The 72,089-nt window shown below is 39.4% G+C and overlaps 1 protein-coding gene and 1 pseudogene across 6 annotated transcripts in view; one reads left to right on the plus strand and one right to left on the minus strand.

The window, feature by feature from the left end:
- Nucleotides 1–3,499: 3,499 nt before the first annotated feature.
- LOC129397374 (glutathione S-transferase Mu 1-like) lies at nucleotides 3,500–29,946 on the minus strand (annotated as a pseudogene).
- Nucleotides 29,947–47,303: 17,357 nt separating this feature from the next.
- PPARG (peroxisome proliferator activated receptor gamma) overlaps nucleotides 47,304–72,089 on the plus strand; it is a 146,045-nt gene continuing 121,259 nt past the window's right edge. The window contains exons 1-3 of one of the 6 annotated variants that reach the window (XM_034955815.3): nucleotides 47,304–47,461; nucleotides 65,026–65,131; nucleotides 71,220–71,296. The gene's annotated coding sequence lies outside the window, so the exon portion shown is untranslated. Of the gene's footprint in view, nucleotides 47,462–47,490; nucleotides 48,607–48,896; nucleotides 57,403–57,472; nucleotides 61,020–65,025; nucleotides 65,132–71,219; nucleotides 71,297–72,089 lie in introns of those variants that run through there. The other 5 variants (XM_034955816.3, XM_034955814.3, XM_034955813.4 and 2 more) reach the window with 5 other exon arrangements.

The following is a 72,089-nucleotide window of genomic DNA, read 5'->3' on the forward strand; positions in this document are numbered from 1 at the left end:
CAGCCTCCCAAGTAGCTGGGATTACAGGCGCCCACCACCATGCCTGGCTAATTTGTTTATTTTTAGTAGAGATGGGGTTTCGCCATGTTGGCCAGGCTGGTCTCAAACTCCTCACCTCAGGTTATCCACCTACCTTGGCCTCCCAAAGTGCTGGGATTATAGGCGTGAGCCATCGCACCTGGCCTACGTTGCCTTTTTAATAGCCTCAGGAATCTCCCAACTGGAAGCTACAAAAGCTGTTAATTTAGTACGCTTACTCTCCACCCCCCACCTTCTTTCCTTTCCTTTATTCTTCTCTTTCTTTCAATATAGTTTGTGCATGTGTGTGTGTGTGTGTGTCTGAGACAGGGTCTTGCACTGTCACTGAGGCTGGGGTGCAGTGGCACGATTATGGCTCACTGCAGCTGCAAACCCATATTTTCAGATGATCCTTCCACCTCAGCCTCCTGAGTAGCTGGGACCACAGGTACACCCCATGATGCCTGGCTTGTGTGTGTGTCTGTGTGTGTGTGGTGTAGGGATGGGGTCCCACTATGTTGCCTAGGCTGGTCTTGAATATCTGGACTCAAGCAATCCTTCTGCCTTGGCCTCCCAAAGTGCTGGGATTACAGGTTATAAGCCATTATGCTGGGCCTCCCAATATAGTTTTATCATAATTTTTGGAAAAATGAATGTTCTGTGTTTACATTATTATTATTATTATTTTAGAGGAGGGTCTTGCTCTGTTGCCAGGCTGGAATGCAGTGGTATAACCATGGCTTGCTGCAACCTTGACCTCCTGGGCTCAAATGATCCTCCCACCTCAACCTTCCAAAGCCCTCGGATTACAGGCATGAGTCACTGTGCCTAGCCATTTTTACATTATTATTACCATGTAAATATTGTTCATGAGCAAGCCACATAGTACATTATATGTATATTCCTTTTTTTGTACAAGTTAATTTTTCTCGAGTTAATAATTGCCTCCCACTTACTTTTTTTGTACAAGTTAATTTTTCTCGAGTTACTAATTGCCTCATTTTTGCTCATTTGTTTGTTTTTACTACCACCAATTCTTTCCAAATTCTCTAAAGAACTGTAAAACTCAGTTCAACACAGACACATCAGATAGGTAACCTATAGATATAATTTTGGGGGTGACATCTCTCTGGGAACCCTTCTATCCTCCCACTCCAGGTGGGACTAGTTGCCCTTTTTGGCCTCCTACCCCACGTCAACCTTGCCTCTACTGTCATCCTGAGAATTGCCCTCCCTTTCTCTGGTGTTGGTTCCCCTGGTTCCTGGATTCTTGCCTTCTTCGTAATTAGTTTACTCCGCCGTTTTGTTGGAGCACATTCTGTAGTAACTTCCTAAGAAAAAGTAAGTGGGAAGCAATTTTTTAAACTTCCTAAGAAAAAGTAAGTGGGAGGCAATTTTTTAAAAAACCTTTTTATTTGTGAATGGTGTCAAAATTACAGAAGAACTGCAAGAATATCACATGGTACACTCATACAATCTCCACCCAGATTCTCTTTTCTATTCTGTTTGCTTTATACACACACACACACACACACACACACACACACACGAGAGACAGAGACAGAAAGAGAGAGAGTCTATGTATATATTTTTTGGGCCAAGTGTTCTATCTAATCTACCATCCATATTCCAATTTTGCCAACTGATCCAAAAATGGTTTTTGTGTATATCTTTCTCTCTAGAACAGGATCCAGTCTAGTGTCAGATATTGCTTTTAGTTGTCATGTCTCTTTAGCCTACTTTAGTTGGAAATTTCCACTTCTGTCTTTTTCCTTCTTTACACATTTTTTAAAAAGAATAAAGCCCTCTCCCTTTTATTTTAAATAGAATGCTCTTCATTTTTATTTCCTGATGATTCGGGTTATGCATTTTTCTAGTCAGAATACCACCTCAATGTGTCATTTTTTAGGACATCACATGTAAGAGACACCTACTGACCATTTGCCCCTCACTGGTGATGTTAATTTTGGTCACCTGGTCAAGGTGCTATTCAATTTCTCCATGTATAGTTGTTTTTCCCCCTGCAATAAGCAATCTGTGGGAAGACATTTTAAGACCATGCTATTATCCTCTTAATTATTGAAAATTTGCCCTGAACCAGAATCCATTAATGATTCTTGCCTGAACCAATCTTTACTATGATGGTTGCAAATGACAATGTAATTCCTGCACTCCCTTCACATTCACCAGTAAGCCCTCAGCATTCTACTGAAAGAGCCTTCCTTTCTCTTCCCAGCCACCCATGCATCTACCCTTGCATCCACCCTCCCATCCAAAATCTGTCCATCCATCCATCCATCTATCCATCCATCCGCCCTCCCACTCAATAGCCATCCATCCATCCATCCATCCATCCATCCATCCATCCATCTCTTCATCTATTCATCCAATCTATTTATCCACCTATTCATCCATCTATCCATCTATTTATCCATATATCCATCTATCTATCCATCCATCCGTCTATTATCTCCCTTTCCTTGGTATGGACTCAGATTTCTGGTATTTTTTCCCAATGGTTTATCATTCCCTGTCTCTACTCTGTATTTCTAGAATTCCTATTTTAAAAATTCTAGCACAGTCCTCTAGTTGTCTTATCTTTCCTCTCTGTTTTTCATCTGCTGGCCTTTTAGTTCTACTTTCTGGGACTGTTTCTCAACTTCATTTTCTAATACATGTATTGACTACTTTTATCTTTTTGGTTTTCAAGAGCTCTTGCTTGTTTGTGATTGTTCTTATTTGATGGGTACAATGTATTCTTTGTCTCCCAGAATATTGTTGCACCTGTTTTCTGCTTCTGGCATTATTTTCACTGAATTCTCTTTTTTTCAGATTATTTGCTTTGATTTTTTAATTATTTGTGTCCCTTTCATTGTGGAGGTGTTTCTCAAAAGTTTGTTGATATTTGACAGTTTATTTTTAAGAGTGAGGCATGATCAGTGTTTGTTGAATGGTGGACTTTGCTGTGATGTGATTCACTAAGGCCCATTCATTCCACTGAGATGCCCCTAAATGTCATTAACTATAAATATGTTTTCTCCTAAAGTAGTTTCTCCAGGAGAGAATCATGCAATCTTCCGTTGGGGAGAAAGCATACTGGGGGTTAGGAGGGCTGTAGGGATGGTTGGGGAAAGTGAGGGTTATAAGGTTGGATGCCAGAGAACAGAGGAGGGACTCGTGTCACAGTGCTCACCTGTACCCTCCATTATGCCTACAGTTCTTGTGCCAGAACCTCTCTTTCTCTTTCTATTTCTCCAAAGAATAAACCTCCATTCTTCTGTAGGGTAATGGAGGCATAGTGACTTCACTGGATGAAGGAATGGAATAGACGTGGAAATGTTCTTGATACAGGTTTTCAGGCAGTCTTCAATTCTCCTCATCCAAGGTTCACCTGATACATCCAATTCCTGAACTTTCTAGGGTTCTGTAGAATGAATCAACCCTCTTCTCATTGCTCTCTGCATTGGTAGACCTGGATTTTTGCTTCCTCCACTTTACTAAGCAAGTTACCACTGGTCCTTCTACTTCCCACCTTCTAAAAATGTGGACAATCTTCCATCCATTGTTGTCTCCTCTTTGATTCCCTTTGTACTGGTGAGTTCGTGCCATGATAAATTCCTATTTTGTTATTTTGATGTTTCAAAGGGGAACAGAGGTAAAGATATGCATTGGACCCACTTTGTTTAACTGGAATGTGAACAAAAATTTGAATCTGGATGAGAGAAGCAAAGTCCAAGATTGTAATTAGCATTCCAGCTTCCTGCCCTTATTCCTTTCCAAACCACACGTAAATGGCTCCTGGGTCTGAGTGCTGTGCACCTAAGTTTGTTTTGTAATCGGGAGAAAGACATGATCCTAAAGGAATAGTGTATGGGAAAATGTGAGGTAGCTGCTCAGGGGAGGGTGTGAAGAGAAGTGAATCATATCCCATTTCTTTATATAATATGTAATATTATATCTCATCTGCACCACCCCACATGCCTTTGCAAGATGGATCTACAAAAATGGAACAACTTCAAGTAGACCCAGTAACAGAGATTGCCATATGGATTGGCTGCAAATGACCTCCATTTCACCACTGAAAATCATAATTCAGGTACAACATGAGATACAAGGATGAATTTAATAGAAAATTCAGTCAGAAAGCAGAAGTTAGTTTTCATATGTTCAGCAAGTCATGTTCAACACCTATTAGATGCCAGACACCATTCTAAACACTTATTTCTTAGGTTTTTCTTGCTAAGTTATCATTGACAACCTCAACAGGAGAATATGTGTTTTTGACAGAAATGCAGACAAACCCAAGCTACAATGACGAAGTAGGGACCTGTGGTTGACTTTCCATAGTAATAGAACTGAAGGGTGACTGTGAAGTGTAATCTACCTAGGTTGTAATTGATTTATCTCACAGGGATTTACTAGTTTTACCATGTTTGCATGATAAAATATTACTTAGATATATAATAGAATTATATTTTATCATTCTATAACTAACTGGAAATTAATCAATTTGTCCAAATTAACAGTTTATTTATCACTGTTCACTTTGTGTGTGTGAAACCATAGCCAGAGTGCTGGTAAAGTTTATTTCTCTTCTCAAGCAGTGATGTAGTAGAAAAGGAAGACCCACTAGAGGATCCACGAGACCAAAGGGAAGAGAATTCATATATCACCGAGTACTCCAGTAAACCTCGATGGAGTTTTAGTTCAATACTGTGATACAGGAAGAGAGGAATATTTTCAATACAACTCCTTCACAGAGTTTATTGATGGTGGGAGGTAAGAGGGAAAGGGGATTGTGGAGGCCTCCACAATGTATCATTGAGTAAATGAAGGACATTGTGGTGTCTATGGTAAGATCCAGTCCGTGTTTGCAATGGGGGAAACGTTCACGTATTTATAGAGGGAGTCCAGCAGTACTTACACAAATGGTTAAGAGAAGTGATGGCAAATTTGCAGAATACCTTAGACCACTTGGTGATCACCTTCATTCCACCAAATATCAGAGAGGGCAATGATATGGAGCAAAAACTAAAATACTGCTCATGGCAGTGAAAGTTGGTACAACCATTTTGGAGGGCCATTTGGAGCTTCACCTCAGAATAATGCAAATTAAAACAGTGAGGAGATACCATTTTGTGTCCATCAGGTTGGAAACAATTTTAAAATCTTGGAATACTAAGTGTTGACAAGCATGCGGGAAAGTGGAAATGATACAGTGGAAATCCAGACGACCACTTTGAGGAGCATTTGGGCAACAGCTAGACTTTGTAGAAATGGTCTGCTTCCAGAATCCTTGCCTCTGTGAGGCTGCCTGTTGTTGCCTGTACCAGTGAATGACATTGAGCATAGAACTTTTCAGGCATGTGCTTTTCACTCAAAACGTTTAGACGTCGCTTCACTGTTTTAGGCGAATGTTCCTGTGCAGAAGTCTCGAGCCCACCTAATGAGTTCCTTTTCCCTGCGCAGGTGGCTTGATGCTCTCTTTTGGGATACTTGTAGGAATTTTCTTTATCTTCAGCAGCTTCACTAGTATTCTTCCTGATATTGATTATTTTCTATATATTCCCCAAGACTCTCTGATGTGCAAATTGAAGTATTCATTGCGGTAATGCTTCCTCCTGTCACTGAATATGTCTTTGACTTGGTTTTCCATGTTTGTTCTGTGCTTTTTTACTCCTGACACATTTTTTTTTGTTGTTCTGGGACTGTGTTGTTTTCTCCTCAGTTTCTTTCCTCAACATTTCCAGCTCTTTGGGGGCCTTATTCTTTAGTTTTGTTATCTCATCTTCCCTTTAATCTCTCAAGAGTGTGAAGGATATGGTATCTAAGCATTTCTTCTCTTTCCGGGATAAGTTTGGATTCTTTACCAGTTCTGCACAGTTGCTTTTTGTTTTTTCCTTTTGGGGGGCTTGTAGAGGGGAGAGTAACAAATTTCCGCATGGTCCTGCATCCAACTTGTTTTGCCTACCCATCTTTGACAAAGCAGTCCTATCCTGGACTATTTGCCCCCAAGATAGTGTAGGCAAATTCTCCTTGACTCCAAGGAGTTTATCTGGGTAATATTTGGATCCACCCCTTAGAACATGTGTTGAAGGGCGGATGTGAATGGGGTGTGGTTTTGCTCCATCCCTCACTTGCCTGTAGAGAGCAGGAAGGAATGAGAAGAGAGAGTTGGGGCTTGTTGCAGATGAGTTAATGCAGCTTTGTCACCAATCTTTGTAATGAGCTCTGAATCAAAAGGGCATTCTATTGAGTTAGGGGGAAAAGGGTCTGTCCCTGTAGACAAAGAGTTGAGGCAATGAGGCCCTCTTGAGTTTCAAAGTGTTCCCCTGTTTCAGAGTAAACCATCGAGCTGGTGCACTTAGTGTGAAAGCGTTGGGTGTTTCAACTTTTAGTGTGATGTGGTCTAGTGTTCCTCCCTCCACGCAGAGATTTCATTTGCTGCTTTAAACAACAAACAAAAACTCTCTTTCACTTTCCACCTGGCCAAAAGGAAAAAGGGGTAAATTCTGTGAGTTGTTCAAAATGAGGCTTATGATCTATTTATCTAAGGAGGGAGAGGCTTGAAGATAGTTTTCTGCATTTTGTTTGTCACCTAAATATTCAATCTTCATACCAAAACCTCAGTGAAATTTTCACTCAATACTGATTGCTCCACTGCATTTCCTTCTGAGAGAAAGTCAAGAGCCTGTTCCTTATAGCTCTTTTAGTTGGATAAAATTTGTGTTATATCTGACAATAGTTTTTGAAGTTTGTGGAATGAAATGGAGACCTTCACATGGTTTCAACATTGATTGTATGTTCTTTTCTCTTTTCACTTAATTTGGTACATTTGGCTCAATTTGGGGAAGAAAATTCTTTTGTAATCCTACATTCTAGCTGCCGTCTAAAGGTCTTTCCAAATTCATGTTGTATATGTCTTCTCTGTTGCAAATGTGGTTGGTTGAGATTATTTGCATTGAAATTCTTTATGGCAAATCATGCCTTCAGATCTTTATTGGAATGTTTTCACCTGGTCTTAAAAAAGACCTTTCGTGGTCATCATTATTTCTATATACTTACTCCTACCAGCAGCCCACAGCCCCAAAGAAGACGGAAGATATAATCTTTTATACAAAATACACTTGATTGTTTTAACTCTCATGGAAAGAGTAAATATAGTAATAACATACTTAGACAATTCTACCCAGGTTAATGAGTAGCATTATCTCACAGGCTGTCTGTCCATTTGTAGTGTAACTGTGATTTGGTAAGTAGAGTGTGAACAAAGGTGAAGAAATTTAATAACTTCCATGATCTTCTTAAGTTTTTTATTTTTTTCTTTTGAGATGGAGTCTCGCTCTGTCCCCCAGGCTGGAGTGCATTGGCGTGATCTCGGCTCACTGCAACCTCCGCTTCCCGGGTTCACGCCATTCCCCTGCCTCAGCCTCCTGAGTAGCTGGGACTACAGGCACCTGCCACCAGGCCCAGCTAATTTTTTGTATTTTTAGTAGAGACGGGGTTTCACCATGTTAGCCAGGGTGGTCTTGATCTCCTGACCTCGTGATCCGCCCACCTCAGCCTCCCAAAGTGCTGAGATTACAGGCGTGAGCTACCACTCCCGGCCAATCTTCTTAAGTTTTAACAGAGTGCTTTTTTAATCATCTGCTTAGGTATACCCAACTTAAGCCCATACATAAAAATGGCCACTTGGGCACTTTTATTAATGGTCAAACACTAAAATTGTAATAAGGAAATCAGAAAAGGTCATTAACAAATGATTAAAAGAAAAAAATACAAACAGCCATTTTAAATAATGTTTACCTCACTAGCTATCAAATATATTTAAATAAAAAGATACCATTCCATTAAAAAAAAAAAAAAAAGCCCAAGCCAGGTGTAGAGGTGCACATTTGTAATCCCAGGTGCTCAGAGGCTGATGCAGGAGGATTGCATGAACCCAGGAGTTTAACACCAGCCTGAGCAACATAGCAAGACCCTATATCTAAAAAGAAAAAAAAATTAAGTCCAGAACTGGATGGCTTCACAACTGAACTCTACCAAACATTTAAAGAAGAACTGATGCTAATTGTTCTCAAACTCTTCCAAAAACATTGAAGAGGAGGAAACACTTCCAAATGCAAGTTATGAGACCATAATTATCCTGATAGCAAAACCAGACAAGCATGCTACAAGACAAGAACATTACAGACCAATATCCCTGATGAACATAGATGCAAAAACCTTCAACAAAATAATAGAAAACCCAATTCCTGCCACTGCACTCCAGCCTGGGTGACAGAGAGAGACTCTGTCTCAATTTAAAAAAAAAAAAAAGCATTTGACAAAATTCAATATCCTTTCATGATGTTAGGTATAGAAGGAATGTACCTCAACACAGTAAAGACCATATATGAAAAGCCCACAGCTAACATCATACTCAATGATGAAAAGTCAAAAACTGTTCTAAGATCAGGAACAAGACGAGGATGGTCACTCTAGTCAAGATAGTACTGGAAGTCCTAGCCAGAGCAATAAGGCGAGAGAAAGAAATAAGGGACATCCAAATTAGGAAGAAAAGAATGAAATTATCTATTTGTTGATGACCTAATCTGATATATAGAAAATCTAAAGACTCTACAAAAAAAACTGTTACAACTGATGAATTCTGCAAATTGCAAGATGTAAACTCAACATACAAAAATCAGTAATATTTTTATATACAAAAAAATGAATTATTCAAAAAACTAGGAAAACAATCCTATTTACAAGAAAATTTTTAAAATAGGATAAAAAACTTAGGAGTAAATTTAATCAATGAGGCAAAAGACCTGTACCCTAAAAACTATAAAACATTGAGGAAAGAAATTGAAGATGAGACAAATAAATAAGGTGATACCCTGTATTCGTGAATTGGAAGAATTGATATTGTTAAAATATCCACACTACCCAAAGCAATCTGCAGATTCAATGCAATTTCTATCAAAATTCCAATGTCATTTTTCACAGAAATAGAAAAACAATCCAAAAATTTGTATGGAACTGCAAAGGACCCCTAATATCGAAAGCCACCTTGAGCAAAAAGAACAAATCTGAAGGCATCACTTTACCTTATTTAAAAATATGTTACAAAACTATAGTAATCAAAACAGCATGGTAATGGCATAAAAGTAGATACATAAACCAATGGGACAGAATAGAAAGTCCAGAAATAAATGCATGCATATATGGTCAACCGGTTTTTGACAAAGATGCCAAGAACACACAATGAGGAAAAGACAGTCTCTTCGGTAAACGGGGTTTGGAAAACTGGATATCCACATACAAAAGGATGAAAATGGGCCCTTATCTCACACCATATACAAAAACCAATTCAAAATAGATTAAAGACTTAAATGTAAGACCTGAAACTGTAAATCTACTGGGAGAAAACACGGAGGTAAAACAATTTCTTGGGTAGGATTCCAAACTACAGGCAACAAAAGCAAAAATAGACAAATGGGATTGCACCAAAGTAAAAAGTTCCTGCATAGCAAAAGAAACAACAGAGTGAAAAGACAGTCCACAGAATGGGATAAAATATTTGCAAACTATACATCTGATAAGGGGCTAATATCCAATATATATAAGTAATTCAAACAACTCAATAGCTAGAAAACAACCCAATTTGAAAATGGGAGAAACACCTGAACAGACATTTCTCAAAAGAAGACACACAAATGGCCAACAGGTTCATAAAAAAATGCTCAACATCACTAATCATTAGGGAAATGCAAATTAAAACCACAATGAGCTATGACTTCAAACCTGCTAAAATGGCTATTATCAAAAAAAAGAAAGGTAAGTGTTGGTGAGGACATAGATAAATAGGAACCCTGGTACACTGTTGGTGGGAGTGTAAATTAGTATAGCCATAAGAAAAACAGTATAGAGGTTCCTCAGAAAATTAAAAACCGAATTACCATATGATACAGCAATCTACTGTGGGTATAGGGGATTGAAATAATTATTTCAAAGAAGTATCTATACCCCTATGTTTTTTGCAGCATTATTCACAATAGCCAAGATATGGAATCAATGTAAGTGTTCATCAGCAAATGAATGAATAAATAAAACGTGGTATGTATACCCAGTGGAATGCTATTCAGGCTTTAAAAAGAAGGAAATTCTGTATAAAAACTCGGATGAACCTGGAGGACATTTTGCTAAGTGAAATAAGCCAGACACAGAAAGATAAATACTGCATGATTACACTTATATGTAGAATCTAAAAAAGTCTAACTCATAATAGTAGAATGTAGAATGGTGGATTACCTCAACCGTGGATTGGATAAAGAAAATGTGGTCACATACACCATGGAATACTACACAGCCACACACACACACAAAAAAATCGTGTGCTTTGCAGCAGCATGGATGCAGCAAGAGGCCATTATCCTAAGCAAAATAACACAGGAACAGAAGACCAAATACCACATGTTCTCACTTATAAGTGGGACCTAACTATTGGGTACTCACGGCCATAAAGATGGCAACAATAGACACTGGAGACTGCTGGGGGGAGAGAGGGAGCTAGGAGTGGAAAAGTGAACCATTGAGTACTATGCCTAGTACCTGGGTGAGGGGATTATTTTTACCCCAAACCTCAGCATCACGCAATATACCAAGGTAACAAACCTGCACATGTACCCAATGAATCTAAAATAAAAGTTGAAAATACTTTAAAATAAATAAATAGAAATTTTGTTTCACCTATGTGTAAAATTAAATAAGGCTGTGCTTACATAACAAAGGAAATCCCATTGAAAAAGATCTCATCTAACTGACTATTTGACGCTGTTTAGAGTGAATACTTCATTTCTAGTAAGTTGTTTTTGCCATGATAGAGTCACGGATTTAGAAATTGTACCTTTTTAAGGAGTCTCATCAAAGAATAAAAGCCATTCTTCTTTGCATTGTTCTCACGTATTGCACAAAGCCTTAACCCTATGTCCAATTTTGTTCTTAGATTAAATAAATTAATTAAACTATAATTAAAAAAAGATGGATTACCAGGACTGGGGGTGAGGGGTGAATGGGGAAAGTTTAGACATTGGTCAAATGGTACAAAGTTTCAGTCAAACAGGGAATAAGTTTTAGATATCTATTCTACAGCATAGTGGCCATAGTTAATAATAACATATTGTATATTTCAAAATTGCTAAAAGAGTAGATTTTAAATGTTATCACCACAAACACACAAAAGATAAGTGATAGATATGTTAATTAGCTTGATTTAATCTTTCTACAATGTATGCATATCAAAATATCACATTGTACCCCATAAATATCTACAATTATTATTTGTCAATTAATAATAAAAAATTAGATATTATTTGCTTGTCAAATTGGCAGAGTTTTTTTTAAATTTAATTTTAAATGTTGAGAAGTGTGTAACGAGATACTCTGACACAAATAAACGTGGACACAACCCTGATGGAATATAATTTGAAAATTCTTGGAAAGAAAACTTTGAGGTTTTTGCTTTTTGACCCAGACATTCTACTGCAAGGAAACCATCCAAGGTAATAATCAGTGAAGAATATAAGCATTATGTACAGGAGCACTTATTGCACTGTTATTCATAAGAAGAAAAAAAATTAAAACAACCTGTTTTCAAATACTAAGGGAATGTCTAAATCAATTGCACTACTTAAGATGAAATGTCATATAACATTAAAATTGTGTTTTGGAAGAATTTTAGCAACATGGGAAAAGTAGAAGATGTACTGTTAAGTGATAGAAGCAGACCACTCTACATAAGTTCAATAATGATATGTCATGTGCATAAAATAAATCTGGAAAGAAATACACCAAAATATCATCAATGATACTATCTTGCTAATGGAATGATACGTGATATTTTTATTTTTCTTAAAATTTCTCGGCCAGGCGCGGTGGCTCACGCCTGTAATCCCAACACTTTGGGAGGCCGAGGCGGGCGGATCACGAGTTCAGGAGATCGAGACCATCCTGGCTAACACGGTGAAAACCCGTCTCTACTAAAAATACAAAAAATTAGCTGGGCGTGGTGGCAGGCGCCTGTAGTCCCAGCTACTTGGGAGGCTGAGACAGGAGAATGGCGTGAACCCGGGAGGCGGAGCTTGCAGTGAGCTGAGATAGCGCCACTGCATTCCGGCCTGGGCAAAAGAGTGAGATTCTATCTCAAAAAAAAAAAAAAAAAAAAAAAAAAATTCTTCACATTTTCCAAGTGTTTTATAATAAGCATGCAGTATTTTATAATAAAGTATGTTATTTTATAATAAAGTGCATTATTTTATAATAAAGTATGTTAAAATGTGTATTATGTTTACATATGCTATACATAATATCTATGTATCCACAGTATGTCCTCAGCAGGATGAGGGCATTAGGACCTTATGTCATCCTTAAGATGACAGGTCAGGCCTTTCATAATATGTTTGCTGCTTACCTTTCTAGTTCGACAGCTTACTCTTCTCAGAACTTTCCATTTCACTTAAGTCATGCTGAACGACTTGCAAGCTCCCCGCACACGCCATGTTTGTTCTTGTCTCAGCATCTCTACAGATGTTGTTTTTTCTTCCTGGAATGCTCTGGGCTTGATTTCAGGAGAAGTTCATTCCTTTGGAGAAAAGACTTGTAAGAACAAGAGAAGGGCCTCAGTTCCAGGGGTTCTGGGGTACAAGGCAAAACATGAAGACAGGATGTCAGGCAGAGGGGAATAAGGTGGAACCCCAGTTATGAGAATCGAGTAACCAAGAAACACATTAAATTAGGTGCTAGAACAACTTGGTGCTGAGTCCTCTAATGCTAGACTAAAGCCCTTTGGTTCCCACTCCCTGAAGATATTACCGATGCCCATATTTTAATCTAAAACCAAAATCAAATTCTAAAGCTAAATAAAAAATGAATTGCAATTATTGTACCATAGTTTATCTTCATGAGAAGGAGTGAGGGAGAGTTTGTTTTATCGTTAACCCTTGCTGAGTAATCATCTAGGTCAGCCTCTGTCAAGCTTCCTCTACACACGAGCTTCTCAACCTGTTTCACATCATAGGGTTGACAGAAGTGATGTCTTTATGGCACACAGGGGTAAATACAAGAGGCCCCCGTGGACACAAATGATCAGCCTTGGTTCTCTATGGGCCCCAGTCCTGGCCAGCTTCCCTTAGGGCTAAAATGATCACTATCTCAACCTGCCTGAGACGCATTCCCCGCACACTACCTCTGATCTACATCATTCCAGGCTGAGTTGAGTCTAGTCAGCTTGTAAATGTCCCCAGGAAAAGAGATTTCCTCCCTCTTCCTTAGGTAGTTTTTCTCCTTTGGCTGTTTCCTCAGATGTTGCCTTCTGAATAGCAGCCAGAGATTCCTCCTTTCAAACCACACGCTAGTCTAGCCACCGCTACCATTTTTAAGGACTTTATTTTAGTGTACACCCATGATTGCATTCTTTAAAGAAGCAATTTCCTGTCACTTTCTTTTGTACAATACCCTAACGTTATGCTGTACCTTAGATACAATGACCAGACCATGACTTGCATTTCAATAGATTGCTTAATAAGCATCTTTTCTATCAAGTGTCAGCAAAATTCTGTAAGTGGAGACAGAAGTAAATCAGTTAGCAATCAGCCAACAGCTATTTTATTCCGGTTGTGTGAGGGGCCCTATAATAGATCCTTCAGGAAGGAAAAAGGAACAAAAGAAAGAGAAGAGGTGAGGAGTTTTTGTTGACCACTGTCTTCTGGTGTCTTATGAGGCATCACAGACAGACTTATTTCCACCTTTCTTATTCTCTGCTAAAATACTATCCCTAAAAATGTGCTGCTTAATTTTGGTGATCATATTTCAAAGGAACAATAGATATGGAAAAAGGCAATTTTATAAAAGTGCCGTTAACTGTTCATTTTTAAGGGAACAATTAAAATGCTACCTATTGCAAATTGCTCAGGCTTAATTTCATTTCACCAAGGATAGGAAAATGATCAAATATTTTTTGATTTTTTAATCTTGCTGATTAGCTGAACTAGTTCCTACCATGAGCAGCTAATGGGAAGGGGTGGTATTCCAGACTATATAGATTCATTATTTGTTCCTGTCCCTCCCACTTCTCCAGTGTAGAAGTGTTGGTGCATAAAGCTGTGAAATCATTTACATTTTCCTTTTACCTAATGCTTCCTTAAAATGGCACATGCATCCCTTGCTTTGGAAAGTGGTAGCTACTGTACCTTTTTCTAGCTCCTATTTTCCTTGTAAATAATACTTAATTCCAATAGCGATAATGGCAGCCTTAGAGGAGTTTGAACAAGAAGACTTAGGCAGAAACTACTCTTCATTGTAAAAAGTTTTACTTGTCAAATAAAGATTGAATATATTGAACGTGTCCAACTTGATGATTTGATACACATACACACTGTATAATGATTACCACAATCAAATTAATGAATACGTCCATCACCACCCATCCTGCACGGTGGATCCCCAGAACTTGTTCATTTTAGCACTGAAAGTTTGTACTTTGATCAACATCTCTCCAGTTCCCATACCCCTGCCCCTGGCAACCACTGTTCTACCTTCTGCTCCTATGAGTTGAGCCTTTTTCAGATTTCATGTATGTATTAGTCCATTCTTGCACTGCTATAAAGAAATACCTAAAACTGGGTAATTTATAAAGAAAAGAGGTTTCATTGGCTCATGATTCCGCAGGCTCTACAGCAGGGGTGTCCAATCATTTGGCTTCCCTGGTCCACGTTGGAAAAAGAATTGTCTTGGGCCACACATAAAATACACTAACACTAACTAACAATAGCTGATGAACTAAAAAAAAAAAAAAAAAAATTGCAAAAATATCTCCTAATACTTTGTGTGTGTGTGTGTGTGTGTGTGTGTGTGTGTGTATTATCTTAATTCTCAAAATATCCTTAAAAGGCAAACACAAGTATTAGTGTATTTTGCAGCTGCAGAGATCAAAGTTCACACACAGTAACTACATCATGAAGCCAGGTGCCAAATGCTAGAGGCCACATTCTGAAACACCTCTCAGCTCCATCACACACTCAGATTATGTGCGTAGTCTCCTAGCTCTGAGAATACAGTTCAAACTCCTCAATTCGGTATATAAGGCTTTATAGCATGGCTTTGGTTTATGACTTTATTTTCATCACACACACTATTTGTTGGAGCCATTCACAATAACTTGTGCCATGCCTGAACGCATAGTATTTGTTTTTTAGAACAGCTGTTAAACATGCAATACTTTACTGAACATATACATATCACTGTACTGCTCGATTAATTTTCTTTTTTTTCCAATAGGTTTTTGGGGAACAGGTGGTGTTTGGTTACAAGAATACATTCTTTAGTGGTGATTTCTGAGATTTTGGTGCACCCATTATCTGAGCAGGTACACTGTACCCAATGTGTAGTCTTTTATCCCTCACGCCCTTTCCCCCAAGTCCCCAAAGTCCACTGTATCATTCTTATGCCTTTGCATCCTCATAGCTTAGCTCTCATGAGTGAGAACACAGGATGTTTGTTTTTCCATTCCTGAGTTACTTTACTTAGAATAATGGTCTCCAATTCCATCCGGGTTGCTGCGAATGCCCTTATTTCATTCCTTTTTATGGATGAGTAGTATTCCATGGTGTATGTGTGTATGTGTGTGTGTGTGTGTGTGTGTGTGTGTGTGTGCATATATATATATATATACACCATAATTTATTTATCTTTATCCACTCGTTGTTCTTGCTGGAGTAAGATGGTATCACATTGTGGTTTTTATTTGCATTTCCCTGACCGTTAGTGATGTTGAGCAATTTTTCATGTTTGTTGGCCATTTGTGTATCTTCTTTTGAGAATTGTCTATTCGTGTCCTTAGCCTACTTTTTTTTTTTTTCTTGAGACAGAGTCTCGCTCTGTCTCCCAGGCTGGAGTGCAGTGGCACGATCTCGGCTCACTGCAACCTCCGCCTCCTGGGTTCAAATGATTCTCCTGCCTCAGCCTCCTGAGTAGCCTAGACTACAGGCGTGTGCCACTACGCCTGGCTAACTTTTTGTATTTTTAGTAGAGACGGGATTTCACCATGTTAGCCAGGATGGTCTCAATCTCCTGACCTTGTGATCCACCCGCCTCGGCCTCCCAAAGTGCTGGGATTACAGGTGTGAGCCACCACACTCAGCCTAGCCCACTTTTTGATGGGATTTTTTTTTTTTTTTTCTTGCTGGTATGTTTGAGCTCCTTGTAGATTCTGGATATTAGTTCTCTATCAGATGTCTAGATTGCAAAGATTTTCTCCCACTCTGTGGGTTGTCTATTTATTCTGTTGTTTCTTTTGCTGTGCAGAATCTTTTTAGTTTAATTAAGTTCCATCTATTTTTCTTTGTTTTTGTTGCATTTGCTTTTGGGTTCTTGGTTATGAAGTCTTTGCCTAAGCCAATGTCTAAGAGGGGTTTTCCGACGTTATCTTTTAGAGTTTTTATAGTTTTACATATTAGATTTAAGTCCTTGATCCATCTTGAGTTCAAAATCTCATAATATTTTAAGAAAGTTTACGAATTTGTGTTGGGCCACATTCAAAGCCATTCTGGGCCACATGCAGCCTGTGGGCCATGGGTTGGACAAGCTTGCTCTACAGGAAGCATGGCTGGGGAGGCGTTAGAAAATTTACAATCATGGCAGAAGGTGAAGGGGAAACAGCAAGTCTTCACATGGCCAGGGCAGGAGGAAGAGAGTGAAGAGGGAGGTACTACATACTTTTTTTTTTTTTCATGGTTCAGGCTTTACTGGGCATCACACAGGGCTGGAGTAGGGACCCAGCAAAGGGAGCAGGGCCCGCAGATGGTCTTTGAGGACAGTGCTGGGGAGCTCAGGGATCAGTCCAGCTTCTCAAAGAAGAGATAAGCACTGATAGGGAAAGCGGTCAGGTTGGTGTTAGTGCAGGAAAAGGGAGATGTTAGGAGGGGGACTTTGATGGAGGAGAGTGGGGAGCTGAAGCTTTAAAGATCCTCGATGTGGGGAGGGATCATGTTAGAAGAAAGGAAGCCAATGAGGCCTTGGGGAAAAGAAGAGAGTGGAAACAAGGAAAAAGGAAGAAGTCTGGTTCAGGGAGTCGGGCTGTTCTCCAGTGTTCTCCAGGCTCCCAGGCAGCAGGGTCGGCTCCTCCCTCCCATCTTCTGGCATCATGGGGCCCTATTTACTGTTCCACGTAGCTGACTTCCCAAACAAAGGACCTTGGAGGCATTGGCTGGACTTCATGTAGGCAGAGATCTTCTTCAAACCCTCAATTCAGGACATGAAGTCCTTCAGGTTTGGGAAGGCGTCCAGGCAGCTGGGGTCAAATATACAGTTCAGGTCAAGGATGTCATAGGCAAGGAAATCCACATAGGTGATCTTGTCTCATGCAAACCATGGCCACTTCCCCAGAAACTGTGAGTAGAGCTTTAGCTTTTCAGGGAGTTCCTCCAGGTACTTTGGCTTCAGTTTCTCAAATTCTGGGATGTAGCAGATCATGGCCAGCTGCATCAGGTTGTCCATGGTCTGGTTCTCCGAAATGTCCACACGAATCTTCTCCTCTTCTGTCTCCTCACACAGGCTGTGCTTGCAGGAAATGTGGCACAGGATGGCGTTGCTCTGGGTGATCTTGTGAGCCCCATCAAACAAGTAGGGCAGATTGGGAAAGTCCAGGCCCAGCTTGAATTTTTAATTCAGCTACTAGCTTCTGTCATAGTCAGTAGAGTCCCCCATTGTGTACTTCTTTTCCTCGTAGCTTGAGTCTGTGTATTCAAGGAGCAGGTGGATGGCATGTGCCAGCCCGTGGATGTCCCCGTACCCCAGTGTCATGGGCATGGTGCTGGTTGGTGCAGATTCTGCAGACCGGTGCTACACACTTTTAAACAACCAGATCTCGTGAGAACTCACTCACTATCACGAGAACAGCAAGGGGGAAATCCGCCCCCATGATCAATCATCTCCTGCCAGTCCCCTCTGCCAACACTGGGGATTACAATTCAACGTGAGATTTGGGCAGGGACACAAATCCAAATCATATCAATGTACAAATGAGATCATACAATGTTTGTCCTTCTGTGCCTAGCTTATTTCACTCAGCATAATGTCCTCCAGGTTCATCCATGTTGTTCCAAATGGCAGGGTTTCCTTGCTTTTTATGGCTGAATAACTTTCCATTGTATGTATGTATGTATGTACCACATCTGTGAGACTGGCTATTATCAAAAAGACAAGAGATAACAAGTATTGGCAAAGGGGTGGAGAAAAGGGAACCATTGTACTCTGTTGGTGGCAATGTAAATTGGTATACCCATTATGGAAAATAGTATTATGATTCCTTAAAAAATTAAAAATGGAACTACTGTGTGATCCAGCCATCCCACTGCTGGGTACATATACAACAGAATGAAATTAGTAGGTTGAAGTCCTATCTGCACTCTCATGTTCATTGCAGCATCAGTCATAATAGCCGAGATGTGGAGCCAAGACTGACCTAAGTGTCTGTCTGTGGAGGAATAGATAAAGAAAATGTGGTACAAACAACTTACTCTTTGCACCTTGAAGAACATCTAGACTTAGGACAGACAACTTTCCTATCATAACTTTTTAACAGAAGCTAGTAATATATGGGATCTGTATTGTTTTCAGTACAGATAAGCTATGTTGTTCGCCTTAGGCTTACAGGATGGGATGTGTACACAAGCTTTTAGAAGCTGTTTTCTTTCACCTTAGTCAACACGCTTGCAGTTTAGGTACTTGCCCACAGATTAGAGGGGACTTTTATGGTTTTATAGGACAATCAGCTAAATTTTCCTAGCCAGTATGGAGAACTGAAGCAGGGACAGCCCACAGCCTAGTCAGCTATGTTTTGGTTGTTGGTGTTCAGTTTTTTGACACAGAGTTTCACTCTCTTTGCCCAGGCTGGAGTGCGCTGCCGCGATCTCGGCTCATTGCAGCCTCCACCTCCCGGGTTCAAGCTACTCTCCTGCCTCAGCCTCCTGAGTAGCTGGGATTACAGGTGCCCGCTCCCACACCTGACTAATTATTTTCGTATTTTTAGTAGAGATGGGGTGTCACCATGTTGGGCAGGCTGTTCTCAAACTCCTGGCCTCAAGTGATCCAGCCACCTCAGCCTCCCAAAGTGCTAGGATTACAGGCATGAGCCACCACGCCCAGCCGTTTTTTATTATTTTTAATAATAGCTCAGGTATATCCAGTAATTCTACTTCTAGGTGTTTAGCCAAGAGAAATGCAAACATGTCCATGTAAAAACTTGTACCTGAATGTGCCTACCAATCTTATTCATAGAAGCCAAAAAGTGGACACAACCCAAATGTCCAGCAATGGATGTATCAGTAAGCAAAATGTGGTCTATCCATACAATAAAATATTACCCAGCAATAAAAAAGAATGAAATACTAAAACATATTCCAACATGGATGAGCCTCAAAAACATTGTGCTAAGTGAGAGAAGCCAGTCACAAAACACCACATACTGTATGATTCCTTTGGTGTGAAATGTCCAGAATAGGCAAATCTGTAGAGACAGAAAGTACATTCGTGGTAGCCATGGGCTGGGGGAGGCAAGGAGGGGAGGGAAAAGGGGAATGACTGTTAATGGGTATGGGGTTTCTTTTTGGGGTGATGAAAATGTTTTAAAATAGATCCTGGTGGTGCTTGCACAGTTCTGAATATACTGAAAGCCACAGAATTGCACACTTTAAACAGGTGCATTATATAACATGTGCATTGTGTCTCAGTAAAACTGATATTTAAAAAATAGCTCAATCATAATTCCTCACTCAGGTGTGGGTTAGGAATATGACTTCCTTTCAAAGAGTACAGTATGGAAAGAGGGGGAAAAAAATAATAACTTTATCATGGAGAAAGCTGACAAACACCCCCTCAGCCAGGTGGTCAAGGTTGACATGATGTGATGAGGACAGCGCTTACCTCTGTGGTCTCCCTCCCCCAAATCCACAACCCCAGTCGAACCGTGAGAGACACCAGACAAACCCCAACTGAAGGACTTTCTATAACATACCCAACCAGTCCTCTGCAAAACTGTCAAGGTCATCAAGAACCAAGAAAGCCTAAGAAACTCACAACCAAGAGGAGTCCAAGGCAACAGGATGGCTAAGTGAAATGTGGCACCCTGGATGGGATCCTGGGACAGAAACAGGACGCGAGGGAAATACTGGGGACATCGGAATGAAACATGGGCTCTAATAATAATCTATGCCAACATGGGCCCATTAATTGTGACAAATGTATCATACGAATGTAAAATATTAATAATGGGAAACTGGGATTTGCCTAACTTCTTTGTGTCTCTTTCCTCGTCTCCGAAGTAGGGGTATTAATGGTACCCACATCAGGGGTTTGTGCGGTGTAAGTGATTTAAGCCATTATATAATGTTGAACAGTGCCTGATAGTAAGCGCTCAATACATGTTAGCTACCATTCCTATAGTTATTCATCATTTCAGACATTTTGTTTTAAAATGAGAGACGTTAAGAAAAAAATCTACTTAGTGCAACCATAAAGCTGACTGTTTTAAAAGAGGTTCAGAAGTGCTGCCCTTGCCTGATGTTTATTAAGTAAACACTTTTTTCAGAGGGAGGTGATAGAGAATTGAATACATAGGTACCTTTTTCTCTTAAGCCATCTACTTTTAAGATAAAGTTGGAAGGAAGTGGAATAAAGTATGTACACCCAAGGGGTAAAATGTAAAGGGAATACTTTATATACTGCATAAGGGAGGAGAAATAGCAAGGAAACTGTAAATAGTTAGTCCCCAAATTAAAAACACCCAGCTCGGCCGGGCACGGTGGCTCATGCCTATAATCCCAGCACTTTGGGAGGCCGAGGCGGGCAGATCACGAGGTCGGGAGATCGAGACCATCCTGGTTAACACGGTGAAACCCCGTCTCTACTGAAAATACAAAAAAATTAGCCGGGCGTGGTGGCGGGAGCCTGTAGTCCCAGCTACTCGGGAGGCTGAGGCAGGAGAATGGCGTGAACCTGCGAGGCGGAGCTTGCAGTGAGCCGAGATCACGCCACTGCACTCCAGCCTGGGTGACAGAGCTAGACTCCGTCTCAAAAAAAAAAAAAAAAAAAAACACCCAGCTCACAAATATCACACATGTATATATACACACACAAATATTATGAATATAGTCAATTACAAAATACACAGTGCCTGGTTAAATTTGAATTGCAGATAAACAGCAAGTACTTTTTTTAGTATAAATTTGTCTCAAATATGGCATGGGACATACACTAAACAATGATTTGTTTATCTGAAATTCAAATTTAACTAGGCATCCTGTATTTTTATTTGCTAAAGTTGGCAACCCTGCTGAAAGAACATTATGCATTTCAGGTGTGGTGCGGTGGCTCAGGCCTATAATCCCAACACTTTGGGAGGCCGAGGCAGGCAGATCATTTGAGGTCAGGAGTTCGAGGCCAACCTGGCCAGCATGGCAAAACCCCATCTCTACTAAAAATACAAAAATTAGCTGGGCATGGTGGTGGGCGGCTGTAATCCCAGCTACTGAGGAACCTGAGTTACGAGAATCACTTGAACCCAGGAGGCAGAGGCTGCAGTGAGCCGAGATTGTGCCACTGCACTCTAGCCTGGGACAGAGTGAGACTCCGTCTCAAACAAAAATACAAATGATCATTATGCATTTCAATGTTTATTATGTTTTCTTTCTAAGATAATCATGAGGCAGGGCGTGGTGGCTCACACCTGTAATCCCAGCACTTTGAGACGCCAAGGAGGGCGGATGGCTTAAGCCCAGGAGTTCACGACCAGCCTGGGCAACATGGTGAAACCTCATCTCTACAAAAAATACAAAATAAATAAATAAATAAATAAAATACAGAAATTAGCCGTGCGTGGTGGCACATACCTGAAGTCCCAGCTACTTGGGAAGCTGAGGTGGGAGGATCACCTGAACCCGGGAGGCAGAGGCTGCAGTGAGCCACTGCACTCCAGCTTGGGTGACAGAGTGAGACCTTGCCTCAAAAAAAAAAAAAAGATAATCCTAAGAAACTTAGAAAACTGATCAGAAGTCCCTCTGAATGTCTCATGCATTTGCTAAGCAGTAATTCTGTAAGCTGCAGTGATGCTGCTGTGTTTCCGTCAAAGGTCACCAACTTGTTGGAAAAAAATTTAGAAGTTGCAACAATGATATCTTTAAAGAAATTAATTTATCAAATCACCTTTTCTATGTAAATTCAAGAATAAAAATGTTTTCTATTATAGTTTCGAGGTTTCAGTGAGAAAAAAGGAGAAAATGTTAGTGTATGAAAGAGAAGCAAAGAAGAACAGCAGATGTGGAGATGCAGGGAGGCATGAGACAGACAGAGAAAGGCAGACGGGAATGAGTGGGGAGCAAACAGAGGAGAGAGAAGGACAAAGGCAGCCAGGCACAGGAGGCTCTGGGGTGAACTGCTGTGCAGAGGCTGTGGTCTCAACAAGCCGAGAGAGCACATTGGGGCAGTTGGGGTGCACTGGTCCTCAGAGCCAGGTCAATGTCACCCTAAGGACTAGAAGAAATCAAGCTGAGGGTTGGATGTAGGGTATCCTACCTACCCTGCTACTAAAGAACCTTTTGCTTTAAGCTGAAATGAGAATATTAGAAATGAAGAAAGGAAGGAGTGAGGGAAGGAAAAGGGGAAAAGGAAGGCAGGAAGAAAAGGTGTCCAGCTTTCTCTTTAGTTATGTGTAATAATTTATCTAACTCAACGGGAGAGACTTTAAAAAATAACAGTCTTTTTTTAATGTGCCTTCCAGCTTTCTTTATTTTATTTTTAATTTTTGTGGGTACACAGTAGGTGCATATATTTATGGCACACATGAGATGTTTGATACAGGCATGGCCCTGTGACATAAAAACGTCATGGAGAATGGGGTAACCATCTCCTCCAGCAATACAATGGACCATCTTGAGTTTGGCTTGGGAATTAAACAAATCTCTCTCTCTCTCTCTCTCTCTCACACACACACACACCCCATGATTAGACTCTACATGTTTGACCCTGACTCAGTTCTGTTTCCTTTCCCAGCATCCTTGAACCTGGCAAAGTGGCAAAGGTGGGGAAGAGCTGAGTCACCAAAGATAAAGTATAATTTGAGTAATCCATCAGTAAATCATAAAGATTTAGTTGTATGTTAAATTGTTACTAGGCCCAAAGAGTCAGACTTTGAGAAAAGATTTTGAGCTGTTATACTTTGGATCATTCAGAAAATGAAAAATGGTAGTATTTTACTCAGGAAATTTCATTTCTACTATGTGAGTCTTTTTAAAGCACATGGATGTGGAAATTTTGGAGGAAAATGTCCTTATATATCATTGAAATGAAATACAAATGTGCTTCTTGTTAAGGTGTGCACATATCAAAAGTCTTTGTTGTATAGGCCCTTGTTCTCTGAGGAGAAAATGCCTAATATTAACAAACAAGGATGGTGAGAATAGTATTTGGGGTTGTTTAATTTAGAAAGAAGGCTGGATAATAGCCAACAGATTTCTTGGCTTTAAATAAGACCCTGGTGACATGTTTCATTTTGATTTCTGAGATTAATTAATTATGGGAAAAATCTTAGAATTTATTTAAAGGGTCACATGGGAAAAGTCATGCAGCAGGAGAGAGGTTTGGTCTGAGATGGAGAAGGAGTTCCAAGATAGGATGACTGGCATGTGGAAAATTACTGAGAAACAAATAATGGCTAATGTTCATGTTTTCCAAATTAGAAGGGAGAAATTATTTTTGATAACACTGTAGAGACTGTTAGAACCTTTACACAATTTTGTGGGGCAGGGGGCGGGGGAAGAACTTGGTGTACGCAGAATGGGAAACTTTCCAAATTATCCAGTGTTGTATCTCTAGTATCTAGCACAATGCTTGAGATATAGATTTTCTACTGAAATGTTGGATCACACAATCCATTTTTTGCATATGGATTGTGGGATCCAACATTTAAGTAGAAGGGAGTGAATTCAAGAGCAGTTGCACATTCTGATAAATGGAGAAACTGTAAGATTAAAAAGAAGATTCAGGCTGGGTGTGGTGGCTCATGTCTGTAATCCTAGCACTTTGGGAGGCAGAGGTGGGTGGATCACCTGAGGTCAGGGGTTCAAGACCAGCCTGGCCAACATGGAGAAACCCCATCTCTACTAAAAAAAAAAAAAAATACAAAAATTAGCCGGGCCTGGTGGTGTGTGCCTGTAATCCCATAATCCCAGCTACTCGGGAGGCTGAGGCAGGAGAATTGCTTGAACCCGGGAGGCGGAGGTTGCAGTGAGCTGAGATCAGGCCATTGCACTCCAGCCTGAGCAACAGAGTGAGACTCCGTCTCCAAAAAAAAAAAAAAAAAGAAGAAGGTTCATTGAAGAAAGAAATACAGACCATTTTATTAGACTGGAACTGGCTTCAGCAATTTGGGTTCTTTAAGCATCTGCTAAGGTTACTGCAAAAAGGCCTGAGTGTAGCCAAAACATCAGATTTTAAAGGAACATACAACACATCTGTTGAAATTGAAGACGCAAAGGTGAAGATTTATTTTTGGTCTCTTTTCTATCTATGTCTGACAATAGTTTCACATAGTATGCTTTTCAATTTCTTTTTTTTTTGGTAAACTGTAGAGTATTTGGGGGGAGTCTTTCTGCTATAGAATATAATCCCCAGAAACAAACACAGTGGGGAAAAAAAAGAAAAAAACATAAGCAAAAGATTCCATCTAGAGAGCTCAATTTTAGCTTTTTCTGTCTTCGATCCACTTTCCTCATTGATCTAAGGTCTTCTGCAAAGATAATAAAATTAACGGCAAAGTCGCATGTGCCATCACATACTGATGCTTCTATTCTCTACCTCCCCATTTATCTCGTGTCTCTCATCTCCCCTGTCAGAATTCTTTCACAGCTTCTGATTATTTTTTAAAAGCCATGTTAACAGTTTGTTCCACATATTAACTACTTTTGCTGGAAAGAAATCTTTAGCCATGATTTAATTCTTCTTTTTTTTTTTTCACCAAGTGCTACTTGCCTAATCTGCCTGCAACTCCAGATTTTGCAGCTTTCCACACACATTGCTTCACATTTTTCTCTGAAAAAGATGACTTTTTTAGCATTGCCATTATGTAAATGTTACTCTTCTTACAGAAAATTCTGCTGAAGCTAAATTCCTCCCCACCAAGCACATCAGTTTAGGTAAACAAATCCTTAAATACACCATGTTCTTTCTCTGTTTGGTACAAGTAATCATCTGAAAAAAAAATTAATCAAGTGATTCTCAAAACTCACAAAGTAAATAGCCAGAGTTTAATTCAATACCATCAAGTTTTCAGTTATAGCGCTCGCTCATACTCTGCAATGCCTTCTCTTCCTCTTAAAACTGCTCAGTGGAGTCCAACTCTGGAAAGTAATAGTTACTTCTTAATAATAGTTACTGTCCCACAAATTCTATCATATTCATTCCAAGAATAAAACTTTCACTTTTCTGCATAGGAGTAAGTGGAAAATGGACTTTCATTCCTTTTCCCAATTTAGGATGAATATTTATTCAGTAGCTACGTTGTTTTGGCGCCGTGTCGGGATACAGGTGCAGTTCCTTTCTAGATTTCACATTGTCTGGAATGTTCCATGTGTTGATCCAAAATATACTTTATGTTCCGCAAATGAGAGGAAGAGCTTGGAGGCCTGGATTCTTTTACCACAGTAGTTTTTAAACAATTATTTGAAACAATTCAGTGTTTTGCATATTTTATTTACATTTTCATGACCCATGAGATACTTTTCCCCATATTTGACTTTTACTATTTTGATAACTATTAATGTGATATATAAATCTCTGAAAAATGCAGAAAATAGCAAGAAAAGAAAAATCACCAGTACTCTGTCCCCCAGAGATAAGACCTTTTTAATGATTCAGGGTAATCTCTCTTCGAGTTTTTAGTCAATTTTAACTTTTTTGAAAGTTAGTTTTGCAACCTGCTTTTTAAATAATATTTTGCACGTCCTCCATTTTCAACTGCCTAGGGTGGGCAAACAATTTTGTTAGCTACTGTTTCTCGTCAAAAATAGTCCAGGATTTGATTATGTGAACTTGTGGGGATGGGGGACACTCCAGGAACAGAAATATCAGTTGTGGCATAGAGGAGAGAAGAGGATCCAAGAGAGGCAGTCTGACAACCGGTGCACATTGACAGTCCCCCAAATCCATAGCACAGAGCTCAAATTGCTTTGGGTTTCTGCAGATTTTTTAAGTTACATAAATAAATTTCACCCTATTCGTCCTTATAAATCCTTTCCAGTTTTTTTTTTTTCAGTCTGAATGGTTAATTATTGGCTTGTAAGTGTTCAGAGAAGTATTAGGGTATACAAAATATTCACTGGTATTAGTGTTTTAGATTTCAATAATCAGCAATAATTCTTAAATATTTTCCAAATATCTTTTTGGTTGGAATAAAATCATGGCACGTAAATTTTTTCCCTCAAAATATACTAACTCAATAATAGTGATCAAGGCCTGAGATATTATAAAAGTATTGTTCTTTTACATATGATGCATTTAGGATCCTGAAGCTATTATATTTCAATGCTTAATTAGTCATTTCCAAAGGTAAGCATTCACTTTGTCTCAAAAGGAAACAAGCATGAAGTCTTAATTAAGATTTAAATTGGGTGAGGTATTACAGTTTGTTATTTTTTTTCTAACACACAGGACTCATTTTGGATGAGTTTTTAACTAACATATTTACGACTTCCATTGGGATACAAAATAGTATGTTTTTGTTTTTCTTTGGTTTTGTTTTTAACAATCAATTCCCTGCACTAATGGTCTGGGTGAATTCAACGTGGAAATGTCCTTCATATTTTTCAGTTAAATTGATCAAAATGATATGTTGCTCTTTGCTGTTTGTTTGTTTTTTGGCCACTGCACATTAGCTAATTCTTTAAACTAGGAATTTTTTTTCGCAAGGATCTAGTAAAAGAGAGAAGGGAACATTTGTTGTTAAATATAACAGAATAAATTATAATTGTATGTTTGTAGGTAACTTGTAGATATGTACTGCAATTTCCTAATAAATATTACTTCATTTCTCAGGCAATTCACTGTAGAAATTATGCACTCTCCCACAATACAAAAAAACTAATGTCACAAAGGTGAATTCTAAGATACATATTGACAATAAAGAGCCGTAAGCACACGGTGGGCAAAAGTCCTAGCAAACTTGAAAAATATTTAACTGAACAATAATGGAGCAATGCCAGATGCTAAAAGTCACCAAAGATAATTTTAATTGTTGTAGATATAATGGTGTTCAATGACAGCTGTTTTGGAACAAAAAGGTTATTTCCTGAAAATTTCAGTAAGTTTTCTCCTAAAATAAACTCTCATTGATTGTTAAAATTACCAATTGTCCTTAATGGCAAATAGACACTAAAGTTGGCTAATAACTTTAAATATGGAGTCATTCCTACATGTTGATTTGTAAACACTATCTGGAGGAAAAATTAAAAAGACATAATGTAGCTGAGGGTTATTTCTCCCTATGGAGATATCACAGGACTCTTATGTAAGAGAAGTCGTTGAAAAAAATATCTAAAGCAAAAACTACTTACGGACCGAATGTTGCAACTTTCCCACTATGCACAGCTTCCTCTCTCCTTTCCCCTCTCTTTTTTTGGAAATGACAAGAATAAGCTTTTTTGAAAACTAAATTTTGTGAAATTATAAATTTAAAAAATTAATTATTTAACAGAAGAGATGTCACATTAGTAAATAAAGGTGTATTTTGTGTGCTGGCCTAGTAGTACTAGAATAAAAACTGCTTTAGATGTTGTGTTTATTTATACATTACAAGCCTATTTTTAAGTTTGTTTGACCTAAGGTTATAATTGTATATGTTACACTTAAGTAAAAGTAATGTGGGGGAAATGTAAAGATAAAGAAGGCAGAGTTTCTGTTCTCAAGCCAAGACACATCCTCATTCCATTCATTATTTATTCCTTTTATTTCATTTTTCTCTAATTAAGAAAACTAATATATATTCATTATTTTTAAAATTGGAAAGTTCAGAAAAAGATAAAGAATAAAGAATCACTTGAATATGCACCATCACCCAGAGATAACCACTGTTAAAACATAAACTTATGGCTTTCCTCCATACATGTGCATGCACAAATATATCTTTTTTTTTTTTTTTTTTTTTTTTTTTTGAGACGGAGTCTCGCTCTGTTGCCCGGGCTGGAGTGCAGTGGTGTGATCTCAGCTCACTGCAAACTCTGCCTCCCGGGTTCAAGTGATTCTCCTACCTCAGCCTCTCGAGTAGCTGGGACTACAGGCATACACCACCATGCCCAGCTAATTTTTGTATTTTTAGTACAGATGGGGTTTCACCATGTTGGCCAGGATGGTCTCAATCTCTTGACCTCGTGATCCACCTGCCTCGGCTTTGGCTCACTGCAACTTCTGCCTCCCACGTTCAAGTGATTGTACTGCCTCAGCCTCCCGAGTAGCTGGGATTACAGTCATGAGCCACCATGCCCTGTTAATTTTTTTTGTATTTTTAGTAGAGATGGGGTTTCTCCATGTTGGTCAGGCTGGTCTCAAACTCCCGACCTCAGGTGATCTGCCCGCCTCAGCCTCCTAAAGTGCTGGGATTACAGGCTTGAGCCACTGCACCTCGCCAAATATATCTTTAAACAAGAAGTAGATAGTGGGGTTTTTTTGTTTTTTTGTTTTGTTTTGTTTTGTTTTTAGATTTTAGTTATCAGTTTAACAATGACCAGAAAAGAACTGACTTTCTTTTCTTTTCTTTTCTTTTCTTTTCTTTTTTTTGAGACAGAGTTGCTCTGTCGCCTGGGCTGGAGTGCAATGGCACCATTTCAGCTCACTGCAACCTCTACCTGCCAGGTTCAAGTGATTCTCCTGCCTCAGCCTCCTGAGTACCTGGGATTACAGGCGCCTGCCACTACGCCTGGCTAATTTTTGTATTTTTAGTAAAGACGGGGTTTCACCATGTTGGTCAGGTTGGTCTCGAACTCCTGACCTCAGGTGATACACCTGTCTTGGCCTCCTAAAGTGCTGGGATTACAGGCATGAACCACTGCACCCAGCCAGAACTCACATTTTTCAAAGAACTCCCATTGTCCTTAGGTACCACAAGAATTCCCATTTTCCTGAGATATTTAAGAATCTTTTTCTTTTATTTCATTCTAGTCCTGCCTTGTGGGATCCATAGCATTCAATCATATATGCTAACTAGGTAGCATTCCAGTATTTTCCACTTAAGTATTCCTTTTAAGATGCTTGGTTTTAAGCAAAACATTTATGTAAGGGCTTTTATATGTCAAAATAATGTATTAATATTAAATCTATGTTTTTAAAAGATTAAAGTGGAGAAAATTTCCATGAGGCTTAGTCTACTCAAACAAGTAATTAAACATGGAATTAAACATGGAATTAATCACTAGTGTCTGCCAATCAAATGTTTTAGAATTTAGTAGTTTTTGTTTCACTCTCATGTGTGGGATACATTCTAATGTTTTAATACATTTATTAATTTATTCTGTAGTAATACTACACTGACTTTAAAAAGAGTACATCTATATGTTCTGACATGAATAGACCTTCTTAAGGAAAAAGTTCGCAGAAAAAATGTATTTTGAACAATTTATGCTGAACAATAATAAAAGTACATATGTTAAATTACATATGTGTAGAAGTATACATATTTGCTTCTGTTTGTGTGGAAATGCATAGAAAAGAGACTAGCAAGAAACACCTCAATTTGGGAAGGGAAGTGGAAGTGGGGAAGTTGTGAGGGGGAACCTGAACAATTTATTCTAGAGATTTCTATATTCCTTTCTGCAAGAATATATTCATGCATTACTGATATCATTGCTTTTAAATGAAAGAAATAAACATTCTTTTACTACTTATATTGGTGCTTCACTACTCTGAATAGTGGTCCCCATCTCCAAGAAAGTTGAGTGCTCCCAGAAAAGATGTCTGCTTTGCACTTTGCACTTTCCCCACAGCCCTAGCATTAGTGCCTTGGCTCAGTAGGTCTTCAGTAGCGCATGTCTTTCTTGAACCTTTAAAATAATTACCTAGAGTGTGATTTAGAAGCCACTGCTCCACAGACCTGCAAAGCCATTATCTTGTGGAGGAATCTACAAAGAGCTCTGGGTATGAATTTCATTGTAAGTCCTTATAATAAAGTTACAAACAAAAACTGGGATTAATTTTCTTTTCTAGTATGTTATTAGAAGTTCAGTTTAAATAAAGTTTAACCACACTTGGCACATAGTTTTCAAAAATAAGATCGGGAGAACAGGAACTAGTAACTTCTAGTTCTGCTGCAGGACCGGCCAAGAGCTCTGCAATGGGCATCATTTTTTTCTATTAAAAAAAAAAAAAAGAGGTCTCGGTGCTCTACTGAGAACAGCAACCGACGGAAAGAAAGAAGGTATTGGATTTTACAGTGTGAACACAGGAAGGAAAAGTGTACGTGGAGCCCCTCCCCCAGCTGCTACTATTTGCCCTGAACCTAGATATAGGTAGGGCCTGATTGGATATGGCAAGTGTAGTTCCGGATTGTGGTTGCACAAGAAATTCAGTCTACTTCATTATGAATGATGTTCATTGTATTAATGAATTCCTAAGTGAGAAAAGGTGAGATGGACATTTTTTGCAGGTGATTTCTTTCCTAAAACACACTTAAGCAGTACCAAACAGCTTCAGTTGTTTACACCGGCAGGTTTTTTTTTCAGATCTCTTGTGATCCAGCCCCAGAAGTGGAAGTATGGCTAGACAGGCATCAGTCCCTTCGTTCTGAAGACTTTTTCTTTTTTCCCTGGCTATCTTTCCTTATCATGGGCAAGCCTCTGTCATCTTATTTCTTTTTTTTTTTTTTTTTTTTTAGGAGACGGAGTCTCGCTCTGTCGCCCAGGCTGGAGTGCGGTGGCGCAATCTCGGCTCACTGCAAGCTCTGCCTCCCAGGTACACGCCGTTCTCCTGCCTCAGCCTCCCGAGTAGCTGGGACTACAGGCGCCCGCCACCACGCCCGGCTAATTTTTTGTATTTTTAGTCAAGACGGGGTTTCACTGTGTTAGCCAGGATGGTCTCGATCTCCTGACCTCGTGATCTGCCCGCCTCGGCCTCCTAAAGTGCTTGGATTGTAATCATGCGCCACCGCGCCCGGCCTCCACTGACACAGTTTCTAAAGAGCAGGGGACACTCACTCACTCTCTGTGCTTTCTCACCACTGTCGGTAACCAGCACATGACTGAGAGCCGGACTCACAAGTTAGGCTAAGCTGAGTCACAATCAGCGCTGTTGCAAACTAGTTGTACGACTCTGGTCAGGATCTTCTGTGCCTCAATTTACTCATCTGTAATCTAAGAATGATAATATTAATATTAATAATGCCTTCCCTCAAAGGACCATAGTGCAAATTAAATAGCACAGCAGTTTACAGTGCCTGGTACATTCACAGTAGGTGCTTAATAAATGTTTCTGACTGGCGTGGCTTCTGCTGCTGCCTTGGTTCTCGTCAAAGTTCCCAGGCCTATCTTCTTGGACTTCTCTGTGCCGTATGACAGTGTTGTCTGCTCTTCTCCTTTGACCTTCATCCTCCCAGGTCGTTCTCATTTTTCTTTTTTCTGCCCTTCTAGCTGATCCTTCTCAGATTCCACTACCCCTTAAAAGCTCACGTTCCCCACAGAGGCCACCCCAGCTTGCCCTTCCTGGAGATCTCTTTCCCATCAATGGCTTCCATCGCTACGCAGACAATGATGAAACCACATTGCATGTCCATCCCAGACCCCTTCCCGAAGTAACAAGCATGGATAACCATGGTCTGTGGACATCTTCACCTGGCTCTTCCCCACAAACACCAAAAACTTCACATGTCTCAAATTGAGCCCAACTGCTCACATCGGAAACCTGAGGTCAACTTAGGCTGTCTAGTGCAAATGATTTTGTTTGTTTGTTTGTTTGTTTGTTTGTTTGTTTGTTTTTTAAAAGGCCTTGGACTCTACCTTCTAGGTTGTTTAAAAAAAAAAAAAAAAAAGAGTCTCACTCTGTTGCCCAGGCTGGAGCGCAGTGGTGTGATCACAGCTCACTGCAGCCTCAACCACTAGGGCTCAAGTGATCCTCCTGCCTCAGTCTCCCAAGTAGCTGGGACTACAGGTGCACACCACAACACCCAGCTAACTTTTTAAATTTTTTGTAGAGACAAGGTCTCACTATGTTGTTATGGCTGGTCTCGAACTCCTGGGCTCAAGCCATTCTCTTGTTCCCCAAAGTGTTGGGATTACAGGCATGATCCACTGCCCTTGGACCCCAAGTATTTCTGTATGGCTACATCCCACTCATCCTTCAAGATTAAGCTCAGGTATTCCTTATTTGGGAAGCCTTCCCATTAAGCAACCTGGGTTAGGTTTCTCCCCTTCCTATGTACTTCTATGGCACCACGTTATTGCCATGTTTATTGCACTTTCTGCATTGTAATCTTTTTTTTTTTTTAACTTTTCTGCCTCCTCTACTGGACTATGAGCTCCCTAAAAGCAGGGTCTTTTGTCTTTCACCCTAACACAGTGCAGGGCAAAGAGGATGTGCTTAATGAGGATTTGAAAGTGAACCTGTACTTAGCTCACCCTTCAAGCTTGATTAACTCCACTGCTATCTCAGGCATACTGATGTCAGCCTAGAATTTAGCAAGATGAGGGACAGATAGTTCAATAACATTCTAAAGAATTTACAAAATAGTAAATCTGTTCCTACATCATTAAGAGTTAACTGTGTACTGGAGTTCGAGGGAGACTTGCCAAGTCAATAAATTACTTGCTGTTTACTGAATACCAACTGTTTCCCCACATGCTGAATATGTTTACTATTTCCATTGCTTGCATTTCTTACTGACAGTAATTGGAATTAAACTTTTTTTTTTCGTGAGAAGGAAGAGATTCTTTTGGTAAGATATCATCTTAAATGATGGCTCTCAAATACTTGAAAATGCAATTTTTCTCTGTCTTAGAGTGTGGGATTTAGACTCTAATTTGCATGATAAAGAACAACATTAAAAAAAAAACTAGCCTTATATTTTGAGCTCTAACAAAATTTTTCAGTTTACTCATTCTGACCTTCCCATTACAGCAGTGGTTCTCAAATTTTAACGTATGGTGGTTCTCAAATTTTAACGTATGTGAAAAGCCCTTGAGTCAAAGAACAAGAGATGGAATTGGGAATGAAAATATCATGGCTTTTTTGGAAAACTTTTGGTTGTTTACAAGGAAAAAATTGTTTACGAAAATTTATGTAGTTAAAATTAAAACTTAGGCCAAGCATGGTGGCTCACACCTGTAATCCCAGCACTTTGGGAGGCTGAGGAGGGTGGATCACCTGAGGTCAGGAGTTCGAGACCAGCCTGGCCAACATGGTGAAACCCCATCTCTACTAAAAATACAAAAATTAGCCAGGTATGGTGGCGGGCACCTGTAATCCCAGCTACTAGGGTGGCTGAGGCAGGAGAATCGCTTGAACCTGGAAGGCAGATGCTGCAGTGAGCCGAGATCATGCCACTGCACTCCAGCCTGAGCAAAAGGGCAAGACTCCGTCTCAAAAAAAAAAAAAAATCGTAAACTATCACCCTGATGCATCTTAAATTTAAGATTCATGGACTCAACTAGGTAGTTCTAATTAGTCCAGGAATCCTAGATCCCACCTTTCTGGGATTAGAAACAAACAAATAAACAAAATAATAACAATAACAAAACACTAAGTGTTTGACATGGATATGAGAACCGCTGATAATGGATTTTTTCTTTTTCTTTTTCTTTTTCAAGACGGAGTCTCGCTCTGTCACCCAGGCTGGAGTGCAGTGGTGAAATCTCGGTTCACTGCAAGCTCTGCCTCCCAGGTTCATGCCATTTTCCGGCTGATTATTGCTTTTTAAGTGGAAACACTTTTAAGTGATCTTGAAAGTTATCAGTTTAAGAACTGATACTTCTCTCATAAACAAATTGACAAAGTAGCAAAAAATTGCTGAAAAAAATTATCAGTTTAAAACACTACAAATAGTTAACATTGAAAGTTTTTAGTTTGCCAGAATTCTTAGATTTATCTTAGAAATAGTCCAAATTATATCAGTTTTTTGTTTGTTTGTTTGTTTTTGTGACAGGGTCTTGCTCTGTCACCAGGCTGGAGTGCAGTTACTCGATCTTGGCTCACTGCAACCTCCGCCTCCTGGGTTCAAGCGATTCTCCTGCCTCAGCCTGCCGAGTAGCTGGGACTATAGGCACGCGTCACCATGCCCAGCTAATTTTTGTATTTTTAGTAGAAACGGGGTTTCACCATGTTGGCCAGGATGGTCTCGATCTCTTGACCTCATGATCCACCTGCCTCGGCCTCCCAAAGTACTGGGGTTACAGGTGGGAGCCACTGCACCCAGCCTATATCACATTTTTTACATCAGATAGTTTCCCTTCTAGAATGCCAATTGAATAAAGGGCCTATTAAATTCTGTGGTTTTTAGACAGTGTCTAATCTTTAGGCACCACAAATTAACAAGATTGTTCTTTATGCATTGATCCATTTATGAATATTCACTGAGTACCTACCAGGTATCAGGCACACAAGCACTTTGTATGTAAAGTGCTGGGATCTGAGGAGTTCTTCCTGTTTGGAATAGAGTGGTATTTTAAACATAATAGTAATTCAATAAATGTGTGTTGAGTCACTGATTAAATTTAGTATAGAAAATACTATTATTTGAGCTCTTTTGAAATCTATACAAGAATGCTGTCAGAAAAAGTTGCATTGTTAGAACCAGTAAGTATCAGGAAATCCCCTTTGTAGTGGTGGCACTTTAGTGATATCAACCATAAAAACATATTCAGGGATCATAAGGTAAAGTTGAACAATATGCTGAATCCTCTTAAAACACAAAAAGCAAAATTAAAGGGACTATAGAACACACACTTAAACTAAAAATGTACTTTTTAACATTAACCGGATAATTTCCAACCCAATTTACTAAGAGAGTGCCAAACGGTGTTCCATTCTGGAAAATAATCCATTATAGTATATTCATTATAGTATGAGAGTAAAATGAAGTGTTTGACTTCTAATTCAAGAGAGTAGACCTGAAGAAGTATATGTATTTACCAGCTCTCCAAAAATAGTCCCAAAACTTCATTAAAATGATCGTCTTAAATGATCACTTGGCCTGGTGAGGTGGCCCATTCTTGTAATCCCAGCACTTTGGGAGGCCCAGGAGAGAGGATCACTTGAGGCCAGGAGTTTAAGACCAGCCTGGGCAACATAGCAAGACACACTCTACATTTTTTTTTTTAATCAGCTGGGCATGGTGGCACGCATCTGTAGTCCCAGTTACTCAGGAGGCTGAGGCAGGAGGATCACTTGAGTCTGGAAGTTTGAGGTTGCAGTGAGCTGTGTACTCCAGTCTGGGCAACAAAGAGAAACCCTGAGAAAGAAAAAGAAGAAAGAAAGAAAGAGAGAGAGAAAGAAAGAAGGAAAGAAAGAAAGAAAGAGAGAGAGCGAGAAAGAGAAAGAAAGAAAGAGAAAGAGACAAAGAGGGAGGGAGGAAGGGAGGAAAGGAGGAAGGGAGGAAGGGAGGAAAGAAGGAAGGGAGGAAGGGAGGAAGGGAGGAAGGGAGGGAGGGAGGAAGGGAGGGAGGGAGGGAGGGAGGAAGGGAGGAAGGGAGGAAGGGAGGAAGGGAGGAAAGTGTTTTTAAAAAGATCAAAGCCACTGCTAGGTTATAGGCGATTTTTTAATGAATTAGGCAAAGATATCCCTTCTTTCAGGTAGGATGAACACACTGCTAGGATTTCAGCCCCGCTTCATCCACTTGGCTGGCTACCTTCCAGCAGAGTTAAACTGCACATCAATATGCTGCAGCCCTGGAATAATAGAATGACAAAACAGGGTAGGTGGGTGGAAAGGGGAAGCTAAAAACATGCTAGTTCTTATTTAGTAAAGGGAGGATAGAAATAATCATTTTTTCTCAGTATCATTAAAAACATTTTTTAAATTGAGATATAATTAACATCGCATAAAATTACCCTTTAAAATGTATAATTCAATGGGCTTTGGTATATTTAATAAAGTTGTGGCTGGGCGCGGTCCCTCACTCATGTAATCCCAGCACTTTGGGAGGCCGAGGCGGGTGGATCACTTCAGGTCAGGAGTTTGAGACCAGCTTGGCCAACATGGAGAAACCCCATCTCTACTACAAAATACAAAATTAGCCAGGCATGGTGGCGGGAGCCTGTAATCCCAGTTACTCGGGAAGCTGAGGCAGGAGAACTGCTTGAACCCAGGAAGCAGAGGTTGCAGTGAGCCGAGATTGCGCCATTGCACTCCAGCCTGGGTAACAAGAGCAAAACTCCATCTCAAAAAAAGAAAAAAAAAAACAAAAGTTGTATAATCATCACCACTCTCTAATTCCAAAACACTTCACCCCAAAAAGAAACTGCATCCGTTATCAGTCATTCCCTGTGTTCTCCTCTCTCCCACTCCTGGCAACCACTAATCTATTTTCTGCCTCTATGGATTTGCCCATACCAGACATTTCATATAAAAGGGACCATACAGTTTTTGGCCAGTGCCTGGCTTCTTTCACTTAGTGTAATTTTTTGTTTGTTTTGAGATGGAGTCTCAGTCTATCACCCAGGCTGCAATGCAGTGGTGCGATCTCGGCTCACTGCAACCTCTGCCTCCTGGGTTCAAGCAATTCTCCTGACTCACCCTCCCAAGTAGCTGGGATTATAGGCACCCGCCACCACGCCTGGCTAATTTTTTGTATTTTTAGTAGAGACGGGGTTTCACGACATGGGCCAGGCTGGTCTTGAACTCCTGACCTCATGATCCGCCAGCCTCGGCCTCCAAAAGTGTTGGGATTACAGGCGTGAGCCACCGCCCAGCCTACTTAGTGTAATGTTTTTGAGGCTCATCCATGTGGTAGATGTATCAGTACTTCACTCCTTTTCTTTGTCTGAGTAACGTTCCATTGGCTATGTAGACCACATTTTCTGTATCCAGTGTGGCATATACATTGGATACACACAATGTTGATGGACATTTGGGTTGTTTCCACTTTGGGGCTATTATGAATAATGCTGCTACAAACATTTGCATACAAGTGGCTTGACCTTTACAAGAAACTTATATTCTGTAATTTTTAAAGTAGTTTTAAAGAAAAGAAAAAAGTTGTTGTTTTCATAAAAGGCTAAGTGTGTAATTTCTTTTTCTTTTTTTTAGTTTTGTTTTTCCCCTTTTGTAATTTCTTTTTCTTTTTTTTTAGTTTTGTTTTTCCCCTGATTCAAATATCCTTTCATTATTTAGTTGTACTGACTTGAGTTGCCCATATATTAAATCGTTAATAATCTTGTGGCTTATAAATATGTTTGATGCAACATTGCCTCCTTTAAGCATGCTATGTGACAGATTTTTAAAAAGTTTTTGGAAATGTATGGAGATACTTGGATTACATTACTGAAGAATCACAGTGATAACTGTGTTTTATAGAGCCATAGTAAACAATGCCTTAAAGGCTAACAGTTTACTTTCAATCATTAATAAATTATACAAATCATCTAGACTACTGCAGTTCCATTTGGTGGAAGAACAGTTAAAGAGGTCAATCAAATTTATCTTTTTAAAACTAGGAAGAGTTAACTTCTTACTACTATAGAAATAATTTTTAAATAAAAACTCTGCATACTAAGGTGTGCAGAAATTGATCTGAAAGAAATTTACATACTGCACTTTTACTAAGAGAATAAATGAATGTTATAGATTAAAATCAGAAAAATACTTTGAGAAGGAAAAAAGTGTCCATGTTATGGTGGTAGGAAGAGATGCCGCCAAAACACAATGTCAGTAAACCAAATATCACTCTTCAGTGAAGCCCTCACACCTCCTTAACTCCCTCTTCTACCTCCTCTTACTATTGTACAAAAGTGTCTAAATTTGTAAATGCAATTCATGACTATCTACCAGATACCCAAACATTTAAAAATCCAGCAGAAATGCAAAACAGAGCTCTGCCAATGCCAAAGCGTCACCCCCAGAGAGGGGCTCCAACCGAAGACCAGAAAGAGAGCTCTCCTGAAGGCCCTGGGAGCAAGAAGTCTGCGGGCAGCTTGGCTCACATCCTTACCCTCAGGCATTTAAGAAATAGGCATGGGGAAAGGGAAGTTATATTACTGAACAATCATAGTGGGAACAGCCTATCTGAAATCACTCTGTTAGGAAGCCTTGGTCTTGAGCCTTCTCAGTCCTCAGACTCGGCTCAAAATATAAATTATGTATCAACAGTAGGTATTCAATGTATCAAGAGCCAAACTGGCACATGAGTCCAAATGTTCAAAACAGTTTTTTGTTTATAAAAACAGAAAAGCCTGTGGCTACCTAAGTAATGCAAAAATCAGCAGCTGGGGACTTAACTAAGGGAATATTAATCAATGTTATAGGCATATAAAATGTAAATACAACCTCTTTTTTTTTTTTTTTTTTTTTTTTTTTTTGAGATGGAGTCTCGCTCTTGTTGCCCAGGCTGGAGTGCAATGGCGCGATCTCAGCTCACCATAACCTCCGCCTCCTGGGTTCAAGCGATTCTCCTGCCTCAGCCTCCTCAGTAGCTGGGATTACAGGCATGCACCACCTTGCCTGGCTAATTTTTTGTGTTTTTAGTAGAGACGAGGTTTCTCTATGTTGGTCAGGCTGGTCTCGAACTCCCAACCTCAGGTGATCTGCCCGCCTTGGCCTCCCAAAGTGCTGGGATTACAGGCGTGAGCCACCGCGCCTGGCCTCTTATTTTTATTTTTTTATTTTTATTTTTTTAGACGGAGTCTGCCTCTGTCACCCAGGCTGGAGTGCAGTGGCACAATCTCGGCTCACTGCAACCCCGCCTTTCAGGTTCAAGTGATTCTTGTGCCTCAGCCTCACCCTCCGGAGTAGCTGGGACTACAGCCTCAGCCTCAGCCTCAGCCTCCCAAGTAGCTAGGACTACTGTATCTCAGCCTCCCGAGTAGCTGGGACTACAAGTGCACGCCACCACGCACAGCTAATTTTTGTGTGTTTAGTAAAGACGAGGTTTCACCATTTTGGCCAGGCTGGTCTTGAACTCCTGACCTCAAGTGATATGCCTGCCTCCTCCTCCCAAAGTGCTAGAATTTACAGGTGTGGGCCACCACGCTCAACTGAAAATACAACTTGTAATGGTGACTGAATTGATGACATCACCATTATTTCAATAATACAGATTCATTGAGAGCTGTTCGCTAGGTGCTAGTCACTTGCCATGCGCTAGGTGCTGAGGTTACAATAGTGAATTCAAAAATCCCTGCCTTCTTGGAGTTACCCTCTAGTGTGGGAAGGCAGACAATGTACAAGTAAAAGTTAAACAAATATATAATTTCAGGCAATGATAACTCATATGACAAAAAATAAAGCTGTTAAGAGTATGAAGAATGACAGTGATGGAAGGCTCTTAGGGGGCAACATTTGAATTATTTCCTCAAGAGTAGGTTTGGATTTACAAGCTAGTCACTCGGCAATCAATCATTCAACAAACATTGATTGTCCGCTTATTTGATTTCAGGCGCTGTAGTACAGTGAGTCCTGGGCATAAAAAGATTAATCAACCGTGGCTTCTGCTGTCAGGGCATTTACATCTTAGTAAGGGAAGATAGACATTTCCACAGCAATCTATACTGACATATAACAAGTGTTAGAGCAGTGCAGAAGCTCAGCGGAACAAAGTGACTTCCCAGTAAGGTCTTCCGGAAGGTATTCCGAACAGAGAAACGCAGCAGAGGTGGAAGATGAGGGCCACGTGTTGCTTCCCAATGTATAAACAAAAAGGGGTCAAGAAAGGTGCAAGAAAGTGACTGCCCCCCAGGGATCTGCCAACCCAAGCCCCACCCAGTTATCCCAAAGCTTAGGGGACCCAGCTCTGCTGTAATCTGTTCTTGGCACAGACACGCTTTTTGTTGTTTGTTTTTTTTCAGTAACTGAAACTACCCTGTCTTTCCCCAGGTCTAGATTCCTTGAGCATTTCTTAGCCCGAGCATGCTTGTGTCCTTAGGTCTTCCGGAAGCTGTAGCGTGCACACAAGTCCTCTCGGCAATTAACACACTTTACAATTCGACCATGATAGACGTCAAGGGTTGAAAATATTTCAGTAGAGAAACTTTTCTGATAAATCCAAACTCTCCCAGAGCAAATTATTCTGACCAACGTTTAAACAGAAGACTTATAAAAACAACATTTAACAGAGTTTGAAGGTTTTATGATGAAATGCATTGTCTGGGATTTCCTTCAGAAATGTAGAGCAGGGAGGGATGTGGGTGAGGGTACAGATGAAACAAGATTGCCCAGGGCGTGACATTGGGTTAGGGTACGTGGGGGGTTCATTAGACTATTCTGCCTACTTTTATATAGTCTAGTGTTTTCCATAATAAAAAGTTTTTGGTTTTGTGTTTAGTTTTATAAGACAAAGCAGAATCTATAAATTCACACAAGTGTCCTGAGAAAACCATGTTCATGCAGAAATCTCAGATTCATAGCTATTTCAAAGTCTACCCACTAGACTCATGACTTTTTTTCACATGCAAAAAAGAGAGTAGAATGTCCATGTAGACTGATAACTAAAGAGGAAACATATATTTTTAAAGATTTTAACATCCAAACTGTGTTTTAATATTAATGAGTGACTATTTCAGATTAGTGAGTGACTAGCAGTAAAAGTATTCTCAATGCTTTCATCCAGATGGTAAATAACATTAATTGAGTTCCTACTGGGAGCCTGATTTGGTAATTCCTCCTGTTATCTCAATGATGAGATTAAGAGAATATATATGTGTATATTCTTTGTTTTCTAATAATATATATATTCCTATTTTAGAGACCCTGTCTCTAAAATATATATAGACATACACAAACATCTGTGAATATATATAAATATATATAAAAATATGTGTGTGTGTGTGTATATATATGTATATTTTAGAGACAGAGTCTTGCTGCATTGCCCAGGCTGGAGTACAGTGGCACCATCACAGCTCACTGTAGCCTCAAAGTCCTGGCCTGAGAATATATTATATTGCCATTTTACAGATGAGGAAACTAAGCCTCAGAGAGGTTGAATCTCTTGTTCAAAGTCACAACGAGCAGAAATAAAGGCCGGGGTTCTTTCCTTTACACCAGTACTTGATTAAAACAGAATTTCTTTCTTCAGAAAGGAGAAGACAACTAGAAAGCAGGGCTTGCCCCTCCAAGAAAATCATGAGTTCCCATCATCCTAACTTCTACTCAATCGGCTTCCTACCTTTTGATACTTAGAGGATAACCTGATACCCAAAAGTAGGTCCATTTTTAGGGGAAAAGTGGAGAAAAATTGAGAAAGCAGGACAAATGGCTCTTTTTTTATTCCCTGAAAACCAAAAGCACTTTTGAACCTTTCAAATGTGTCTTAAACCATTAAAATCTTAAAATGTAAATAGTCTAACTCAAAACTGTTGAAATTGCCAAGTGAAATCTCTCTGAAATTAAATGTCATTATTAATTTCATAGGTGTTTCCAAATTATAAAAAATAAAATAAAATGTTTTCAAAAATAGATGAGTAAAAAAAAACCAAGGAGTTATTTCATTCAGTGCTTTTAAAAGAGTGTTATTATATTTCTTTCCATTTTAAAAAATTACCTAGAGGAAAGCTCCACGTTGGTGTATCAAGAGAAAAATTACTAATTTGGCTATATTCTCCATGGTTTTTTTTCTTTTCTTTCTTTCTTCCTTTTTTTTTTTTTTTTTTTTTTTTGGTGCTATTGCACCTCTGTCCCCGAGGCTGGAGTGCAGTGGTGCGATCTTGGCTCACAGCAACTTCCCAGGTTCAAGTGATTCTCCTGCCTCAGCCTCCCAAATAGCTGGGATTACAGGCACACACCACCATGCCCAGCTAATTTTTGTATTTTTAGTAGAGAGATGGGGTTTCACCATGTTGGCCAGACTGTTCACGAACTCCTGACCTCAAGTGATCCGGCCACCTTGGCCTAGTGCTGGGATTACAGGCGTGAGCCACTGCGCCTGGCCTCTCAGTGGGTTTTTTGAACCAATACATAGCTATATTATATTCTTGACTTGAATATAATCAAGATTAATATTTCCATTAAAATGTCCCAGAAATTTTTATTTATTTATAGGCAACCATTCAAAATAGAAATAGAATGCTGAGTGAAGCAGAGGGGTACAGTATATGAGAAGATCAAGCAATTTTCAGTTAGAAGAAAAGGCTGTAAATCTGGCTTTGGTCCTTAAGACCTTGTAAGAGATGAGCAAGTTATTTTGTGAAGGGCAACATCGGAGGAGGCAGAATAAACAGAGGAGGAGAAAAGGACCTTAATGAAATTCAAAGTAAAATTGGGAGGTTGTGGGTAAAATTTCATAACTAGACATAAAAATCACAAGTGGGAACATGTCAGAGTCATTCAAAAAGTAGATACATTTGTGGAAGTGTGTGTGTGTGCATATGTGTATGTTTAACCTGCCTGGCATGTTCAACTGGTTATGATTTTTGAAATTTTAAATTAAGATCTTCTAAACCTCCTGGGAATTTATAAGGCTTAGAGATTGATAAATGGTGTCTCAGATAAAGAGAAGAAGCAAATGTCAGCGCTATGATGATACACAGCTGCTATAAATGAGTGGCTTGATTGCTTGACTTCAAATACAGCACACTAACTTTCCTAAACTCAGTCTGCAAAATGGTTTACATGTCACTCTTCTCAATGCCCTGTTTTGCCGAACACTCGGATGATAATGAAAAAGTTTTGCTACAATTTTAAATTTTTCCCTTAAGAAGTAGCATAACACTACTATAAAATATCTGAGGTCTGTCCAGTGAGACCAGTTTAAATATAGCTGGAGTAAAATGGAAAACAATTCAGTTATGGTAAACTTCTATTTCTAGACTTGCACTCTCTTCTTAATATAATAAACATAGTATGTAATTATAAACCTGGGAACAAAGTCCTCTTTATTGAAAGAAAAGCAAATATGTATGCAAATCTCAAATGAGATAATCAACTAAGCATTAATTGCAAAAAAAAAAAAAAAAAAAAAAAAGAAGTCCCATGGGACCATGGGACCAAACACCAATATTTGGAAGGAGTCATTGTGGTTTGGGAAAATTGAAACGGGCATAGTCTTTTGTCTCTAGGAACCCCATATGGATGGCACTGCCTATGTGCAAAGTTGCAGGGTGGGGATCGTGTGCTGTTTATCATTTTATTCCCGGCACTTAGCAGAGGGCCTGGCACAAAATAAGCACTCAATAAAATGTTTGTGGAAAGAAAGAATTCTACAGCTATAGTTTATACAGTGTTTTTCCAACTTTAAAAGATATGGCCCACAGTAAAAATCACATTTTATACCAACTCCTGGTACACTCAGATACACACACACATGCATTACACAAAAGTTACGAAGCAGCACTTTCTTTAATACAGTAGGCATGTTCTGATTATTTCTGTCCTTTTTGCTTGACTAAAAAATACTGATTATGACTGAATAAATTGATTTCATAACCTACTAAATCAAGCCTTGCAATTTGAAAAACAGACATATTATTTCAGTTTACATTACTTAACCTCTTACATTTATACACTTCACTAACCATAAGTCTCCTTAAAAAAAAAATCACAAAATTTTTGATCCAGAGGGAATTTAGAAAATATTCAGCTCAACTCTAAAGTTTTGCACCACTTACGAATTCACTGTTGTGGGGTTCCCCTTAGTCACTGTTATTGAATTATGGGAATTTTCCGACCAAAAAGCAGATTGGCCCCCATCTCACATCATATACAAAATTTAACTCAACATGAATTTAAAACCTAAAGGTAAGAACTAAACCTATAAAACTGTTAAAATAAACATTAGGAGCAAATTTCATGACTTTGGGTTAGTCACTGACACGACACCAAAAGAAAAAACAGGTAAACTGGACTTCATCAAAATTAAAAACTCAAATGACAACATCAAGAAAGTAAAAAGAACCAAGCATGGTGGCATCTTCCTGTAATTCCAGCTATTCAGAAGGCTGAGGCAGGAGGATCACTTGAGCCCTAAAGTTCAAGACCAGCCTAGGCAACATAGCGAGACCTCATCTTTAAATAAATAAATAAATAAATAATTATTTTAAAATGTAAAAAGACAACTTACAGCCTGGGATAATATACTGGCAAATCATGTATCTGATAAGAGACTTGGATATAGACTATATAAATAAATAACTCTCACAACTCAACAATAGAAAGAAAAATAATCCAATTTAAAAACAGGGAAAGGATTTAAGCAGACTTTCTTCAAAAAAGATAAACGGCCAATGAACACATGAAAAGATGCTCAACTGGATAGTCACCAAGGCAATGCAAATCAAAACCATGAGACACCAGCTCGGGCAACATAGTGAGATCCCATCTCTACAAAAGAATACAAAAATTAGCTGGTGTGGTGGCATGCACCTGTTGTCCCAGCCACTTGGGAGGCTGAGGTGGGAGGATTGCTTTAGCCCAGGAATTCGAGGCTGCAGTGAACTATGATTGCACCACTGCACTCCAGCCTGGGTGAGAGAGCAATACCTTGTCTCAAAACAAACAAACAAACAAAACCCCGTGAGATATCACTTCATACCCTTTAGGTTGGCTAAAATAAAAAAGACTGTAACAAGTGTTGACAAGGATGTGGAAAAACTGGAACCCTGACACATTGCTGGTGGGATTGTAAAATGGTGTGCCCACTTTGGAAAACAGACTGGCAGTTCCTCAAAAACACCGAGTTACCTTATGATCCTGCAGTTCTGTCCCTAGGTATATACTCAAGAGAAATAAAAATATATGTCCACAAGTAACCTTGTACATGAATGCTCACAGCAGCATTATTCATGATAGCCCATAAAAGTAGAAACAACCTAAATATTCATCAATTCATGGGATGAATAAACAAAATGTGGTATATGTGTATAATGGAATATTGACCATAAAAAGGAATGAAATATTAATATAAGCTATAACATGGATGAGCCTCACCAATACTATGCCAAGTGAAAGAAGAAAGTCACAAAGGACTTCATATTCTATGATTCTATTTATATGAATTGTCCAGAATAGGTAAATCTATAGAGAAAGAATATCTCTATCTAGAGTTGGTGGAATGACTGTTAATGGAGAGGGGGTTCCTTTTTGGAGTGATGAAAATATTCTAAGGGTAGATTTGGTGATGATGGCACAACTCTGTCAATAAACTAAAACTCATTGAACTGTACATTTTATTTATTTATTTTTGAGATGGAGTCTTGCTCTGGGGCTGAAGTGCAGTGGCGCAATCTCGGCTTGTAACCTCTGCCTCCCAGGTTCAAGCGATTCTACTGCCTCAGCCCCCCGAGTAGCTGAGATTACAGGCACGTGCCACCACGCCCAGCTAATTTTTGTATTTCTTAGTAGAGATGGAGTTTCACCGTGTTGGCCAGGCTGGTCTTGAACTCCCGGCCTCAAGTGATCCACCTGCCTCGGCCTCCCAAAGTGCTGGGATTACAGGCGTGAGCTGCCATACCCGGCCTGAATTGTACATTTTACTTCTATGGTATTTACATTTTAGATTATATTAATTATTCCTCAATAAAGCTGTAATTTTAAAAAGCAGGCTAGGCGCAGTGGCTGGTGCCTATAATCCCAGCACTTTGGGAAGCTGAGGCAGGAGGATCACTTGAGCCCAGGAGTTTCAGACTAGTCTAGGCAACATGTCAAGACACAGTCTCTACTAAACAATTAAAATTTAAAAAAAAAATTAGCCACGCATGGTGGTGTACACCTGTAGTTCCAGCTACTTGGGAGCCTGGGGTGGGAGGATTCCTTGAGCCCGGGAAGTCGAGGCTGAAGTGAGCCGTGATTGCGCCACAGCACTCCAGCCTGGGCGACACAGCAACACCCTGTCTCATGGAAGAAAGAAAGAAAGAAAGAAAAGAAAAAGAAAGGAAGAAAGAAAAAAAAAAGCAGATTGGAACTCTGGAATTAACAAGAAGTAGGACGCACGGAGCACTTCCGCCTGAGTGGAGACTGTGGATCCGCGTCAACCTCACTACCTAAATCACAGGCCAATAAATGGTCTTTCAGTGGTCAGTCCCTGTAAGATCTGTGGCTCTCAGCTTCTTATCTTAGGGGCTGTGGAGGAAGGACATGATTATGTTGATTTAAGCGCTGAATCTTTTCCCTTGTGATACCCATCCTCGCAAAACTTTGCTTCAACCACAAACGAGGACCTTCTGTACCAGAGGGGCAATAACCACAATGAAGCTAGGAAGAAATGCAGAGCACCCCAGCATATAGTCCATAAGCTTCCTGAAGCGGGGGGCCTCAGGCATCGCTGCCTCCCCAAAGAGGATCAGGCCCAGAACAGTATGCTCCAGAAATAAGACTGGAAAAAGGGAAAGAGGGGCCTCAAGTCCAGGAGACCAGCGGCTTTCTGAACGCGCACCTGCCAACCCACTTTGGACAGGTCATGATGGACAGCGTGGCAGGAAAAGAAAAGGTCACTGTCTACCCAACACATGAGAAACTGTTTCTCGTGCCTCACGTCCCCACTCCGTCCCCACCCATGTTGTCTGAGTCCCTCGGTGTCAGAAACACTGCTAAGAAATTTAAGAAATTCTGTTAATGAGTTTAAGAAATGTTTTTAATGATTAAAAGTCAGTGACTTGTGAATAACCATGTAACTTACAAACGTAAGGAACTCTGAAAGTGTGCAGTACCACCGATCAGAAGAGAAAACCAAGGGACCCGAAATATGCTTTAATTAAATTTTCTTTTAAAATGTCACTGGAAAGAACATCTTGGGAAGACGGCCTGGCCGACCGCCGTGTGAAGGGCAAGCCACTCTGGCCGAGAGGGAGCCCCACACCTCGGTCTCCCCAGACCGGCCCTGGCCGGGGGCATCCCCCTAAACTTCGGATCCCTCCTCGGAAATGGGACCCTCTCTGGGCCGCCTCCCAGCGGTGGTGGCGAGGAGCAAACGACACCAGGTAGCTGCCGCGGGGCAGAGAGTGGACGCGGGAAAGCCGGTGGCTCCCGCCGCGGGCCCTACTGTGCGCGGGCGGCGGCCGAGCCCGGGCCGCTCCCTCCCAGCCGCGCGCCGCCGCCCCCGCCCCCACCCCCACCCCCAGCCGGCGCCCGCGCCCGCCCCCGCCCCCGCGCCGGGCCCGGCTCGGCCCGACCCGGCTCCGCCGCGGGCAGGCGGGGCCCAGCGCACTCGGAGCCCGAGCCCGAGCCGCAGCCGCCGCCTGGGGCGCTTGGGTCGGCCTCGAGGACACCGGAGAGGGGCGCCACGCCGCCGTGGCCGCAGGTCAGAGTACGGGTGCCCGCGGCGCTCGGGAACCGGCTGCTGGCTGGGCGGGGAGTGCTCAGGGAGGGGGCGCGGAGGGCTGGGGCCGAGGGTCTGGGGGCCGGGGCCGAGGAAACGGGAACTGACGGGGTCCCAGACGGATGAGAGCTGGGGAGAAGGGGGTCTCGGCTGAGGGGTCCGGGGCTGAGGCAGGGTCGTGGTCCGGCAGGACCCGGACTGACGGGTCGCGGGCGGGCGGCTCACCGGTGACCGGGTGAAGGGGTCTTGGGCTGAGGGCACCCGGGCTGAGGGCACCCGGGCTGAGGGCAGCCGGGCTGAGGGTCGCGTCTACCGGAGCGCGCACTAGGGGCGGAGGGCGCGGGCACAGAGAGCCGCGGCCGGTGCCGACTCGAGTGGACGCGAGCCGGTGCGTCCCGGCTTCCAGGACAGCCCCCCTCGGGAGAGCGCCGGGTGGGCGCGGAGCCGGGGACACGGGGACCTCCGCGTCCCCGGCGGAGGTGCGCAAGCGTCGGGAGCCGCTCCGGGGGAACTTTGGAGCAGGGTGTCTGGACCCGGGGAAGCGAAGATCCGCGTGCGTCCGTCCTGAGGCCGCGCGGCACCCCTGCTGAGAAGGAGGTCCCGTTCGCTGTCCAGAGCCCAGAGGCGACCGCCGCGTGGGGACCGGGGGACCGTTCAGCGAGGGGCGCGCTTGTAGCTGGCCAGGCCCTGTGCCCTGACGCGTTGTGCTGGCCCTACGCCCGGCGGAGGGGCTGGGGACGGGGACTGGGTGCCTCCGTGCCTCCGCGGATGGAGCGCGCAGCCTGGACCTCCAGCCGCACCCCGTGGGGGCTGGAAAGGCGAAGTCGCTGCTTTGTGGGCTCCTGCAAGTGCCAGGCGCTGACCACTCCTCCTGGGAGCCTAACTGAGGGGGGTAGAGGCAGCAGAGGTTAACAGAAATCTCAGGTCCCTTGGTGGAAGGTGGGTGTGTAGTCGTGGTACTTTACGCCTCGGTGTTTAGGGAGGAGCCTAAGGTAAGGAGTCAGAAACGGGGAGTAACCGAGCTGCGGCTTTTATATAAGGTCAGTGGTAGGTAAGGAAGGGGCCTTTACCTCCGCTGGTGACCAGAAGGCTGCATTTCTGCATTCTGCTTAATTCCCTTTCCTTAGGTGAGTTGGCTCACTCTCATTGCATTTTGTTGGAATGTGTTGGTGATAGGTCCGAAATTTGCAAAATTATTGTATTATCCTTATATCATTTTTTTTTGCAGTGCTCTTGTTTTATAAGAAGAATCCAATTCACTTGGGTCATAGGCTAACGGTTGTAAAAATATTGTCATTGTTATAAAAGAAATCAAGTCAAAAATAGTCGTCTGCCATGAAGAAACTAAAATTTTTCTTCTTTTCCTTGCAAGATTAGGGACAAAATGTAAAGTTTATTTGTGTGAATTATCATTTGGATATAAAACCAGACAATGATAAACTGAGTTGTATAATACCTATTCCTGGAAGACCTCTGATTTTGAAGTACATTATTTTAACCCCAACTGTTTCTGTCATTCGTGAGACAAATTGTTAACTGGATTTATTAAGAGAACAATGAATAACTTAACTCTTTAAAAGGACCTGGGCAAATCTTCGACAGGTTTCAGGTAATTTATGGCAGTCTTTCTGTCTATTGCTAAGTGATCGATTGCTGACTGAGAACAGAACCAACTGATGGTGCTAGATGATTTAGAAAACCTTTCTGGTATAGGGACTGGCATGGACATTCACTGTGGCTTTTCTCTTAAAGAAATACCTTTCACTCTTAGGGGAGTTTGACAGAAGACACTTATAGATGCTACCAGTTAGCATTTGGAGTAATATATCAAAACATTCTGTTCAAGTTTTAAAGTAAGTTTTGTGTAGTATATTTTCAATCAGATTCACTTTGGAATCAAATACACTTTATTTGATTCCAAATAAAGTGTATTTGAATATTCACTTTAATATACGAAACTTTAAAGGTAATGTCTCAGCCAAAAAGTGAAGTGTATTACAAAACTTTCCATTTTTGTCTTCTTGTGTACTTCACATAATTTTTCTCCCTGATTTAAATTATATGATATTTGATAGTTAACTTGCTAATAATTATGTCTTAAGAGATATTTGAATCAACTGGTGGCCATCTCAGTCTTTTAAAACTCACTTGAAGGAAAAGAGAAACACTAATGATGGTTTTTTTTTAAATCAAAAACTTTTTTCATATTTACAAGTTTGTTTCTAGTTCTTAAACAATAACTGCTGTAAAACCATGGCATCAGTGAGGTATAAAGTTTTGTAGAATCCCAGGCTGAAGACTTTTTAGATGTTGTTTTCTCATTTCTTTACATTAAAAAGAATATAATTTCTTTTTAAAATTAAAATGTCCACCGGCATCATATTCTTTATTGAACTTAAGTGCTTTGAAAATATTTTTGCGATTGATATTTTTAATGATAAAATATAATATTTTCTTTGAAGGACTAGTTTCCTAAATGTTCATTTTTTTCGTATGTTTCAGAACTACTTTTTAAAAAATTCTAGATTATGCTTTAAATTGCAATATTTCTAAATTCCTATGACATTTAAAATGTATACAAGAGAAAAGGTGTGACATGAGGAATATGAATTAGAAGTGGATTACTAATGGTCATAGTGAATTGTTTTTAATCAGTGTTATATAAATATAAACAAATACTTTTTTCTTCTGTAATTGTCTGACAATAAGGATGTTAGCCACTAACCTTAATTATCAAGATAATTATGTGCATGAAAGCTGTGTAAAAGGCACAACCGTGGAACATATACAAGTATTAATAATACATTTCATTTAGTTTTCAGGTTATAAAATCCTTATTAATAACAAGAGGCTTTCATGAAGTAGGAAAATATGTTAAAATGACATTTTCTGAATGTTTCACACATTCTGGCCCACACTTTCACTTCTTTCCTAGCATCTATATATTCCCAATGCATAGGACAGAGTTGGTCATTCTAATTGTGGGTGTCTTTCTGCTGGATTCATTGTCACTTGGACTTGGAAATACAGTATGTCATTAGGTGTGGCAAATGTACTGGAAGAAGTTTTTGGTCTCATAGGATTCCACTAAATAAATATTAGCTGTAGAGGATTTTTAAAAACTCACTAATAGAGAAAACTTGGTGAAGTCACTAGTGTGTAAGCGTAAACATACGCACCCCCCACAACTGAATTTCTAATTTGCTTATTTTTCCTGGTAGATCTCCACTTTGCTTACTCTCTCTTAACATCCCAAAGCAACAAAAAGCGCAGTGATTTTAATTGCTTACAAAGGTCCTTTGAAACGGATCTAATTTGACTCCACAAAAGAATAGTAAGAGTTGTGAACAACCATCTTGCAAGTGTAGATATCCCCAGCGTATCAACTTCAGTTAGTTTCATAGCGTTCTAAATCAAAAATTTAGATTTAAGATTATTTGAAATCTTCTTGGAAGTTCTTACTTACTGTTTGCGTTTTCTCAAAATACAGAGGTAGGTTGGGGGAGTAATATAGTATATGTTTTAAAGCTGTTATTTAACTAAAATGTCATGTTTTAAATTTTATTTAATGCACTTAAAGTAGGTTCTTGGGATAAAATCTATTCAAATGCAATAGGCCATGTTTTGGGGAAAACTTTTGTAGACGTTTAGATAATATCTGTCACCAATAATAGTATATGTTTAAATTATTTTGTAAAAACAGATTTACATATTTTTAAAATTTCTCTTCAACAATAAGTACACATCAATATTTTAATGCCGAGAATTTCATTCAGAGTATGACTGTTTACATTTTCAACTGTTTAAATTATTATAGCTTAGGCAAGTACCTTATCCTTTCTCTCAATTTCGTCATCTTTGAAACGGGGAAAGTGTTGCAGTTATTATTGCTTGCTCTTTTGCTACGATTTTAAGGCTTTATGAGCAAACCCATGTACTTTAAATGATATGACCATGACCCTGAATTTAATTGAGCTGATATTCTGAAAAGAACCTTCATGAATATCTATGTCATAGCTAACTCTTTTACCAATGTTAATAGTTCACTGTAGTTTAAACCTCAATAACTTTGAGATTGTTAAGATTGAAGATGATGCTTCTCATGTGGTGATCGATTTATAAACTGTTTCTGGGAATATTTTATTATCATTCAATTTAAAATTGTATTTTCCATTCCCTGATGACTTTGGACAAAAATCAGCATAGTAATTATTTTTATTCCAGCTTTGCGAGTCCTGTGTAGCCCCTCTTATGTTAATATTATACATCCGATGCATCTAGAAGGCACAGATTGTGTGCTTTGATTTGATAAAGCTCTAGTCTTTGCATATTTTTATGGCACACCTTGTGAATTCTTAACGTATATTCCCCAGGAGCAAGTTCGTTTTATAATGAGGCCTAGGATCCATCAGATCAGAAGACAGTTGAGTGTCACAACTTAAAAGACTAAATAGTGACTTGTGCTTATCATTAAAAATGGGTCTCTTTCAACAAGCACTCACCAAAAAATAGTGTTTTAGTGGCTTGAAAGGTTCAGATATCTCCTAATAACCCACCTATTTGCTAGTAGGGAGTAAGTGGAAAAACATATAATTAACTGTGCACCATCCAAGTAATAAATTTTAAATTCTTCGCGTGAATTGTTGATACATATTGTTGTGAAGTGTCTCCTGCTTAAGAAAGTAAGGGACTTGGAGTGAATATGCCAAAGAGGAGGCCTCTGCAAGCGGTGTCTTGGTGATGGGAAGTTACTGGTAACAGCACACGGGGTGATGGGGTGAAGAGGCTTGTGTGCGTGGGCCCGGGGGCTGAGGATTGTTGGAGAGGACTTCTCCCACCCTCTCTGGGCCCCAAACTGCACAGTGGACTGGCAAGCCGCTCTGCCCACTGCAGTGTGGAGCTACAAAGCCCAAGTAGGGACTTCACTAAAAGGATGCGGAGGCGAAGGCAAAGAAAGGCTCATGCTGGTGCGTGTAGGTGGGCTGAGTGTCCCTGTCGGGGAGTGGGGAGCCGTGTTATCTTCCACTGCCTTAATCCTACAGTGTAGGCTTTCTCAGAGTCATTGCCATACCTTCAACTGTTCCAGTGTCCAGGCTGTTCTCAACTTGAAAATCTTTTGTGGGACAGTGCCATGAATTTTTTTTCCTACTGCGATTTTTTAGATATAAAGGAATTGAATCCATTAAGTGGAGATTTTAAACCTTCCAGTCAGGATTTAAACTAGATTGTGTAAGTTCAGTTCAGTTGGATTCAATATCTGTTTAGGAAGCATTTTTATTCCACTTCATTGATTTTAGAAAATAAATTCATTGCTTGGTTTTAACTATGTCACTATTAAAAAAAAAACCACTTTAATTTGTGGACTCATCTGGGAGGATTATAATGTGTGGATATGACATATTGAGTCAGATTATCTGACCTTCTGAGAAGAGTTCAGATTAGCAAAAACGTGGGGTGAGAAGTCCTTCGCAGTTTGCCACAGATAAGGAGAAGGTAGATATGAGGGAGGTAGAGAAATAGGGAAATACCCTGAGTAGGAATGTACCAGATCTGTATATGCTCAACTCCCACAATCAGCAGGTTGCATGATTACTGTGTATAGTCTTAAAATATAAGGTTGATTTCTAAGAATTTACCCTGCTTCTTGGTGACATTGTAGGACATCTCAGTTTGCCACTGAGCACTGTTATTCTTTCTGGCTCTATACTAAAGGAGATAATTTGGGCAAGGGAATGAAAAGAGGTTACTTTTTCATCCTGTATGTTTAAGGAATAAATTTTCCTTTATATCGAGGGCAGTGGAGAAATATAACTGTCAAACTGTTCGAGTGCAATGATGAAGTTCCGGAAGGAACTTCCTAACCTTGACCACACCCCTCTGGCTGTCATACACCTCTTAAAATGTCTTTGAATTTGAATGTCTTTGAATTGAAATTTAAAATGTCTTTGAATTTGAAAGCTTTGGGTCTACTTTTAAAATGCCAAAGTTCCTAGCAGGGTTAGTTCACTAAACCACTATCAGCAAAAATGTGAAAGGCTAGTTGCTTGTTTCCTTGCTACCTGAAAACAAGGCCTTTAAGGAGTAGAAAACAGATTTGGAGTTTGAAAGAGGGGGTTAGGAGAGGGAAAAATAAAGTTAATGCATGTCCCAGTTTCCTCATAAGCCAGAAAATGTGAAACAAAATAGGAAAATAACCATTTGGAATAGCAGTAATAGGAAAAGATATATTTACCCATCATTTTTTTTCTCTTAGTCAAGACAAGTCGCAGATCTTCCTTGAACCATTTTTGACCTCAAAACAGTTATTCTGAAACATCAATTAACCTAAGAAATGTTATCACAGTTCAAGTTATGAGCTAGTATTACTTAATGTAATTAAATATCTGAATATTATCACTTCATTATATCTTGTATTTCCTCTGTGATGTTAGACAGATTATGTGGTCTCTTCATGAGTCAACTCTTCCAGGCTTTAAAAGTAGCTTCCTAATAGATTGAAATGAGAGGAACTTTTCAATCACTTCAGAAAATGATGTGCCAAGGTAGTATAAATAATGCTTAATCCTTTGGCAGATCCACAGATCATAAAATATCATACATGCGGCCAGTCGCAGTGGCTCACGCCTGTAATCCCAGCACTTTGGGAGACAGAGGCAGAAGGATCACCTGAGGTCAGGAGTTCGAGACCAACCTAACCAACATGGAGAAACCCCACCTCTACTAAAAATACAAATTAGCTCGGCATGGTGGCACGTGCCTTTAATCCCAGCTACGCAGGTGGCTGAGGCAGAAGAATCGGTTGAACCCGGGAGGCAGAGGTTGCGGTGAGCCGAGATCACGCTATTGCACTCCAGCCTGGGCAACAAGAGTGAAACTCTGTCTCGAAATAATAATAATTATTATTATACATACTTAATTTTATTTTTGCTGAAAATAGTATGGCAAGCCAGTGCATCTCTGTTAGAAATAGAAACTTAGTAGCCACCTCAAAAGCAAGGTCATAATTCTGTGAATCAGCTAATAGGTGGTATTTAGCAGTTAGGTATGGGCTACCCTCGTGCCTCATGACTAATCACATTGCTTACTCGTCATGCATTTTTTACAAAGTCTTGCTAAAGGCTGTGAATCTAAAACAGAGAATCTCAAAGTGTTCCTTACTGAATGTTATTCTTTCCGTCAGTTGATAATTACCTGTGTAAACAAGCTTTTGACTGCATCTAGAAAAGCACCTATATAAATTCTTCTGTTTTATATGGTGGATAAAGTTTATAAAGGAGAACAAACATAAGAATGATGTCAATATAAATGAAGTAGAAACTTCAAAAATCATTTGCATATGTCAAGTATAATCCAGAAGAGTGAAGAAAATACCCAGGCATTTGGCAATATAGGATTACTACATGTTTTCCTAAAGAATTTGGAACTGATTAGAAACATCCTGATTTTATTTAAAAGCAATATAATGTATTTTTACAGTTTGTTTTCAAGAAGGTTCAAAAAAAAATTTTTTTTTTTGAGATGGAGTTTCGCTCTTGTTGCCCAGGTTGGAGTGCAATGGCGCCATCTTGGCTCACTGCAACCTTCGCCTCCCAGGTTCAAGCGATTCTCCTGCCTCAGCCTCCCGTGTAGCTGGGATTACAGGCGCCCACCACCACACCTGGCTAATTTTTTGTATTTTTATTAGAGACGGGATTTCACCATGTTGGCCAGTCTGGTCTCGAACTCCTGACCTCAGGAGATCCACCTGCCTCGGCCTCCCAAAGTACTGGGATTATAGGCGTGAGCCACCGTGCCTGGCAAAGAAGGCTCAAATTTGGTGACTTTTAGGACTAGAGCAGTTTGATGTCTGCAAAAATCTAGATACCAATTTCTCGAAGGCGGGTACTGACTGGATTCTATTCCAGCATATAGCACAATGCTTAGTAGGCACTTAAATGTTTTAGAAAGAAGAAAGAGCTGGTCATGGTGGCACACACCTGTAATCCCAGCACTTTGGGCAGCTGAGGTAGGCAGATCACTTGAGGCCAGGAGTTTGAGACCAACCTGGCCAACATGGCAAAACCCCGTCTCTACAATAAATACAAAAATTAACTGGGCGTGGTGGCACACACCTGTAATCCCAGCTACTCGGGTGACTGAGACAGGAGAATCACTTGAACCCGGTAGGTGGAGGTTGCAGTGAGCCGAGAAGATTGTGCCACTGCACTCTAGCCTGGGCAACAGAGCAAGACTTTGTCTCAAAAAAAAAAAAAAAAAAAAAAAAGAATAAAGAATTAGTCTAAGGCAGTGGTTCTTAAAATGTGGTCCTGGGATCGTGAGCATCCTCTGGCAGCTTGTTAGAAATGCAGTTTCTTGGACCCCATCCCAGACCTGGGGTGGGCCTAGCAATCTGTGTTTTAGGGACTCTGCTTTATACGCTATTTGGAAACTCTTGGTCCAAGATGATTCTTGCACCCCACCTGATAGAGTGGGGCCCATTTGTCGGTGTGCTTTGGATGATTTCTAGTAGGCCTTACCCTTGCTTATGGTTAAGTTCTTTGCCCTATCTCTCTCCACTCATAGGATCTCTTGGAACCATCCTATAAAACTACCCCCATTGGCCTATCATTTATTACTTAGAAAAGCTCAGTGGTGTTGTCAATAAGCTTTTGTCAAGAGGCTAGCCGGCTCACTAATTAGACCTTGCAACACTGGTTCTTTTTAGCTTAGCATGGCTGCTTAGGAATCCCTAGTCTCCGCGTCAAAGACTACAACTTCAAAGACTGGATTTTATAAAATCACAGAAGATGATCGGCCCTAGAGGACTGGTTCATGTTAAACAGATTTACAAGATATGGATTTGTAAACCTCAATTCCAGTTTAATAATAGTAGAAAATACTCCCTTCCTAGTGATTGTTGATAATAGTTTTTTTATTTTAAAATTCTATAATTTCAAGGATTGAAGAGATTTACACTCATATATATCTGATGTCACTAAGATTTAGTTCAGGTTACTTAGAAAGCATTGGGCAATGTTTTGTAACTTTTGGGACTTTTTCCAAAGGGCTGGAGAATATAGGAAAAGCCGTATACACAAAGAGTTTCATAAAAGCATTGTTATAAGAACCCATATTTGGAAGTAACTTAAATATCCAACAGTAGGGAAATGTTTAAGTAAATTACGGTATAATCAATAGTTAAAATATTGTACAATTATAATGACAATTTAGAAACTACTCGCAACTCTGAAGAATATTTAAAAAGTAGGACAAAAAATGTATGTGAACTATTGATTGGAACCTTACAAAAATGTATGTATATGAAAAAGTCTGGAAGAGAATATACAAAAGTGATAATAGTTATATTACAGTAGTGAGATATGGAGGGCTTTTTGTTTGTTTTTATATTTTTCTCTCTTTCCCAAAGTTTATTCAGTAGTATAAAATTACTTCTATAATCACAAGCATACATTTATAGCTTTTTTTTCTTTTTGGTGTGTCTGTGCTTCTGATAGTAAAGATCAAGGCAATATATGATTTTTTTCCTATTATACCCAAAATTTATTTTATACTAAATTTTATTTCACATATTGGACTTCCCTGTACATTTTACTTGCCTAGTCTCTATTTGGCATGGGGAAAGAAACCCATCTCTGTTATGGCCTCTTAATGTTCTCAGCCATACATAAGGTTTAATTTTGTTGATTTGTTTGGGTCCGTGATCTACTTGATCTTTAGCATATGCTGGCAAATAGAGCTTTTAAAAAATAGTTTCCAGAGTTACTTTCTTTTAAAGCCCTTCTCTCTTTATTTTTTTCTAATTTTTTTCTATTATGTTCCTTTTTTTCTAAAATTGAATGACCTCATGATAGAGTTACCCAGTTTTCCTGCTCCTGACAGAGTGTTGCACTTATAAATGGCAGCTGATGCAGATGCACAGAAAGGTAAATTTCTGTTACAAATGGTCATTATGAGCCCTTGATATAATTTGTGATAATAATTTTAAAAATAAAAAGAAATGTAAAATAGCAAGCGAGTAGAGGTTTCCCAAAATCAGTGTGAACATTGTGAAAGTTATATATATGTATAGACACACACACACACACACACACACACACACACACACACACACACACAGTAATAGCCTTTGAATGAATTCTTTTTTCATCTTTTCTGTTGCATTGTCCTAGAAATCCCAAAGGAGAAAGTTAAGTGGTTTTGCCTTTGACAGCGGTTACAGATTACATTTTTCTTGTCACTTTCTTTGGGACTTCTTTTGTGAAACTTGTGGCATGTCCTAGAATAATCTTTATCTTAAAGTTTTAAAAACTTTTTAGAAATTTCATATCAGTGTTATAAATATTTATTCTGTATGCCTCCCCAGTTTGGGATGATTTCATCCTTAATGATAAGCCAAGACAAACTTCAGCTAACAATATTTAGTTTATAGATCTTAGAATGTGTTTATGGGTAAAAGAAACTCGATGTGATGATACCTTAGAGAATAGATCTACTGAGACTGATGCGTTTTATTTTCATTTTTGTATTTTATTTATTTATTTATTGAGACAGGGTCTCACTCTGTCACCCAGGCTGGAGTGCAGTGGTGCCATCATGGCTCACTGCAGCCTCAACTTCTTGGGTTTAAGTGATCCTCCCACCTCAGCCTCCCAAGTAGCTGGGACTACAGGTGTGAGCCACTACACCCAGCTAATTTTTATATTTTTTGTAGAAACAGGGGTTCGCCGTATTGCCAGGCTGGTCTTGAACTCGTAGGCCCAAGCAGTCCTCTGGCCTCTGCCTCCCAAAGTGCTGGGATTATAGGTGTGAGCCACACGCCCAGCCTGAAGCTTTTTTTAAATGAAGATTTATTCAACAAATGTCTATTGAGCCCCTACTTTGTGCCAAAAGCTGTTTCAGATAAGGAGGATAAAGCAATGAACAGACAAATTCCATTCCTCCTTGAGTTTACAATTATTGTTATCTAGATTTAACGAGAACATTTTTCAATGGGAATGACGGTGACTAAGAGGGGGTGAATGGGCCCGTGCCTTGTAACTAGATGGCATTGCTAGGCACCGTGGACTCAGGTGGCTCTCTCTGAGATTGGTATAGTGTATGGGAAAGAAAATCTGTATCCTTGAATATTTTTTCCCAGCTCTCTTACTATCTTATTATCTTAGGTTATGTTGCATGTATTCTATGTTGTATATTATGCATAATATATTTATAATTTCTGTCTCAGTAATGAAGTGATTTCAAAGGAGGTAAGAATGAATCCTTTGCTAATAAGTTATTACTTTCCTTGAAAATCCAAATGACAAGAGGATTATTCACTTTGCAAAAGGATTATTTATTTTTGTAATGTTTTCACAGTAGATTTAAGTGGTTAACTATTCAAGTGAATTTAATTTATAAATAAATCGATTAATTTAAAAAAATTATTTACCCCTAAGAAAATGTAAAACAAAGTTCATGGAGACTGTCCCATTAACATCAAAAAAACTTTTTTTCTTGGGAGATAAAGTTGGCTACTTTCTCTTTAAAAGGCCATTACAAACTTTTAGAAGCTTAGAATATAATATTTGCGTAAAAGGAGACCCAGATCCTATTTTAAACGACCAAATTATTTTGATCAAATTACTTAACTATAGCTATTTTCAATGTCTGTATTCACAAATTGTTTACTATTTCAGTTCTGTTTTCAAGTTGACAGAAAATATCATATTGACCACTTAGAAATAAATTCTGAACCACATGAATTTTTTGGGAAAAAATGATAAGGAAAATCAATTTTGATGGACTTTATATAAAGTTAAATAGAATTAATTCTTTCATATATACAGGGCCGTGAAATGTTACAGTGTAACTCAATACAGATGTAACCAAAACCTTCAAATTTTGCAAATTTCACCAGAGTTAATTTGTTTGGTTCTACAAACATTTACCAAATGACCACTCATTAAACCTGCCCACCTATGAACATGACCTTATAAAATGGTGAGACATAGCAGTATCTGGCACTGGGCACACAGATTACCACGGCTCAATAAAAGCTGAGAAAATGACTCAGTGATTGAACACAGCGCATTGCCATGGTTGTGTCTTTAAGCCATTCATGTAATTCATGCTGTGTATTCGACTTAGCCTGCTGTATGATCTTTGATCCTAACCAAGCACAATACAGCCACAGTTAATTTCTTTTTATCGTGAACATTAAATTTTTAAATGTCAGGTTGACTTTCTTTGTCATATAACTTGTGTATGAAATATTTATCCTGGTCCCAGCTTTTTTTTTTTCATTCTCAAAGGAGGTGAAACCAGCTTTTGAATTCAGAAAATGCAAACTAATATTAATATCAGCCAAAGTAAAACATAATTAGAAGGCAGATCTACTCTGAAATGGAATCTGATATATTCCATGTTCTGTGTTACACATATTTGCTGATTATTTGATGTCATGTCTGATAATTTTCTTGGGAAAATTCCATGTACCAAGCAAAATTGTTAGTTCCTAGAGGGTAAGAATGTGTATAGTAGTTCTCATTCTCTTTACCTTGCTGTGCACTGTATACCTTCCCTAATTCCCAGCCAAACTGGGTGCAGTATATACACTTTTTAATACTTTTCAACTTGATTTTATTTTGAGGACAAGTGTGTGCTTTTTCAGTATCACTTGTATAGGATTCTCCACAATCTTAGGGAATTTCCTAAACTACTCTTTAAAATATTAATTCCTATTTTATGTATTGTTTTTATGATACATAATGATATGAAACTAATGCCAGGAGAAATTTCCATTTTGTTATTCTAAAGCAGGCAAAATGGGATATGAAAGGGAAAAATGTTAATTATAGACTTCAACATTCTATGTTGGACCTCGTAGTTGTTCTGGTCAGAAGAACAGGTTTTTTAATGGCCTAAGGGCCAGAGCATTGTTTTGCATTCTTGTTTGGAGACTTTCAATGGCAACTGTAACAAACTCTGCTTAGTACCACAGTTGGAGAAAGGTTTACAATAATGCCCAGTACAAAATGTTATTCAGACTTACTACTCATGCATAAAATAAAACTGGTTCTCTTCTTAAACTTCGTTACATGTTAGATAAAACACTATCAAGTTTTGGCCTCATTTGTTCATAATATGTAATTTAATTCAGTTGCTCAGCTAGTTCATATATGAATCACAAGTATTATCATCACAATTATTTAACAGTTAATCTCCTTTTATAGGGTAGATATGTGTTAATAAGCAACTTCAAAATACCAAAGAAACTGCTTTACATATACAAGCAAGGCAAATAGATGGACCTTGTGACATCTCTGGACACCCAGTCTTCTTGGTAGGCCTTCATCTGTGGGTGTAGAACGAAGGTAGGAGTCTGCTCACTAAAGATCAATGCAAGGAACTTCCATGCTCTCCACCGCTGGGCAACCTGCCATTCTCCTCCTGCCACCACACCTGTTCAGCTACTAGGGCAAAGAAGTGCCCTGCTAGACACAAGCAGATGATTCTCTTACCAAGAGAAGATAATATAAGGAAGGATAAAGAACTGAAACAGGTTTGAGGCTTCCTCTTATTCATCATCTAGACTTCAGTTTTCTTGATTTATTATTCCTTCATGTCTTGCCAGACACAACAGTTGCACATGTGTTCAAGTTGGTTCTAGGCACAAAGGGAGATACCAGAGCTTCTGTAGCTACCAGATTATCATCTGCGTGAGCCAAGAAGGGGTAGTGTTGAAACAGGTAACTAACAATTCACAGCAGTATGTGATTAAGGGCTAAAATAAGTAAAGGGAGAAAACAAATGCTACAGAAATTCAGAGAAGGCTAAGATCAGTGTGGAGTGGAGGGTACAGCCAGGTAAAGCCTCGTAGAGAAAGTGGGAATTGAACTAAACTTTGGAAGCTCAGGGATTGACAGGATAGCCTCACGAAAAATACTAAAAACAATACAGAAGAAGAAACAAGAAGGGAATTAAAGGATGATTCCATTTGTATAAAATATCCCAAGTAGGTACATCCATAGAGATAGGAAGCAGATGAGTTGCCAGGGGCTGAAGAGAAAGGAAAGGGGGAGTGACTGCTTAATGGGTACAGGATTTCCTTTGGAGATGATGAACATGTTTTGGAACTACACAGAGGTGATGATTGCACAGCTTTAAGAATTACTAAATACCATTGGATTGTACACACTTCATAAATACATTTTAAATTGTGAATTTTACCTCAAATTAAGAAAAAAAAAGTTCCTGGTTTGAGGTAACCAAAAGAGAAAATAATTTCCAGTATAAGAAAACAAAGCCTGGAATAGCAAATAAGCATAGAGTTAAGGGAAGGTTTGCAGAGATTAACCAGTTTGAAGTGGAGAGTGCATGGATGTGAGTAGTGAGAAACATGGTTGGAAGTGTAGATTTTAGGCCAGATGATAAAAGGTCTGGAATGCAGGAGAAGGAGTGTGGGTTTTATCTCAGGAGCGGGGAGATTCCATATCGTAAGAAGAGGGGTGAGATGATTGAATCAGAAGATTGATTTGGCAGTGGCATGCAGGGAAAGCAGTCAGGAGGCTGCTGCAAAATCCGGACATACCGTGAGGAGGGCCTGTAAGAGTAAAGTGGAAGGGCAGATGTGGACGATGCTCTGAAGCAGAGAATGATGCTCAAAGTGTGGTCCGTGGCTTGATGCTGCCCCACAAGTGTTAGTTACAGACCTGGCACACAGTAAGGATAGATTTGAGGGTAAGTCTTTAAAACTTTAATATTATTATGATATTCGAGCGCATGATTTTGCATTTCATAGCAATATCCACAGTAGGTGTAAGAGACAAGAAAACTTCCTTCATGCCAGAGTTAGAAGACCGCTGCCCTAAAGGATGAATGAGTGGAGTTGATGACTGACTCCTGTAGGGCAGTCTTTTTTTTTTTTTGGAGATGGAGTCTCACTCTGTCACCCAGGCTAGAGTGCAGTGGCACGATCTTGACTCACTGAAACCTCCGCCTCCTGGGTTCAAGCGATTCTCCTGCCTTACCCTCCTGAGTAGCTGGGATTACAGGCATGCACCACCACACCCGGCTAGTTTTTAAAAGTATTTTTAGTAGAGATGGGGTTTCGCCATATTAGCTAGGCTGGTTTCGAACTCCTGACCTCAAGTGATCTGCCCGCCTCAGCCTCCCAAAGTGCTGGGATTACAGGTGTGAGCCACTGTGCCTGGCCAGGCAGTCATGTTTTATGGCTCCTTTACAGTGTTCCACCCCTTGCGCTAGACACTGGGACCAGAGCAGTAGGCAAGATGGACTGGCACTTTCCCTTGTGGAGATCGCTGTCACATAAATAGTCCTTCTTTGTCAAAGGATTGCTAGGAATTAAAGGGAGGTCTGGTTCAGCTCAGCATAAGGAAAGCATTCTAATAACTACAGCTGTCCCATAGCGGGAAAGGATGATTTGTGAGAAAGTGAGTGCTTCGTCATTGGACATATTCATGCGGAGTCTGAATCATCTCTCAAGAAGTCTTGCTTTGGTGGGAGAAATGGAGTGGGTGACTTATCAGGTCTTGTGTAACTAAGGTGCCATGATTCCCTATTCTCTAATGTGAACTTAGTAGAACATATTTTCTTCATAACTGGCTGTATTGGAACACCAGTACATATACTAAGTTTCTGTCTGTTTCTGTTAGCACTTGGAATTACAGTTACCTAAATTTACATGTAGATTCAATTTTGAACTTATGTGTACAGTTAGTTCCACAATTCTTTTTAAAGCAAGTACTATTCTCTAATGCCTTCTCAGACATTCACTTATTTCCAACTTTAATATTTATAGTAAGTTCCTCTTTCACGTGATGTGTGTCACAAGTCACGCAAATTTCTGCAGAAGTGAGTTACATAAATTGCAGTCAAGCTGCTGACCTGTAAATCATTCATTCTTGCCCCCGTGATGTCATATTGGGGTTGAATAAGACCAGGCGTGACTACCCACTTGAGGATGTCTTTGGGATGCCATTTTAATTGGGTGAAATAACTTTTATTATTCAACTTATGTGACCAGTTACTGCAAACGTCAAACTGTTACGTTTAACAGCTAGAATGATCATAGGTTAATTGCACTTTAGAGGATGTGGAGGACGTAGACTCCTATAGGAGTGATAGCCTTACTATATTTTGGGGGAAATTCTAGAATGTTTTTAACTCAAAGGACATTATTTTCATGAGGATGATTTTAATGCTTATGGTATCAGGTGAAGAAAAATGTTAGCTGCAGAAGAAAAAAATTTGTTTCACTTCAAGTCTAGTAGAATATTTTGTTAAAATAGCCAATTTTCATTATGTATTATTAAAACAGGTTATACTTTTCATTAAGATGTATGTAAAAATTTCACATGTGCCTGGTATTACACGGTAGTTACCCAATAAATATTTATTGAATATTGTTGAATGAATGTGAGGTGAGGGCGGAGAAAATATTTCAAGTGGAAAAATAGTATGAGCAAAGGAAAACGTGAATACAGAAAGAAGCAAAGATAGTTTCTTTAAAGTCGCATTTATATGTAATAACAATGGGAAAACTTTTTGGCTGAGTAATTTTGGTGGCTCCTTAATTTCTTAATATTTAACAACTAATGACGACTCTCTCTGATACTGATATCCAAAGCAAATAGCTGACCTTGAACATGGAAAAGTTACTGCCTCTGACTAATTGGAATGTCTGAGCCTTTCTTGTCTTCTATCTTCTTTCCTTCCTTTCTTCCTCTCTTTCCTCCTCTTTTCCCCTCAATTGTAGCGCTAGCTCTTGTTCTTGTTCCCTCTACCCTTCTCCCCTTTTTCGTTCCTGGTGTTACCTATGTTTTCTTCTTTCCTTCTTTTCTGTCTCTGTTTCTCTCCCTCTGAATTTCTGCTTCCTTTCCTCTCTTTCCCAATTGCTACTGTCTCTGCCTTTGGTTGTCTCTGAGTGTAATATGGAAGTGAAGTATACTTTTATCTACTAAACACATGATCAAATAGGGATTTTTTATTCTGAATTTAACATTAACAGAAATGTTATGTTCCTCTTTATGAGATGAAATAAAGTTGGATGTCACTTATAAATGGATTTTGATTGATTTTTTTAAAGTATTGACTCACTAATCTTCAAATTGGTAGAAGGAGGTCAGTAGACTTTGACTCATAAATTTTTGTAAGCATAATGGCTTGTTGAATAACTCCTAATTGTCTTTAACAACCTTGGTTTCTGTCCTCTTTTTTCCAAATGCAGATATAGCAGATGTCTTCAGCATCTAATTTTTTATTACACTTTCATATGTGCAGTCATACAAGAGCTGGAGTATTTGTTTTGTTAATTCTGTATCTTTATTGTGTAGAACACTGCTAACAAATAGCAGATGCTCAACAAATAATTGTTGCTTAATATTTCAAATCTGTAGTGTTATTCTACCTCCTAATCCCAAATAGCCATCATAACTTTTTAGACTAACATTACTCATTAAGGTAACTTAGTATACAATGAATTTATAAATGTAACCATACAATTTCATGCTTAGAGAACGTTTTCTCTCCATTCTCTCTACCTTTAGACCATTCTGCAGTTTAAATCTTGAACCAAAATGTCATTTAACCATCCTTCTGAACGATAACTCCATAATTAACTCAAGCACCAAAGAAGTCATCTAGCTCTTGATGGTAATAATTAATATTTGTTGAATGCTTATTCTATATCAGGCTCTGTTTTAAGCACATTATATACATTAACTCATTTTATTCTTTCAGCAGCTATGTACACCAGCAGTCCCCCACCTTTTTGGCACCAGGGACTGGTTTCATGGAAGACAGTTTTTCAACAGACTGGTGGCAGGTGGAAATGGTTTCAGGATGAAACTGTTCCACCTTAGATCATCAGGCATTAGTTAGATTCTCATAAGAAGCATGCAACATAGATCCCTCACATGCACAGTTCACAATAGGGTTTGCACTCCTTTGAGAATCTAAGGCTGCTACTGATCTGACAGGAGGCGGAGCTCAGGCAATAATGTTCGCTCGTCCACCACTCATCTCCTGCCACGTGGCCCAGTTCCTAACAGGCCATGGACTGCTACTGCTTCACGGCCTTGGGGTGGGGGACTCCTAATATACAGTATTAAAGTCAGATGAAGAAACAGGAACAGAGAGGTAAAATAACCTGCCAGGTGATAAAAACTAGGATTTGAACCCAGACAATCTGAACCCAGCCACCCTGTCACGCACAGGAGCCTACTTTGCAAGTATTTGGCCTTCCAGGGAATGAGATGTCCACATCCCATCACCACCACCACCACTATTCCACATTTAACAATTAGACCTATACAGGTGTAACCATATTCACATGTAACAGTGGATTAAATTTAAACTTTTAGTTGTGTTAATTCACTGCAAATCAGCTTATGTGTCTTGTAAGTAGTAAGCAACTTGAAAGTACCTGTTGTTGCTTATGACAAGATAAATTAGATCACCAAATCTTTATATTTAGTAACTTCATCATCACTTAGAAATCAACCGCTGGGCCGGGCGCGGTGGCTCACGCCTGTAATCCCAGCACTTTGGGAGGCCGAGGCTGGTGGATCACGAGGTCAGGAGATCGAGACCATCCTGGCTAACACGGTGTAACCCCATCTCTACTAAAAATACAAAAAATTAGCCGGGCGTGGTGGTGGGCGCCTGTAATCCCAGCCATTAGGGAGGCTGAGGCAGGAGAATGGCGTGAACCCGGGAGGCAGAGATTGCAGTGAGCCGAGATCGCGCCACTGCACTCCAGCCTGGGCGACAGAGCAAGACTCCGTCTCAAAAAAAAAAAAAAAAAATCAACCACTGTTAGGAAATTCTTTTTTTTTTTTGTCTCTCTTAAATTCCTCTTAATCTAAATAAAGACATTTTATTTTGTCTCAGGATACAGAGGTCAATTGAATATAGCAAATTTTGTCAGTGTTGTAAAAAATCTGGAGAGGAATGTAAACGGCTCATCTTGTGTCTGGCCTCTAATTGAATCAGTCAGCTATGGTGGGGTTAGGGGACAGATCCGTGTATTTACTTGCATAGGACAAAAATTAGTCATTTGTGAGTGTTCACATACTTCCACCTCTCCCAACCCACCAAAGAGAATTGTAATTTGACAGTACAATAATCCCTTCCCCTACTCTTAAAAAAGTTGATCTTACAAGGTCAGTCCTATGTTTTTATGAAAAAGAATTAGAGAATGAGTAGAAAGGAACTAGTCAAGAAAAGCAGAAGATTTGGGTTGATAGACATAAAGTGCTGAGAATGAGAGGAAGAGAGAGAGATCGTGAAATTCCTGGGCTGGGAATAAAGACTGTGTGTAGGTAGGACAGCCTTTGGTGAAGGAGACACTTTGGAGAGCATGGTGTGTGAAAACACTTAAAGGAAAATTAAAGGGAATTAAGAGGAAATTGAAGGGAAGGAGTATATGAGAAGGGTTGCTTTGTGGTTATAAGCTGAATTTTCTTTAATGTATTTTGAAAGACCCCGGTAAAGGAAGGAATTTCTTTTAATTTTGCAGAGAATAAGGAGTTGTCCAATTAGGTGTTGAATTGTTCTTCCTTGGAACTCTCAAGAGAGGAGTTGTGTTTAGAGATAGATTTGGGAGCTGTAAGCAAGTAGATGTGTTATGAGTCACAGTGCTGAGGGCAAGAATATAAAGAAGAGATGAAGGCCAAGAAGAAACTTAGAGAACACAAAATAGAAAAGCTCAGAAAGCAGGGGTACCAGGAAAAGGGACTAAAATAGTCATCATAAGGTAGGATAATAAGAGGCCATGCACAGTGACTCACACCTGTAATCCCAGCACTTTGGGAGGCCAAGGCGGGTTAGAGATCAGCATGAACAACATAAGGAGATCTCGCCTCTGCAAAAAAATGAAAAATTAGCCAGGTGTGATGGCGTACACATGTAGTCCCAGCTACTTGGGAGGCCGAGGTGAGAGCATCACTTGAGCCTGGGTGGTTGAGGCTACAGTGAACCATGATCACACCACTGTACTCTAACCTGGATGACAGAGCAAGACCCTGTCTCAAAAAAAAAAAAAAAAGAAAAAAGGAGAAACTGATTTCAAGGAGCCAAGAAAAGAGACAGATTCAATAGTGGAGGATGGGCAAAATATCAAATGCTGCAGAGGCAGAGACCGTGGTGTGCTGGAGCCACATTGTTAAATTTTCACAATTGTATTGAGCCAATCGTTATGCATGGTATTATTAAAACTTAAATTGAATACAGTTAAACAAATTATATTAAAAATAAAAGTAATAAATACACAAAGCATACCACTTCCTAATTACTTTACATTGCTGAGATGATTCATGCCCATGGTATCTGAGTAATGGAAATACACTGTAATATTTGTGCTGCTTTTAAATCAGTCATGGTGGGAGTATTTACACCACAAAAATTGGCAAACACTACCAATCAGGGCATTTTTCTCTGCAAAGAGAGCCAGTTAAATATTTACCAGCATGCCACTGAGAAAATAGAATTGAAGTCAAGAAAAGTCTAATGGATTTAGCAAGAAGGAGATGACATATACTTAAGTTTCAGTAGAAAGGTAGGTGACAAAAACCACAGTAAAGTGGGTTGAGGAGTGAAATAATAAAAAATTAAAAACATGTGTTCAAGTAAGTTTGAGAACTTGAATTAAACCGAGAAGCAGATTGTTATTGTTGATGATGGTTTTGTTTTTTAAATTACAAGATTTGCAGAGTACATACTATGCTAATGTACTTTATTAATCTCCAAAAATGAAGACCATATGCAAATTTATTTTATGGTAGAACCTTTTCTGTTGGAAAATCTTAGGGAACAAGTTATCTATAGAATACATTTTGGGAAATGCTGCTCTTGTATTTCACAATTAAGATGATACTGATTGTAAAGTTTGAGATTAATATTCTTGTTTTTAAAGTTTCATACTTTTTAAAAGAAATTTTGTCAACAATGGATGTTGAATTTTACTGAGTACTGTTTTTGTCATTTTTTGTAGTAATCATACAGTTTTTTGACCTAGTGCTGTGACACATTTTAATAGATTTTCAAATATTAAATCCTCTTTGCCTTTCTGAGATAAATGTAACTTGATTATGGTGGTTCATTATTTTAATAGAGGATTTAATTTGTTAATTAGCATTTTATTTATTATTTAAAATCAATATTGATAAGTGGGACTGATATTTTTCTCTGTTGTCAGGTTTTAATATCAGTGTTATGACACTCCAGAAAAGTTAATTATGTCACTGTATTTTTTCCTACTGAGAAACAGCTTATGTAGTAAGAAAATTATCTCTTCCTTGAAAGCTTTAAAAAATCAACTATAAAACTAATAGCTTTTGGAGGAAGTAATTCTTTGATAAGTTTTCAATTATTTCCATTGTTAATTATTTTTCTGTATCTTAAGTCAACTTCACCATTTATTTCATTTCAGACAATTTAGTCTGAGTAAACTGCCCTTGGCCTGCCTTATTATTTACTTAGGTTCTGGTAAAAATCCCATCCCAGATGTAAAATCATTGTGTGAGTAGAGATGAACAGCCCCTGTCTAACGTGGGCTGTGTTTAAGTGTGAGGCAATTGTCTGCTGTCTTCACAGCCCAGTTCTCTGGCTTCTAGGGATGATGGGTAGGGTGTTTATAATCGAATGAATATCAACTAATCTTGAGTTAATTGACCAGATGGCAGAGGTGAAAAAACGGCAATCCTTGGTGTCTACTCCCCCCAGAATGGATCTTGTCTCTGCCCTACTGTGTTTCACGTCTGGGGACGATTCCTTCTAAGATACAGTGCAGTTCTGAATGGGTTCAGAAGGAAGAGGACTGGTAGCAGGAGGGGGTCTGGGGGAAAGGTTACCTAAGTCTGCCTGACTCTGACAGTAGTAAGAACCAGCCAAGTGTTCTGTTTGATCCAACACTTGGGGCTACACACTAGGAATAGATACCAGTTTCTAGAAATCTTTACTTTTTGCCCATCTACTTCTGAAGAAATACCTATGTATTTCAAAGGAAAATTGGCACAAGTATCAAGGAAAGCTGGTACAACTTAATCTTAACCTGGAATCAACTTCTTTAATTTTTACATACAGATTTGGTTCCGTTTTTTAGATTAAAATTTTTTCCTTTGTTTTCACGTATTTGAGCCCTTTTTAATAGTTGCCTTAAATGTAAAAAAAAAAAAAAAAAAAAAAACCCAAGTGGTAATCTGTCATAGATAAAGTGTTTCTCATCTCTCATGTGTTCTGCCTGTTGTGTGTAATGAGCGGTTTCGCTGTGGGTGCTCCTTTCATTTCTGGCTCACACATTAGAGTGTGTTTATGTAAATTGCTGTGATACCGGTCAGCAGTCACAGCCAGAAAACATAAAACATGTGGGCATTACACACTGACACATTAGCTCTTTCTAAAGAAGAACATGTCCCATTCTGAAAAGAAAATTGTTGCTTTGTTTTTGATATTGAGTCTGTATTAAAAAGTTTTTTTTTATTTTTGAGACAGGGTCTCACTGTTGCCCAGGCTGGAGTGCAGTGGTGTGATCATAGCTCACTGCAGCCTTGAACTCTGGGACTCAAGAGTTCCTCCTGCTTCAGCCTCTTGAGTAGCTGGGACTACAGGCACATGCCACCATGCCCAGCTAATTTTTCTGTTTTTTGTAGAGACAGGATTTCGCTGTGGTGCTCAGGCTGGTCTCCAACTCCTGGGCTCAAGCAATCCGCCTGCCTCAGCCTTCCAAAGTGAAAAGGTTTTCTCTCATTTTTCAAATAGAAGTACTAAACAATGCCAGAGAAATAAATAAACAGGCAAAATACGTTGGCTATAGTTTATATTATTTCCTGCTAGAGTTAACAAAATGGGAAAACGTTTTATCTTCATGGTCTACTACATTTATGCCATGTGTTAAGTAATAAAATAGCTTTTGTAAATTAAAAATTAAAAGGTACAGATTTAAAAGAGAAAATACTGTAGAGTTTCATGTAGGTAAGACTGTGTAGAATGTCGGGTCTCGATGTTGGCGCTATTCAAGCCCTGATGATAAGGCTTTTGGCATTAGATGCTGTTTTGTCTTGATGGAAAATACAGCTATTCTAGGATCCTTGAGCCTTTCATAAGAGATAAGGTTGTGAATCCTAAGACCCTAGGACCATTTACTTAGATGATCTGCTCTCTGGTTCATCCTCTGAAAAGTCTGCTTCGCGAGGGGTGTGCTGCATTTGCCTTGCCTAAGTGGTGTGGCACACAACTGTACTGTCACCTTAGGCTTAATAACCATGTGTCATCTAGAATGAAGTTATATTTTACTAAGGATCGTTTTTGCAATGTATAACTTCTCAAACATTAACTTTCAGGGTTATTAATCCTTTTAAGGTCTAGTTTTTCTTAAGTCTGCGCAGTAATAGAGGTATCATCATTCATGTGACATAAAAGATGGAAAGGGGCTTCATTCATGTTAGTGATGGAAATAGGAAAGTAGGTGAAGTGAATCTAATAGATGTTTCTTTTATGAAATAATTTTTAAAAGATTCTCCAGCCCTGCATGATTTATGATGAATCATTTTGTGGTCTGTTAGTTACTTCTAGAGAATAGAAAGCATCGTAGGCTCAGGGAAAGCAAACATTCAGAATGAAATCCAATAGAGAAGGTAAATTTATTTGGGCATGTACATTTTGGCAGCCTAGGCTGTGTACATGTGTACACATTCTGAACATGTGTGTATATTGAAAATCTTGTTTCTTTTTTATTGTTCAGATTTGAAAGAAGCCAACACTAAACCACAAATATACAACAAGAAGGCCATTTTCTCAAACAAGAGTCAGCCCTTAACAGTAAGTAAAATCAGAATTTATACTGCATTTGTATTGAAAAGTATCCCTTTTAAAGAATATGTAAATTATACATTGTATTTTATTGTAAAATTTCCTAGAGAGTGATTTTTGACTATTATAATACTTTCTGCTATATAATTTTCCAGTCAGTTGGACTATGCAGTGTAACATATTTGTCTAACACAAAACAAAGGTAAGATAGGAAAATGACCTAGAAGTTGAGAAATAACTCAAATCCTTAAAAATGAATCTCTAATTAAAGTCTTTTATATTCATCTTATTTTTCTACTTAAGTAATAATTACATTATTTTAGATTCTTATGATACTTTTAATTAAATTGAGATAAAAATTAAGATTTCTTTCCTGGTTCCCTATTGGCCATGCAGTCATAATCTGTGGTCACAAAGGAGAAAGTAGCTTCATATAAGCCAAAGGTGCTCCATTCTAGGAGGAAGAATTGCTAAGTTCTACCTGGCATTAAAACTACTTCCTTCCTGGAACTGACTAGATTGGGGTAGGATTTCAGAGGCTCCAGGGGCTCCCAAAGTTTTGGGATATCCACCATGGATAGTTTATCCTTCTGAGGCCTAACTATAGGGTTCTAAGACAGTTCTTAGTCCCCAACTTTTTTGGGAAGGAAAAGGAGACCTGTCACTTTAAGGTTTTATGTAGTTTTAGGACTATTGATTTTGGTAAATCATGAGCTATCACAGAATAGCTCATTTTCCTGAAATCTGCAAATAAATGAAATCCACAACATTGAATAAAGAATCATCAGATAGATAGATACAG

The sequence above is a fragment of the Pan paniscus genome, chromosome 2 (assembly GCF_029289425.2).
Source record: "Pan paniscus chromosome 2, NHGRI_mPanPan1-v2.0_pri, whole genome shotgun sequence".
In the NCBI taxonomy this organism is placed as follows: domain Eukaryota; kingdom Metazoa; phylum Chordata; class Mammalia; order Primates; family Hominidae; genus Pan; species Pan paniscus.